Here is a 64542-nt window from a genome sequence, read left to right as displayed (position 1 = left end):
CGCAGCAGCAACGCAACAATTATGGTTGCAATAAACAGTGATCTGCATGTAAATGAAAGAAATGAGAAGAAAACAAACTGGGGGGACCGGCCAATCAGAGCAGAGGAGGCTCGGTTTGCTCCTGGATCAGGAAGTTTGGGATTACGACGGGTTGGATTCTGTTTGTTTCTTTCAGATTCTGGTTTCTGTTTAAACTAGGATGAAGCTAATCTGGGTTAGCTAATCTGGATTAGCATGACTTCACCACATCCTTGCTGACGTCGTGTTGGCCGTCCACCACCCGCCCACTGCTCCGCCCATCTGGACCATCCAGGGCAGCTCAGCATTCATCAGTGAAAATGAGTCTTGATGCTCGTCTGGATCCCTGACTGACCTGGTCGGTGGCCCAATCTGGTCGGTGGCCCAATGGTCGCTTTATGGGTCACATCAAGCCTCTGGAGGAGCCAACAGCTTCGGGTTGGTGGGACTCCAGAACCAGCAGCTTCACTGTTTGCTGCTTTGTAAATTTGTTCATTTCAGCAGCTGCTCTCTGAACCCCATGAACGTATAACAGAAACTTTCCTCATTGTTCCTTCATCTGAATCGGCCACAGATCTCTTCAGAGTACGATGCTCACGCTTCAGTGTTGGTCAAATATCTAATGTTTTCATCCCTTGTCCACTTTGCTGTCTGACGGGTCAGCAGAGATCTTTTCTCTTTCCCATATTGCTTGAAGCCTGATTGATAATGTGGAACATCCTTCTTCAGTAAGTTTCCTTTCGTTGAGCTCACCTGGTGAACTAATCAGATGAATCACAGAGATCCAAAGAATCCTGAGACACAAAACCATCTAGGAGTTTAATGCAACAACAAAAAATGTAATCTTTATAACTTGAATCCAGCCTGCATAATAATTTGGAACCTGGTGTTCTGAGCGGTTCTCCAGGTCAGAACCAAAATCGGAGAACTTCAGATCCGTTTCCTGTGAATAGAGCCAGACCCGACCCGTGACAGAGTTAAACTGAATGCTTCCAGACGGATCCGGACCCGTTCCGGTCAGAACCCGTCCTGCGGCTTGCGGATCGTCCTGCTATCATCGGAGCTGTCAGGCGGCCGTCCACTCCTCCTCCTCTGCTGCCGGGTCATTTGTCATGGAGCGAATCGCAGCTCAAATCTGGCGCCGCGGTAATATCTCTGTCATTCACCGGCCGCCGCCCCGGGCCCGCCCCCGCCCCGGGCCCGCCCCCCCTCTCATCTCTGAGCGATGCAATCGGGCAGGAGGAGGTGACAGTCTATCAGCGCGCCTCCTCCTGCTCCCTGATAACACTTCACTGCTTATAATGTTAAGAAGATGATAAGGAATAATAGCATTTCTGCTCTTCATGTCGGAGCGGCGCGCCGGCCGACATCCATCACCTGCTATTTATCAGCAGCAACTTTTCCAGGTGAGGATCCAAATAATAACCAGCCTGGAAACAATCAGCAGATAGATGCAGCCGCGCTGATGGAGCGCCACATTACTCCTGCAGTTACACATCGCAGCATGTGGCAGCAAGGAGAACATCTTGCAGACCGTCAGAGGTCAGAGGTCAGCTCATGAGGAGCCAGCACGACTCCTGAATGTTTCCCATTAAACTGGATTCACTGCAGAACGCCGAGGCCGGTTCAGAGCAGCTGGACGCTAACTGGGATGCTAACTGGGATGCTAACTGGGTTGACGCCAAGCCAGGGTCTGAAACTTGAACCCGTTTCAGCTGAAATGTTTAGTTTGGTCTCAGTGTTTTTATGGTTTATGACCTCAGCACTGTTGCTAATACATGTTTACTGTCAGTGACCTGCTGACCCCGGCCGTCTGACTGGTTGACCCAGCGGACCAGATCCCAGCTGATGTCAGTGAACTCACCACGGATCAGAGAAAGCTTTTTGTTCCCAAAATTCAGCTGTTAAACATTGTTGTAGTTTTCTTTCACTTATTCATTTTAATTCAGTTTGTTGAAAGTTGTTATAAAATTCCACGTTTTCCTGCATTCACAGTTCTGGAGCTGAATCCAATTTGTTTGGGATATTTTTATTCAGAGTATCAGCGGCCCGGTTCCACCAGAATCACCAGGATGACCCAGCAGACGCCGGAACCAAACATTCTTTCTAGTGAAAGAGATTTTGATCTCAATGGGTTTGATCTGGTTTAAAAAAAAGGTTTAATAAAACAAAAGAGATCCAGGCTGGTTTCAGAGATTGGATCTTTAGTAAGCTCTGATCTTTGTGGGTCGGACCCACGGGCTTTAACAGTCCTACCAGTGATGGAGGAGCAGGCTGGTTTCTCCTCCAGACGGGTCGGCAAATCCACCCAGCGCTTTGGACCAGAAGGTGGGTTCTGGGTCGCCATCATCACGAAGAACTCAAAACGGTTCCCAAATCTCCAAAGCAACCTAGCCTACATAACACAGAAATAACCGTCCAAATTCTTACTTTTTTATGGCCATAAGACATTAAGATCACTTCAACATGTCATGTCAGCATGAATGAACATTCTGTGTTCATCTCCCGGTACAGCAGTTTCCTCGAAAATCTATTATTTTACACAATAAATAGATTTTTCCCTTAGTTTAAGTCATGAATTACTTAATTTCAAACAAAACTGATTTTTTAAATAAAACTTTATCAACTGAATTAAGCCTCGGTCTGAATAAAGTAAAACTTACTTTATTAGGTTTTACTTTATTCAGTAAAACTTGAAAGTTTTCACTTTCAGGTGATGAACCAAAAATACAACGGCCAACATTTCTTAATAAGAAACATTAATGTTCAATATGGCAACCAAGCTAAAGATAAACAACTACTAATGTCATCAATATATGAACCACAAAGTTGCTTATTTAATGCAACAGAAAATGGACCAAACAGTTTCACCCCTCAGCTGTTAACAGCCTGGAAACACTGCTGGTAATGGCGTCTGCCATGTGCTAGTCGGCCGTTCATGGGCGTAGGTTTGGATATGGACGGCCGTGACATGTCACGACCAATATTCAAGGGATATAAAATAGTCCCGACCAATTTTTGCCATATTAATTAAAAAAAAAATGTATTTTTTAACAAAAACAAAATAAATAAACAAAAATCTACACTGATTAGTTTAATATTTCAATATACTACGCAGTGGTAGCATTCATTTTAAAATTTGCTGTTCTGAACTATGACGACCCGCCATTGGCTCACAGGACGTGGATCTACGTTGTTTGATTGGCTGCAGGACCGGAAGCTTGGTCCACGGTGCTGACAGTGAACGCGTCTCCTTCTGAGTTTGACATTTATTATGAGTCTCCATGTCGCCACCAAAAAAGAAAAGGACGACAGACATTAGAAGTTATTTCGCTACCTCGGCTGTAAGTACAGTGAGGGGACCCATAAGTTAGATATCTATCACGCAACGCATTTGTTGTAAAGTCCGGTGTTTAGTAAGGTCAGCACTGAATGTGAGGTAGAATAGGTCTGTTAATTATGTAATACTTTTTCACATAGGATGCTCAGACAGCAGAGCAAGCAATTTTATGAATCATTTTTCCTCTTAAATGCATAATATCTCAACAATTGGATCTTTTTCCTGAAGTGCAAGAAGTCATTTTTTGTTCTTATCTGCAATTGTGTTTGTTGTATAATCAGTAGATCCAGAGGATATTTCTTTTGATCTTACTTGTAATGTTTACTGAATTTTGAAAAGGAAAAAGTAAAATGTTCTTGAACTGATCTGCTGAGTATGACTGTATCTGGTTGTATACACAAGATGTATGATCTGGTTATGGTTGGGGGGAGGGGGCTATAAGCCAATGTGATGACACCCCCCCACTGGTCAAAAATGGTCGGGGGAGGGGGGCGGGGGTCAGTAAGTTGTAAGGTCCCACCAAAACTTAGACCAAACCTACGCCCTTGCGGCCATTAGCCATTTCTCTCCGCCGCTCTAACTTTAACTTACCAAGAGTTCGCCAAAAGTTATTTTCTTGACATTTCTATCATTAAAGTCGGAGCCAGATGCGTCACAAAATGTTCCCCCGATATGTAACATATAAATCCAAATCAGTTTGAAATAGCCCAAATTCTGTCCTTCTCTCTTCATATTTGCGTATCGGCCCATTTAGGCCTCTAGGACTTCTTCTTCGTTTATGACGGTTGGCAAGCAACGTTGTCATGTTCTGTGTTGTCTGTGTATTTATTTAGAGTTTTCCTTGTCCTGTCCTCCCCTTGATTAGTTCCCAGGTGTTTCTTGTTCCCTGATTACCCCCAGTGTATTTAGTGTCACCTGTGTGTCTGTTCTTTGTCGGGTCCTCGTCTATGTCTAGTCAGTTCGTCGTCAGTGTTTCCTTGTGCCTGCTGTTCGTTGTTTTGACTGGTTTTCATCATTAAATCTTCATATTCTTCATACCTGGGTCCGCTGCGTCTGCCTCACCACCCCTCACCTCACCACTTCCTGACAGAAGGACCCGACCAGACCGAGGTGAGGCTCGCTTAATTATGGACCGAGAGGAGTGGATCCAGCAGCAGTTGGAGTTGGCACAGAAGGATCTCTACCGGGATGTAGAGATCCTGCCTTCGCCGCTGCTGCTGGAGGAAATGGGTATGGAGTCGGACTACGACCAAGCGAAAGGCCAGAATCACGGCCCGACAGCCACCACAACCGCTTCACCGTCACTTCCATCAAACATTTTTGAAATAAATTCCGAGGACGATTTCTGTTTTCTTTTTGGACAGTTTAGGAGAAACTCTTTTATGTTAGAACTAGTTTTTGAGCTGTACGACGAATACCTTCAGAGCAAAGCGCCCGAACCTGTGCCAGCCTCCGTAGCAGCTCCTCTCGCCGCTGCTGCAGCCTTCGCTGCAGACCCAGCTCCTCCCGCCTCGGCTGCGTCTCCAGCTCCTACTTCTCCGGCGCTACCTCCAGTCTCTGCTGCCGCTGTCTCAGCGCCTCCGGAGCTTCCAGCATCTCCGGGACCAGCTCCTCCAGCCGGCGTTCCAGCCGGCGCACCCGAGGCCGAATCAGCTGGCTTTCCCGAGACCGAGACTCCCTGCGTTCCTCCCGAGACCGAGACTCCCTGTGTTCCGACCGAGACCGAGACCCTCAGCGTTCCTCCCGAGACCGAGACTCCCTGCGTTCCTCCCGAGACCGAGACTCCCTGCGTTCCTCCCGAGACCGAGACCCCCAGCGTTCCACCCAGACCGAGTCCCCCAGCGTTCCACCCGAGACCGAGACCCCCAGCGTTCCACCCGCGACTGAGACCCCCAGTGTTCCGAGAGACCTCCAGTGTTCCGACCGAGACCCCCTGTGCTCCGACCGAGACCCTGCCTCGGGGGGCTCGTCGTCGCCGTCTGTGGGCGGCCCCCGGGACTCATCATCGCCACCTCCAGCGCCGTGGACGGCCGCCGGACCGCCTCCGTGGTTCCCGCCTCCAGCGCCGCGGACGGTCGCCGGACCGCCTCCGTGGTTCCCGCCTCCAGCGCCGCGGACGGCCGCCGGACCGCCTCCGTGGTTCCCGCCTCCAGCGCTGCGGACGACCGCCGGACCACCTCCGTGGTTCCCGCCTCCGTGGTTCCCGCCTCCGTAGTTCCCGCCTCCAGCGCCGCGGACGACCGCCGGACCACCTCTGTGGTTCCCGCCTCCGTGGTTCCCGCCTCCGTAGTTCCCGCCTCCAGCGCCGCGGACGACCGCCGGACCACCTCTGTGGTTCCCGCCTCCTTTGCCTCCGCCCATCCGTTGGGTTGTTTTTTGTTATTTTGGACTCTGGCCCGCCGTCCGGCGCCCCTCCGCCCACCCTTGTTGTGTTTTTTGTTTTGTTTTTTTTGGGCGTCTGGTAGCCGCCCTTGAGGGGGGGGGTACTGTCATGTTCTGTGTTGTCTGTGTATTTATTTAGAGTTTTCCTTGTCCTGTCCTCCCCTTGATTAGTTCCCAGGTGTTTCTTGTTCCCTGATTACCCCCAGTGTATTTAGTGTCACCTGTGTGTCTGTTCTTTGTCGGGTCCTCGTCTATGTCTAGTCAGTTCGTCGTCAGTGTTTCCTTGTGCCTGCTGTTCGTTGTTTTGACTGGTTTTCATCATTAAATCTTCATATTCTTCATACCTGGGTCCGCTGCGTCTGCCTCACCACCCCTCACCTCACCACTTCCTGACAAACGTATTGATGTGCATTACTGCCATCTACTGTAGTGGAGTGTGGACCGGGATGCAACATATATTACCTGTCGTGAACGGCTACCTTTTATGAAGAACCAGTTATAGACCAGTTATGCAGCTTGTAGAACTCAACTTTATTACTCTGTGTGACTGACACCAACTGGATGTACAGCGCATGCTCATCGGTTTGCCCCCAGGCTACGGAAGCCTCACTGTGACATATCACTACATCTCCCCCTTTCAGCAGCGAAACACACATGCTTAACCTTATACTGGTACTTTGCAGAAATACTTACAGGTTAGAAAATAGCATATCTGAACACTAGGGGTAGACGTTGGGGTAGACTGCCCTCAACAGTTGCTGTTCCTATCAATCCTACAAAACAAACTTAAAACTTTTACATGCTTTTAGTAGACTGCTGGTAACTCCAACATCTTTAGCATGTGAATCTTCACTCTTACAGTTCTAGTGCACTTTCAAATTCCAATTTACTCATTTTCTCTCCCTCCTTTTTTTTTTTACATGTCAAATTACCCTTATATATGAATAAATCAAAATTGTAATATGCAATAATGTTTTGCCTTGTAAACTTAAAGTAGAACAAACTTAAGACATTTCTGAACTCTATAGTTTTCACACTTTAACATGTGAAGTAGAGGACTTTGAGTCACTAAGTGTCTCTATATCTCAGAGGAATTCTGACTACTCTTCCCCTTAATGTAATCTGTGAACCTTCAAGTGAAGTAGGACGCTCCACCTCTGGGTACAGCTGCTTTTGCACAGGGCTTCTGGCCATGGAGTCGGAACTGTCCTCAGGTGGAAAGCTACTGGTCGGTTTCACTGTGGAGTCAGGTGACTGCAGCTGATCTGGTCGATTGGTGGGCTGTGGGACGGCTTGCAGGTGTCTCCGATTCCGTTGTAGCACAGCTCCATTGTAAGACTCCATGTAAGACCGTGGCTCCTTGCATTTGGCAATAATCTTAGCCGGGGTTTTCCAGCCTTTTTCACCATCCAATTTTATCCTGACGTTCTGTCCTGGTTGTAGTGTGGGAAGTGATTGTGCAGAATGATGGCGATCATAGAAGAACCGATACGCTGACTTTGTCTGATTGTCCTTTTGCTGTACCAGTTCTTTGTCCACCGGAGCAGCTTGCAGCTTGTTCTCCAGCATCGGAAGTGTAGTTCTAATCTCTCTCCCAATCATAAGTAGTGCAGGGCTCACGCCTGCGGCACTACTAGGGGTTGCTCTGTAGCACATCAGGGCCAAATGGGGGTCAGGCTGCTTCAAGTTGAATCTTTAACAAAAGGTCTGGTTTACTAATAGCATGATTATTTTCCAATGAATATAATGATGAACCTGAATCAGAGCATATTTTACTTCTTAATGGACGAACTTCCTCAATCCATCCTAAAGCTAAAATGAGTCCCATCATCTGTCCTGTATAAACTGAGACTCCATCAGTAATTCTTTTACATATTTTAATACTGAACTCTGGAACAATGAATGGCACCCCATTATTGCTATTTGAGATTTTTGAAGCATCTGTATAAACTTGTACATATCCGTAGCACTTATTATCTAAATATGATTATACTGAATATGGAGCTGAAAGGTTTTCTTTTTTCATTTTCTCCAACAAAGTAAAATGAACAACACTAATAGGAAATAGAGACGAACTGGGATGAACTGGTGAAAGAGGAAGTGTGAGATATCTCAAACTCTTGTAGAATGTTTTCTAGAGCGCACTCTGGCGCTTCTTTCCAGAAGTACCGGTCTTAGGGATGGGACCTACATTGCCTGACCAATCAGAAGCCAGCATTTCTTGATAGTGCCAATAACAACGCTTTCTGTGAAGCTATGATAGACACATTATATAACCAATATTAGTTTTTTGTCAGATTAATAATAAATGCCATATTAAAACACTTAAAATTACTTCAGAAAAAACGGGTTTTACTGACTGATTTGTTACTGAAATGTGATAAAGCTGCTGGATATACAGTAGCTTAACATTACATATATATATATACACTGCTCAAAATAATAAAGGGAACACTCAAATAACACATCCTAGATCTGAATGAAAGAAATATTCTCATTGAATACTTTGTTCTGTACAAAGTTGAATGTGCTGACAACAAAATCACACAAAAATCATCAATGGAAATCAAATTTATTAACCAATAGAGGCCTGGATTTGGAGCCACACACAAAATTAAAGTGAAATAACACTACACGCTGATCCAACTTTAATGTAATGTCCTTAAAACAAGTCAAAATGAGGCTCAGTATTGTGTGTGGCCTCCACGTGCCTGTATGACCTCCCTACAACGCCTGGGCATGCTCCTGATGAGGTGGCGGATGGTCTCCTGAGGGATCTCCTCCCAGACCTAGACTAAAGCATCCGCCAACTCCTGGATAGTCTGTGGTGCAACATGACGTTGGTGGATGGAACGAGACATGATATCCCAGATGTGCTCAATCTGATTCAGGTCTGGGGAACGGGCTGGCCAGTCCATAGTTTCAATGCCTTCATCTTGCAGGAACTGCTGACACACTCCAGCCACATGAGGTCTAGCATTGTCCTGCATTAGGAGGAACCCAGGGCCAACTGCACCAGCATATGGTCTCACAAGGGGTCTGAGGATCTCATCTCGGTACCTAATGGCAGTCAGGCTACCTCTGGTGAGCACATGGAGGGCTGTGCGGCCCTCCAAAGAAATGCCACCCCACACCATTACTGACCCACTGCCAAACCGGTCATGCTGAAGGATGTTGCAGGCAGCAGACCGCTCTCCACGGCGTCTCCAGACTCTGTCACGTCTGTCACATGTGCTCAGTGTGAACCTGCTTTCATCTGTGAAGAGCACAAGGCGCCAGTGGCGAATTTGCCAATCCTGGAGTTCTCTGGCAAATGCCAAGCGTCCTGCACGGTGTTGGGCTGTGAGCACAACCCCCATCTGTGGACGTCGGGCCCTCATACCATCCTCATGGAGTCGGTTTCTAACCGTTTGTGCAGACACATGCACATTTGTGGCCTGCTGGAGGTCATTTTGCAGGGCTCTGGCAGTGCTCCTCCTGTTCCTTCTTGCACAAAGGCGGAGGTAGCGGTCCTGCTGCTGGGTTGTTGCCCTCCTACGGCCTCCTCCACGTCTCCTGGTGTACTGGCCTGTCTCCTGGTAGCGCCTCCAGCCTCTGGACACTACGCTGACAGACACAGCAAACCTTCTTGCCACAGCTCGCATTGATGTGCCATCCTGGATGAGCTGCGCTACCTGAGCCACTTGTGTGGGTTGTGGAGTCCGTCTCATGCTACCACGAGTGTGAAAGCACCACCAACATTCAAAACTGACCAAAACATCAGCCAGACAGCATAGGTACTGAGAAGTGGTCTGTGGTCCCAACTGCAGAACCACTCCTTTATTGAGTGTGTCTTGCTAATAGCCAACAATTTCCACCTGTTGTCTCCATTTGCACAACAGCAGGTGAAATTGATTGTCAATCAGTGTTGCTTCCTAAGTGGACAGTTTGATTTCACAGAAGTTTGATTTACTTGGAGTTATATTGTGTTGTTTAAGTGTTCCCTTTATTTTTTTGAGCAGTGTATATATGTGTGTGCGGGTTTGTTTCTAATACCTTGTGGGGACCATTTTCCTGACATATACTACATTGTGGGGACCCGCTGCTCCTTGTGGGGACCGAAATCTGGTCCCCACAAGGGGAAACACTGTTTTTGGGTCAGGGGTCAGATTTAGGACTAAGGTGTGAATTGAGTTTTGGTTAGGCGCTGTAACGCTTGGGTTGTGTTTAAGGGAGGAGAGGAGGCGGCAGATTCGTCAGGACGGTCAAAAACTCCCAACCACACTGGTACTGGGAATTCCCCAGTGTTGTCCTTTAATAAATACGCTCTTCACCGACCTTACAAAGCCCGGCTGAATGGCTGCTATAATATCAGACATGAAAATTGAGCAGCGTCCAAACAACCCCTAACATTACTATAAAGTTTGGGAGCTAACATGTCCGTCTAGCACGTTTCTCCCACGCTCTCTACAGAGAAGCCGTGGCGCATACTTCTGACATCATTAGCAATACTAGAGTATCTTAAAGAGACACTACACAATTACGGCTGTTACAGCGCCTGACTACGGCCAAATATGGTAATAGGCAATCAGAAAGGTTCTGCTGAGGAGGCCGTGTGTGTGAATGTGGCCCAGCCTCACCCAGACTCTACCTCCAGCGGCCCCCGGGTACATTGAGTTTGAGACCCCTGATCTAGATAGACAGATATTAACAGAAAACCCATTAATCTAATAAAAATCAGCAGCCATTGTTTTGAATCCTTAAAGTGTAACTGACCTCTGACCCCGCCCCTGGCAGAGACGCGCCGAGTGAGGGATGGTTGGTGTCATCAGGATGAAAGAAGGACTGTTGTCATCTTATCCACTTTGTTGCTTATCGATTTTTTAGATTCCTCTGTGACTTTTTTCCAAAACAATAACTAATAATAAGCGAATATTATTCTGTGTTGTGTAATGTATTTATGTTATGTAAGATGGATAGAGCGAGGAAACATTTGGCTCTAAGCTTCTGGTTTATTTATGTCGTCATAGCAACGACTAACAACTAACATAGCAACTGTCATGACAGCTGGGTACAAACACCAACTAAGGACATATAGATCATGTATCTGTTTGCACTCTCAGCAACATATTACATGTTTTATGGCGACAGCGTTCTGCAGCCGAACCGCAGCCTGTCTGTCCTGAGCAAGCCGCTATTAGCAGCTATTAGCTTCTGCTTCTTCCTCAGCACTGCAGTCAGTCTGACAGTCATTCGTTCAACACCAAACCTTCACCAATAGTCCGAGCAGAGCCGTTTCACTCTGTATCCACATTGCAGATAAATCACATAAAGCCGAACAGCTATCGAGCAATGCTTGCCAATCGCCATGGCAACCCTTTCTAGTTCAATTCGGACTCTCATTGGGCGGGCGGGGAGGGAGGGAGTGCTGGCTCACCCACTAGTAGGAAACTAACACACCCAGTATAATGTTTGCATTGTATTGGCTGAGAGGTTGCCAGGCAACAGTACTTTTCTGTTCCAAGCAGAAAATGATTCGTAAGCCAGCAGAGAGGTTTGCAAGAGGAGAGTTGATCCGAGCAGAGAGACGGGTTTTGAGCGCGAGGAGAAAAGTTTGAGAGAGCAGAAGTTTGGAGTTCAAGCATCACAAGTTTTGAGAAGAAAAACATGAAGTCCTGCTTTCAAAATGAAAATGTGTGCTCTGGAATTATGGCAGGAAAAATCCCCCATACTGCTGCAGCTGCTGCTGCTGCAACACACAGACCAAACCATGAACACAGCACAGCTGTTTCCATTTCCTGGGTTGGAGTGAACCAATCAGACGACGCAGAGCCTGATGTCATCAGATATTCTGGCTGAAGTGAACAGGAAGTAGCGGTTGTTAGCTAGCATGCAGGTTGGTTCCTCTGGTAAGGCTCAGAGCCACCAGTTGATGGCAGCGTTCGTCACATCAGAACATATTCAGTTCACTGGTTTCTGTTTCCCATTTATTAATTCTTCAGAGGAACCATAAATCACCTCAAACTCTTTGTTCAACATTCAAATTATTTTAATTTTCACCATTTCCATCGACCGCGTCTAATGCGAAGCTTCAAAATGCAGAAGAAGCTCCAGGAGGAAACCACCGGTGCAGAGCTTGGTCAGCAGCAGCAGCAGAAAAACAGGAGAACAAACGCCATCCGACGGATCCGGTCCATCAGGACCAGCAGAACACGGAAAACCTCTCAACAAGACGAGAAATGTCAAGACGTGTTGTTTGGGCTGTAGCGTCCCGGTTGAATAAGATGGTCTCTTAAACTGATGGTTCACAGTCCTTTATTGAACAGCCTTTTATTGTGAACTCACCGTAAGAGCTACAAAATATACAAATAAAATAACATTAGTACTCAAACAGTGTTGTTCTGACCTTAACATATAAATCTTTTACCTTCTATGCTAAAATTATGTTTTACAATAGATGTATTTATTAAAATCCAAAATCCCTGTCATGAAATAAAATGCAACGTATTTCAACTGTTGACGGTTGACCATAGTAAATCAGCACCATCTAGTGGCAAAACACAACCGTCACACCCAATAGAGAAATACACGTTCCGCAGGAAAAATAAACATATATACATGACAACACACTCACCTTGTTCCCTCATCAACCAAGCGCCAACCAACCGATTGTCACCCTGAATCACACCCCAACTATCTCCCCTTCACTCCGACTCGTTCATGTCAACTTTCTCTGCCCCAACGGCCGCGCTACTTCTACCGTTTTGCGTCAGTCACCTTACCGTTCCAAGCCCTTTCAAAATAAAAGCATCGACTATCATGTCAACAAATACATGACATGAGGAGACACAAAATATTAGAAAAGTCATTTACACTCCCACCAAATCATTAGAGCTTAACTAAACAAATAGAGCGATAATGATTTCCTTCAGAAAAAATGACCTGTAACCTTTAACCTCTATGAAAACACGAGACATAAGAAAGAATGCAACTTAAACTTAAGACTATAGTTAAACAGTTTCTAATAATAGAATCAGTTTCTGCACTGGGCGTTCCACTATAGAAAGTTTACGGGAACTCTGTCCATTCTCCATCTTCCGTTCTGCAAAACGAATCTTTACTTTTCTTACAAGTCCATCTTTATCTGTTACTACGTCCATTACGCGTGCTAATCTCCATTCATTGCGAGGTAAATCATCCATCTTCTCCATGACAACATCTCCAACCTTCAGATTTCTCTTCGGAGTATGCCATTTCTGCCTTGTTGCGATGTTAGATAGATACTCCCTTTTCCAACGTGACCAAAACTGCTCTGATAGGTACTGCACTTGCCGCCATCTTTTCCGTGCATAAATGTCTTCCTTGATGAAGTTACCTGGAGGGGGCAGGGCTGCCTTTGATTTTATGGTGAGCAGATGATTTGGGGTCAATGACTCTGGGCTGTTTGGATCACTGAGGTTATCCACTGTAAGAGGTCTGCTGTTCACGATCGACATTGCCTCATAAAAGAATGTCCTTAAAGATGAGTCATCCATCCTGCCTGACGAAAGTGAAGCCGTCGAGCGCAGGATGTTTCGAACCGTCCTGATTTGCCTTTCCCACACACCTCCTGTATGGCTTGAATGAGGCGTGTGCATGTTGAAGTCACACTGCTTCTCAGCCAGAAATGTGATAATGCGGTTAGTGTCCACTTGTTGTAAAGCTTCCTGCAGCTCATTTTTAGCTCCGACAAAGTTGCTTCCTTGATCACACTTTATCTCGCTGACTGCTCCTCTTATGGCTATAAAACAACGGAGCGCATTGATAAATGCGTCTGTAGTCATATCATCTAACATTTCTATGTGCACTGCTCTGCAACAAAGACAAGTGAAAAGAAGTCCATAACGCTTGTGCACCTTTCGAGCTTGTTTGGTTAGAAAGGGACCAAAACAGTCCATTCCACAAAATGTGAATGGTGGCAATGGCTCTAAGCGCACCTTTGGTAGATCAGACATTCTTTGTTCCTCTGTTCCTCTTCTGAGTCTGCGACACTTTACACATTGGTGTATAAATTTTGTTACAGCTCTGTTGATGCCAGGAATCCAAATTCCATTTGACCTGATCTCATTGATTGTCATTCCTTTCCCTTGGTGTTGCACCTTACTGTGGAAATGAGCAATTAATAGCTGAGTGACATGGTGACCCTTTGGAACTAATACTGGATGTTTCAGTGAGGAAGAGAAAGAAGCATCCTTTAGCCTTCCTCCCACCTTAAGGAGTCCATCACTATCAAGAAAAGTGTCCATCTGAAACAGCTTGCTTTTGTGAGGAAGTGCCTTTCCATGTTTAAGCATCTTTATCTCCTCTGGATATTCATTTGCTTGAACATCTTTTAGAATAACACATTCAGCGTTTCGTCTTTCTTGTGCTGTGCTGTGACCTGTTGTTTTATCTCTCTTGGCACAGCGAATCAGTCGAGCAACAGCTTGAGTGGATTTGTACCAAGAAGAAAACTTTAACTTGTCTGCCAAACCTTTCTTCTCTGTTTTGAAAGTGTTCAGCGTATGTGCCCTTTTAACTTCTGGATCTCCAAGTGGTAAGTCCATGTTGATCTTTGCAGCTGGAGGGATTTCTTTGTCCCACAGAAACTGTGGCCCTTTGAACCAGTCTGATGAGATGAGTTCACCTGCGCTTGAACCTCTGGAGGCAATATCTGCTGGATTTTGCTCAGAAGAAACATATCTCCACTGCTGAGGGGTGCTGTTGAGCCTTATTTTTTGAACTCGATTGGAGACAAATGTGTGAAAACGGCGCGCTTCATTATTAATGTAGCCTAAAACTACCTTAGAGTCCGTCCAGAAATACTCATCAATCTGTGTCAACCCAAGCTCATCCTTTAACATGTTGCTTACAATAATGGAAACAACAGTGGCTGTTAGTTCAAGTCTTGGTATTGTTGTTACCTTAATAGGAGCAACTCTGGTCTTTGCTGTAACTAAAGCACAATACACCTTATCATCTTTGTTTACATATCTTAAATACGAACACTGACCATAACCATATGAACTTGTGTCAGAAAAATGATGAAGCTCGGTTTTTACTATTTGGCCAAAGTCTTTAGGAACATAACAGCGTGACATTGTAATTTTCTCCAAGTTCTTCAAGTCATCTTTCCAGTTATCCCATACTGGCTTTAGTTCACTGGGAAGGGGATCATCCCAGCCTGTGCCTTGTTTGCATGTCTCTTGAAGCACTCTTTTGCCTGTGAGTACAAAGGGGGAGATGAATCCCAATGGGTCGTACAAAGATGCAACCATAGATAGAATGCCACGCCTTGTAGCAGGTTGGTCATTGGATTGAAAGCGAAACCTCAGTGTGTCTGAGTCAATGTGCCAGTGAATGCCTAGCGCTCTTTCACGTTTGGAGTCATTAAATGCTAGGTCACATGCTTGCAGTGGAGAGGCACGTTCAGATGATGGAATGCTTTCTAACACTGTTTTGTCATTACTTACAAACTTGTGTAGTCTGAGGCCACCTGAAGCACAAAGTGTTTGAGCCTACTGGGCGAGCTGAATAGCTTCCTTGACGCTTGCAGTACTTGTTACACCATCGTCGACATAGAAATCTTTCATTATGAACTGAGATGCAAGGGGAAACTGTGTCTCGTTTTCTTTTGCAAGATGTTTTAATCCATAATTGGCACATCCTGGTGAGGATGTGGCACCGAAAAGATGGACTTTCATTCGAAACTCTTGAGGCTCAGTATTCAGGTTGCCATTTTTCCACCACAAAAATCTTAAATAGTCTCTATCTGCTTCATACACATGAAATTGATGGAACATTTTTTCAATGTCACATAATAATGCAACTTGATGCCGTCTGAATCTGATTAGAACACCATTTAGATTGTTCAGCAAATCTGGGCCTGACAGCAAGTGATCATTGAGACTGTTACCTTTATATTTTGCTGAGGCGTCAAAGACTACTCTGAGTTTGTCTGGTTTTTGGGGATGATATATTCCGTGGTGGGGAATATACCACCTTTCTCCTTCTTTTGCTTCGTTTTGAACTTCCTCTGCATCACCCTTCTCTATGACTTCGCCCATAAACTTTACATATTGCTCCTTGTACCTTTGGTCTTTTGACAGTTTGTTTTTGAGGTTTTGAAGTCGCACAGTGGCCATTTGCTTATTGTCTGGTAACAGAGGTCTCTCCTTAAATGGAAGTGGCATTTCATAATGTCCTTCATTGTTTTTATAAATTCCTTCCTTAAGTGTATTCAGAAAGAGAATATCATCTTGAGACACTGATTTGTTATCCTCGCTATCATCCTTAAAGTCAGACTCGAGAATCTTGAGTGCATCAGTGGGAGTCATTAAAGGGAGTTCTTTGACTGTAACTCTGTGGCACACAGTAGATATGCTGAAAGAGTCATTGTGAGATGATGTGGGGCCTACAATACTCCAGCCCAATGCTGTGCAGACAGCATAGGGTTCACCTTCTCCTCCTAAGATGACCTGCCTTGATGCTAATGCCTTGGAACAGTTGTAGCCAATTAAAAGCCCAACTTCACATTCTAGCTGTGGTGGAATCTCATTCACTATTACCTTTAGATGATCCCATTGCCTTGCCGTTTCACAGGAAGGAATGTGAGAGCGGTTGACTGGTATACAGTCTTTAGTGTAAGCAGGAGGGAGTTCTATTATTTCTGAGGAGTTGTAGCCTCTCACTTTGAGACCTGAGACACGCTCGCTTGGCACAACTGCATTTTTACCAAGCATTGTGGTGAGTCTTAATCTTATTGGTGTTGACTTAGCTTTGAGACTGTTAGATACGTCTTGGTCAATGAATACTGTATCACTTTGGGTGTCCAAGAGTGCATAAACAAGCCTTTCTTCATCTGGTTGTTGCTCTGAAGAAACCCATACTGGTACAATCATAGAAGTGCTTACACATTGTTCATTGGTTTCTGCATTGAGAGACAGGGTTGTTGCAGCCTGTTCTGTATTCGTTTGAATTTGGTTTGTCTGTGATTTGTTGCTGTCATAGTTAAAATCGTGCAGACAGGTAGGGTGTTTTTTCTTGCACATTTCACATGCAAGTCGGTAACGACAGTCCTTTGCGCTGTGTCCGGGTTTGAGACAACCGTAACAAAGTCTTTTATCTTTTATGTATTTTCTTCGTTCCTCAAGTGATTTGCCTTTGAACTGAGGACAACTGTGAAGCTTGTGTCCGTTGTCTTGACAGAGCATGCATGGTGGTTTAATATTTGACCTTTGTTTTGTGCTTTCCGTTTCTGTTACCACCTGCGTATGGAGAACACTGGAGGTGGGCCTTTTTTCTTTCTGGTAAACTTTACTGGTGGTTTTGGTGACGTCTGTTGAGTGGAGAGCCTGAAATGACGTGATGGGATTGCACACAATCTCAGCTTCAGAAGACATGAACTCAGTAAAGTGCCTTAAACTTGGAAACTTCCCATTTTCTTTCATGTACTGAGTGGCCTGACGATTCCACCTTGCAGCTGCCCAGTTAGGTAATTTTTGAACAAGTTTTTGGTTCTCCTCACAATCATTGAGAATGCTTAAACCTTCTATGTGTGGCATAGCTTCATGACATGTTTGAATGAAGTCAGCAAATGCTCTAAATCCTGCAGAGTCATTTGTTTGTATCTTTGGCCATTTTGCCAGTCTTTCTCTGTACGCTTTTTGTACAATAAATGGATGTCCATACCTTTGGTTGAGGCGTTCCCATGCATCCTGGTAAGCATCACTGTCATTTCTGTAGAAGATGACATCAAGTGTTTGTCGAGCTGAACCCCCTACATATTTCTTTAAGTAGTACAGCTTGTCTGCAGGTGATATGTTCCTTTTATCAATGAGTGCAGCAAATGAAGCTTTCCACTCGATGAACTCTATTGGGTCACCTGTGAAAGTGGAAGACTCGGGCATTGGCAGTCTGTTCATGGTAACACTGTCCTGTAATGCTTGGGCTAAATAAAGAACATCTGCTTGTGGAGGTGAGGTGGACACAATGTTGCTTTTAGGGACTTGAATGGGAGCAGAAACTATGGAAGCCTTCTGAGCTGCTCTGGTACTGTCAACATGAACACTGCTCTCACTCTTTATCTCATGGTCATAAGTTATTAATCTAGCTCGAGCAGCCTTTAACTCTTTTTCAGCTTTTAATCTCTCTAACTCACGTTTTTGAGATTCTAGCTCCTTTCTCTGTCTTTCCTCCAAAAGTTGAATCCTTTCTCTTTGTTTTTCTTCTTCTAATAACACTTCATACTCTGCCTCCTTGGCTGCCAACTCAGCTGCAGCCTCTGCTCTCTTTACAACTACTACTGACCTTGCAGAGTTTGAATTACTGGCGTCTGAGCGTTTACTTAAGTATGTGATAGAAGAACTGTAAATGGATTGAGCATAGTCTGGATTAAGAAGTTCACGTAGACGAGCCTTCACTTTCCCACTGTCATAGTCATCTATGCCTGAGAGTCTTTCATATGCAACTCTGATAATGTCATTGGTGACTGCTTCGCATGCATCTATAAGTCGCCTTGTGTCACTACAGGGAGTAATGATTTCCTTTATTTCTGTATATACGTTTATGACGCCATCTCTTTCTTTTTCTAAGATGTCCATGAGTGAAGCAATTTGACTGTTTGTTATGTCTCCTTTTAATTGCTCTCGTGCCATACGTACTTGCCTTTTCCATTGATCATAAACTTTGATTAGACGTTTTTCCTTTTTGTGGGCCTCCTCCTCCTGATATGTTCGCATTTTTTCTGTGGGCTTCTTTTGACGAACAGAGCATGGAGGCTCCTCTTCCTCGTTGACAGGTAGGTCCTCTGTGTACTCTGTTTCCTTTTCAGATGCTTCCATGCTGAGGACAGGGCTATACCGTTGACCATCAAATCCCAGAAGACCTTACTTGGAGCCATGAAGCTGGAACCTTAATGTGGCTTTGACTGGGACCTTGGTGCTGAGAATGATTGAACTTCTTCTTAGCTCGGGGTGAAGCTCTTCTCAGCTTGGGTCAAGCTCTTACTGTAGCGTCCCGGTTGAATAAGATGGTCTCTTAAACTGATGGTTCACAGTCCTTTATTGAACAGCCTTTTATTGTGAACTCACCGTAAGAGCTACAAAATATACAAATAAAATAACATTAGTACTCAAACAGTGTTGTTCTGACCTTAACATATAAATCTTTTACCTTCTATGCTAAAATTATGTTTTACAATAGATGTATTTATTAAAATCCAAAATCCCTGTCATGAAATAAAATGCAACGTATTTCAACTGTTGACGGTTGACCATAGTAAATCAGCACCATCTAGTGGCAAAACACAACCGTCACACCCAATAGAGAAATACACGTTCCGCAGGAAAAATAAACATATATACATGACAACACACTCACCTTGTTCCCTCATCAACCAAGCGCCAACCAACCGATTGTCACCCTGAATCACACCCCAACTATCTCCCCTTCACTCCGACTCGTTCATGTCAACTTTCTCTGCCCCAACGGCCGCGCTACTTCTACCGTTTTGCGTCAGTCACCTTACCGTTCCAAGCCCTTTCAAAATAAAAGCATCGACTATCATGTCAACAAATACATGACATGAGGAGACACAAAATATTAGAAAAGTCATTTACATGGGCGTTAAAGCTCGTCATCATCATCGTCGTCTCAGAGCTTCGTTTTCATCACTCAGCATCTGGACCCCCAGCCCACCAGAACCCTTCCCAGTTACTCTCACCTCGCTGTGGGCCACAAGACAGTCTGCAGATCAATCAGCCAATCTCTGCAGCTGCTCTGTCGCCGTGGCGACCAAGGTGAAGGCGTCCCCAGAGAGCCGCCATGTTTGTTGATTAAACTAAAACAGGACAAACAAAGAGACAAAACAAACTAATTACCGGCAAACACCTAACGAGGCTTAGCGAGGTCACACTGTGTCTACACAGAGGAGGCCACAGAGAGTGTGTGTGTGTGTGTGTGTGGGTGTGGGTGTGTGTGTGTGGTGTGTTAGCAGGATGCTAACAGGATGTAGCAGTATAAACATAACGTTCCATCAGCTTCCAGAACAGAATCAGAGCTGAATAATAGATGCTTCAGAGACACTAAAACACTGTCTGCTTTAATAAAACACCGTGTGTGTGTGTGTGTGTGTGTGTGTGTGTGTGTGTGCGTGTTTGTGCACTGAATGAAAGATCAGCTGCCATGTTAACAGATGAATTATAAATCAACACATTCGGGACACAGTTTGTCAATCACACAGAGACACACTGACCCACAAATCTGGCTCAGAAACAGGTGGGAGAGGGGACCTAGAGTGGAGCCTGGCAGCAGGATGGAGGCGGCCAGATATTAATATCTGTAACTGGATTCGTCGCTCAGACGGCTGGACGCTAACTGGGTTTCATGGCTCTAACTGTGATCCATGCCCGTTGTCACGGCGACACGACGAATTATCATCCTGCCTCCCAGATATTGGACCCAGAAACACTGAGAGGCCCGGCCGGCCCGATAGGACCCAACAGAACCCACAGCTCTGAGGTTCTGACTGTGCTCCAGATGTAACAGAACCAGAACCTTCCATCAGGTCCACTTTGTCTCTTCATTCACCAGGAAGGTTCTGGCCCACAAAGGCGGGTCTTTGTGTTGTTCTGGGTCAGCGGTGGTTCTGGTGGGTCCTGTTCCCGACCTGTCAGCTTCTAGTTGACTGATTTCTGTGTTTGGACTTGACAGGGAACAAACTAACTCAGTAAATGAATAAATCAATTTATCTGGTCAATATTTACATTTAAAACTTTTAAATGTGATTAAAGAAGGAAAACTTTCTCCCAACTCAGATTCATCCTTTAATATTTATAGGCTTTTATTTTGAAATTCCTCACTGAATTACAACAATAACAATTATTTTACCAACAGAATGAATCACCTCAGACACAGAAGTTATTGATCGGGTATTGATCAGTGTTTGTTGTGGTTGCTCAGAGGTCGAAGGTATTGATGAGGACAGACTGTGTGTGTGTGTGTGTGTGTGTGTGTGTGCTTGCTTTTGGGGTTAATGGTGTTGCTGTTTAGCCTTAGTTGCTTTTGATGCAGAATTAATCTATAAGATTATATTCATTATTACACACACACCCCCACACACACACAGGCTCACAAGTTCACCTCACTGCAGCAGCAAACAGGAAGGGGCGGGACCAACCACTGTCAGTCTCAGACCTTATTTGGAAATGGGACCATGGCACTCCGGAAGTGAAGGGGGCGCTATTTCCTATGTTATTTTTTTATTTTTAAATTTTTTTTTAGATAACTCGTTGAGGTACAAAGAACATTGCAACAAAGGTAAGAAAAAAAGAAACAAAGCATGGGGCTAAGACTAAAGACAAACACGTAGCCTACCAGTAAGGCAATGAATAAAAATAGAGCAAAATCTAAAACAAAAGAAAAGTAGAGATACTGGCAGGTACTTTTTTTGCATAAACATGTTTCAATGAGGTGTAATATAGTTTAAATTGGTTAAGAAAAAAATCAAAACAAGGTGTAGAACCTCTCCATTTACAGCAGTGTATATGATATTTAACAAGCAAGAAGACAATATTTAACATGTCATATTACCATAATGTAATTATATTAGTTGTGTTACCACCGCCTCGACACTAGAGGCAGTATCAGGCCCGAAAAGATTCAACTAACTAAGCAGCAGATTTAGAAGTTCACAGAAAGCTACAGAATTTGTTAAAAACTGTGAGCTGCGCTGAAGTAAATAAAAGAGAAAAGTTCAAATACATGCTGAGAGTGAAAATCCTTCCTAAAGGTGAAGATATATCACAGATTTTAAAAGAAAATAAAAACGGGAAGCCAAGGATAATACAGGAAATAGCGCCCCCTTCACTTCCGGAGTTCAATGGTCGCATTTCCAAATAAGGTCTGAGACTGACAGCGGTCCGTCCCACCCTTCCTGTTTGCTGCAGTGAGGTCCTTATCCCACAAGAAGGAAACAAACTCACCCAGTGTAACACTTGCTTTTTATTGGGTGAGAGGTTGCCAGGTGACGGTACTTTTCTGTTCCAAGTGCGAGCAGAGAAATGAGTTTTGAGCGCAAGAAGAAAGGTTTGAGAAAGAGTGAATATTTGGCAGAAAAATTCCCCCGTACAGCAGCAGCAGCTGCAGCAATTAGCTGCTGAACTCCAGAGAGAAACTTTGTTTTCACCTGAAGAACATGTCAGTTTGTCTCTGCAGGTCAGGTGACTCTCAACGATCCAATTAAAATCCCTAAGGAGGGAGCAGGTGTGCTAACGAGCTGGACGTGACAGTGCGACACGCTGACTCTCTCTCTCACACACACACACACACATGCACAGAGTGATCAATACAGGCGCGATCAATAGCTGATCTATTGAACAGCGGTAATGGAGAGCATCAGTCTGGCAGCGCAGCGCCCCCTGTGGGTTCATTGAACTCCACCTGATGAGAGCAGAACCGGGTCAGAACCAATCAGAAACTTTTAGTGAAACTAACTGAAAACTATCTGAGAGACTTTCTGCTTTACGTGATTTAACACCTGCTGCCATGGCAACCATCACTTCCTGTCCTCCTCAGGCGGAGCGGCTCATCAGGGCACATTTAGAAACACAACTATAAGATCTACTTCAGGGGTCAGTGGTGTAGATATATCTACCTAGATGCTGTGGTCCCAATGTTCCCACCCAGAGAACCCGTTCTGTTCCCTTTCAGCTCTGCACTCTGAACCGCCATATTGCATTTTAGCAGGAAACAATTCAGCTGCAGAAGAAGAAGGCACATGGAAAATCTGTGGACCAGTTCTGGTTCTGGTTCTGTAGATTCCACTCTCTGCTGTTTCTGAGTCAGAGCAGCTCTTCATCACTCGTCTTCCTCAGGTTCAGGTGAATCCGACAGGAAGCTGTTCTTGTTATCATAACTCATCTTAATCACTTCCTGTTTGTGCCTTTGTGCGAACTGACGTTCATTTTAGGTCTCTGTGTTTTATTTTGTTCTTTGCTCCTCAGCTTCTGTGTTCGGAGAAAAGCGGCTCAATCGTTTCCGATCTATTGAAAAAGGTTCTTTCCACTGGGTGTTAGCAGGGCTTGTCCAAGGTAACAGTTAATGATGAACATCGATCTGAAGCCCCGACAATAATCTGGAGAAAAGGTTTTAAGATGTTCGCCTCGTTATACACAGATACAAAGTTTTACTTTCTTTAAACTTTGTAGCTAACATTAGCTTTAGCTTATGCTAGACATTTTCCTTGTAAAAATGTGCTATCTAAGTATCTAAACATTTTTCATCCATTCTAACGGACAATGTTTTTACCTTGTGTTCAAGTATATTACGTGGTTTATTGTCGTTAGTGTCAGAGACCAAGTAACGGGGATTTTACGGTTCAGGCTTTTTGCTTCTGCAGCCTGAGGAACAACAAGCCCATAGCTTAACAGTAGAGCAGCTCTGGTGTCGGAGTTCTAGTTCAGCTGACGGTTCAGGTTCAGTTGTTGCTTTTAGAAAAATATGGCCGTGTTCCTTAAGGTCTCCGTGTTATTTTGCTTTATTAGTTTAGCATGTTTCTTGTGAAGCAGGACGGTGTTTCCAGCAGTTTGTACAGGCGGGTCAGTAGCTCGGCTGTCTGGTTCTGGTCTGCTCTCTGGTTCCCATAAACTCTTTCAGGCTGAATACAGAAGTGATTCCATGGAAATAACACAGGAGGCTCCTTTACCTTCTGCTTTAGGCTGAAGAAGTTGATCCGGAGTGAAGTGAAGGCTGTAAACTTTGCTGTGCTGCGTTAGCTTTAACTGGTAGCGACGGATATTTACAAGCCACCATCTTCTTAATTCAGGATCGTTTGGAAATCCATGAAAACTTAAAAGCCCATTATATTAGGAAGACAGCAATGTTCATAGTATTGTTTTATTTGCGTCTGAAATAAGACTTTGTCTTTTCTAGCTGTCATGGTAACTCAAAGCGGAAAAAAGAGACGCATTTGCGCATGCGGTTGTGACGTCAGCGCGGCAGGTGCAAAGAGCCCATAATGACGGCGCTGAGCTGAAAGCTGATTACATGACCTCCATCAGCTGCAGCAGGCCCAGCAGGGGGCGCTGTGGTGGCTAAATGTGCAAATAAAACCGTCAGTGACGCTGTGGAGCTGATGAGTCCTCATGGCCGGTTCTGACCCGATCTAAACAGGCTTTTAAATTCATATCTATATAAATTGTAAAATGAAATTACCATATTGTTTATTGATTGAAAATAAAGAAAATTACATATAAGGTTGCATGAGTCACCAGAAAACTCTTTTCTGCTCAGATTAGCAAAATGCCTCCGATCCCTGGAGTTTCTGAAAATGAAAAGTCAAAATGTGATGGAAATAAAGAATCTGGAAGGAAAGAGATGAAACATCCAGGATCCAGCAAACTCTGGAACCGACTGCAGAACCACACAGAAACTCAACCCAGACCTGGGACCCCTGGCAGCATCTTCATCATCATCATCATCTCAGCAGCAGCATTTTCATCATCTTCGTTCTGCTGCCTGCCATCTTTCCTCTTTCTGTTCTGACCAATCATTTCTGTTCCTCCCTGTGAGCTCAGCAGAAATAAAAGAGGAATTTATTCATTTCAAAGGAGAAGGATGTCAGTAAGAACTCTAACTCCACCTGCAGAGAAGCTGAAAGTCTAAAAGTATTTGATAAAAATGCGACTTATTTAGTATTTTATTATGATGTCAATAAACAGATAAAATGTAAGGTTATGTGCAAATTCTGCATTTTAACTAAACTTTGTAATTTCCTAAGGGAGTCTAAGGATCAATAAAGTCTAAGTCTAAAAACTACTGTAGCGCCCTCTGGGATTGACACACAATGTAAATCATAAAACAGGATTTATTCTGGTGTGAGAACCGCTCACGAAAGAAAACCACAACTTATCAGCACTAATTCCTGTACCTTATGTTTAATGGTTAACGACTGATCACAGAAAGCTGACGTCCAGGAGGGGCTAAATAACCCTAACTGGTCTCACTTTCTTCTCCTTCATCGTTTCTCTTCAGTATTTCTTCTTTTTGTCTCCAAATTTTACATTTCTCTCTCTTTCTCTGTGGATCATTGCAGATCGCATCTCACTGCTTGTATGAAACTTAAATATAAACAAATTTAGCAGATAATTCATAACTAGGTGGTGCAAAGGTTGAGATATACACAGCCTGGCCAAAAAAAAGTCGCCACCTGGATTTAACTAAGCAAATAGGTACAAGCCTCCTATTGGATAAGTACTGCATAGGCGATTATCTTTCAGCTGGCAACAAGTTATTTAGCCCCAGCTGATGCAATGAGTAACTCCTCATTTCTTAAACAACCATGGCAAAAGACACATCCTGTGGTCGTGGAAAAGACGTTAGTCTGTTTAAGAAGGGTCAAATCATTGGCATGCATCAAGCAGAGAAAACATCTAAGGAGATTACAGAAACTACTAGAATTGGGTTAAGAACTGTCCAACGCATCATTAAAAACTGGAAGGATGGTGGGGAACCATCGTCTTCCAGGAAGAAATGTGGTCGGAAAAAAATCCTGAATGATGTTGATCGGCGATTACTTAAACGTTTGGTCAAATCAAATCAAAGAAAAACAACAGCAGAACTCAGGAGTATGTTTAATTGTGAACGCAAAAGCATTTCCACATGCACAGTGCGAAGGGAACTCAAGGCGTTGGGATTGAACAGCTGTGTAGCCGTAAGAAAACCTCTATGGTGGGAACAGGTGACTTCATGTTGGAAGGGGGCGGGGTTAAAGTGATGTCACTAATTGACCATTTGAATGTGATGAGCTCTGGTCTGTGATGATACAAATGAAGTTTGATGCAGCTGGGAGCTTAATGTGGGGAAGTTATTCCACCTTGATGTTTCATGGCGACTGGTCAGATTTGAGGCTTGAAGAAACACTTTATTAAGGGAGATGAGAGTTTCTGGTCTAATCAATGGGGGGGGGAATAATTTTGTCTCATGGTTCTAATAAATCTGCTGGTGTTGCTTTACTATTTCAAAATTTTCAGGATAAACTAGAAACTCATAGGAAAGACAAGCAGGGTCACTGGATTATTTGTGACTCAAAATGGAAACTAGTTTTCTGATTCTCTGTAACGTCGATGGTTATAACAGTTTAACTCAGAATAAATCTTATTGTCTGAATTAACTAGTCATCTAACAGAACTATCTGAGAAATATTCCACTAACAATTTCATATTGGGAGGAGATTTCAATATGGTGTACAATGAATGGCCTGATAGATCACCCTCTAAACTCCAACCTCATCATATAAATGTAGTTTTAGAAAACTTTTGTTTGGATCTGAACCTGGTGGATCCTTGGAGAGAAGCAGGTCAGAGGTCAGAGGTCAGTCTTTCTCCTGGTTTAAACCTGATGGCTCAGCTAAGTCCCGTATCGACTTCTGGCTAATTTCAGACAGTCTGATGCAAAATAGTGTTAATGCTGGAATTTCACCTGCACCTTTATCTGATCACTGTCTGATACAACTTAGTATCACAACTCGGTTGAAAAAGTCCCAGAACAAAGGTTACTGGAAGTTTAACTCAACCTGCTAAACAACGAAAAGTTTAATAACAAAATCCTGGAGCATCTCAATTTAATTTGTAGTGATAAAAATCTGAATTCTTACACGGAAAAATGGCAATTCTTTAAATTTAAAGTCTGCCAAATCTCAGTCAAACACAGTAAATTAATGGCTACTCAAAATAAGGAAAAGGAATTAGAAATCATTCAAGAACTTAGTCACATCTGCTCTAAACCGTTTTTTTAATGATGATGACAAACAGTTAGATGATTTTTATACTAAAAAAGCCAAAGAATCATATCTGAGGTCTAAGTGGATTGAAGATGGTGAGAAAAGTTCTGCATATTTTTGTAGACTGGAAAAAATTAGACAAGAAAGAAATGGCATAAATTGCTTGCAAATTAATAATAAACCATGCAAAATTAATATCTAAAGAAATTTTTACCTTTTATAGCTATTTATATTCTTCTGCATATAATAACTCAATGGCAGGAACATTCTGTCATTCTGTTGATGACAGTTTGAAGCAGATATGTGAGGCAGACATCATCACAGAGGAACTGGATAAAGCTTTTTATCCAAGGACAAAACTCCAGGCTGCGACGGCTTAACAAGGAACTTTTATAAACATTTTTGGGTCACATCAGAACCTTGTGTTTGGATGCTGACAGAACTATTAGAAAACGGCTGTTTGACCCAAACAAGGTGTCATCAGGCTAAACCTGGAAATGATCCAACTCTTCTTGATCATTTAAGATCAATAACATTATTAAATAATGATTACAAGCTTCTGACACACATTTTTACTAACAGGTTAAAATCAGGAATATCCCAAATTATTTCTGACACTCAGTCTGGATTTATAAAAGGCGTCTATACATAATAATATCCGCCTTATTTTGGACTTAATTGACTACAACCACTTAATTGAAAATGAAGGCTTTGTATTATTTTTAGACTTTTATAAAGCCTTTGATATGATAGAACATGAATTTATGTTCAAAGCTTTAGATTTATTTGGGTTTGGAAATAAATGTATTAATGTAATGAAAACATTTTATAAAGATACAAACAGTTCAGTGTTTTCCTCATGGAGCCTCAAAGATTTAATAAAGGCAGAAAACCAGGTTGTTCAATCTCTCCTCTGCTGTTTATTGCTGCTGCAGAAATGTTTTCCATATCAATTAAAAATGATCAATTTGGTAAATTATCAGTGGTAGGCAAAGAGTTTTCTATTAGTCAGCTGATGACACAACTATCTACTTAAATAACCTGAATGAAATTCAAAAAATTCTTAATTTAATTGAAACTTTCTCAAAGGCTTCAGGACTTAAATTCAATTTAAACAAAAGTTAAATTTAGCCTCTAACAGACTGTCCTATATCCACTGCTTTTAATATTCCTGTCAAATATCTGGGTGTGCATATAAATAAAAATAAATCTGAGTTAGAAAATCTGAATATTTGGGAGAAACTTCAAAAATGTAAAACTCATTTAAATAAATGGACACACAGAGATTTATCTATTCTGGGAAGAATATTTCTCACCCAAATGGAAAGTATTTCCAGACTTATCTACCCTGCATATACATTAGGAATAAACAATAATTCAGCAATCAAATCTATCCACAGGATGAATTTTGACTTTATATGGAAACAGAAAACTCACTAAATCAGAAAAGGTAATTTAACCAAACAGTTTGAAGATGAAGAACTGCAAGATATTGAATCTGACAGCATGAACTTTAAAAATAAACTGGCTTCGGTCATTTCTAACAAATCAAAATGAATTATGGTTCCATATTCCAAGTAAAATATTTTCAAATCTTGGTGGAGTTAATTTTCTTCTTAGTTGTGACTTTGACTTTAAAAAACTGCCTGTTAAACTTTCCTTCTTTCACCAGCAAGTTTTATTATATTGGAGATTAATCTATAAACATAACTATAGCCCACACAATACTCCCTAAGGAACTGCTGTTACATAAAAATTAATAATAAATCAATCTTTGCACATAATGGGCTGGAACAAGGTGTTTGGTCTGTGATGCATTTATTAAATAATGGAGGGATTCAGTGTTAAATATAACCTGCAAATTAATAAAAGTGAATTTTAAAAAATGATTAGTTATTCCCCCAAATATTTTATGCACAGCTAAATGTTTTTATGAGAACCGAGATTACAGAACCTCTGATCCACCTGGACTTCTGATTAATGGACCCAATATCACAGATAATAAACTAAAAAACTCAAAAATTAGGGAATGATTTACTAGGACTTTGTTTCCTTTTGTATCAAATCCAAATTTTATATCGCATTTCTTTTCAAAGGTTCAAATAGTTAAAATTTGAACAAATTACTTAAATCTTCCTCTTCCTCCAAAACCCAAGGAAGTCCATTTAAAATCTTTTCAGGTGTTTTTCCCTCTAAGGAATCCTTAGACTTCGATTTGCTATTGATGATAAAACTTGTTTATTTTGTGACATCGAGTCGACTGAACATCTTTTCTATGAATGTGTTTATTGCAAAGTTTTCTGTTATAATGTTCACTACTGGCTTTTCCCTAAAACTCCAAACTTACCTGAATTTTCTCAGAAACATTTTTGGGACTCTGAGAAAAGAAAAGAAATTTGAAAGGCTACTAAATGTAATAATTATCTTGGGCAAGTTTTTCATTCACAAATGTGTTTTTCTTAAAGCCAAACCATCTTTCCTCACTTTTCACAAGGAACTCTGCCTCCTTTTCTTATCTCTAAAATTCATGGACAGAGAACAAGATGCAGATCTGGATAATATGATAAACTATTTGAAACTGATGGAAAACCCCTAATGTGTTTTTTGTTGTTGTTGTTGTTTGTTTCTGTTTTTTATTGTTCTTTTTTTTTTTTTTTTTTCATCCTCTCTGTAAGTATGGAAGCAACCTGGGTTGGCTTCTTCAAGTTTTTCAGGTTTGTGTACATATGATGCCGATACCATGTATTTTGTATATGATAATAAAAAAATAAAAAAATGTGGGACACAGGACGACCTTTAACCTTGAACATGAACGCCGTTTGAAGGACAGGAAGGAGGAACGAGGAGGAGGGACCGGGACTTCCTGTCTGTGAAGTAGGTGGACGGGTGGCGCCGGTCCTGCCCTGGTTCTTATCAGGATCGTAAAGATGGCCGACGGAGGTCATGTGATCAGAGTTGTGCGCATCCAGTTTTTCCTGTAACATTTTCACTTCTTCCCAAATAATAATGTGTGCAGACTGTAAGCTGACCGGGACGGAACATCCGTCTGCCTTGTTCTCCAGGGATTAGACCGATCCCTTCAGGGAAGGAAAGAAAGAGTCTGTCAGAGCGACCTGCTGACTTTATTCACTGTGGAGAAATTACAACATGTTCACATTCAAAACAAACAGGCGCAGCTGGTTGGACAGCAGCAGCTCTATAAACACGTGATATAAAACCAGGGCTGTTGGTGTGGCAACAACACGACGACATGACAAACATCCATCAATACTAAAAACAATCTGATATAAATATCTAGATCTTGATATGATACAAAAACAGGTTGCCATGGTGATGGAGGGGCGTGTCATCAACCACAGCAGTCACAAAAGAGTAGTCAGCAAAAATCACAGAACCCAGTGTGAAAGGGGCGGGGCTCCAGTGGCTATTTAGGATGCTATGCAGGGTTAGTTTTTACAGTGTAGCCATCAAAAAGCAGGCGCTTCTGCTTTTTCCTAACTGCTTTAACACAACTCTGTGTTTAAATAGAAATGAAAGGTTTTAAATAAGCTTATCAGAACCAGGATGGACCCAGTGAGTCCAGATGAGGTTTCTGAATATTAGCTCCGCCCACTTTCAGCATCACCTCCACCCAGGTGTATCCACAGGTCTCTGTGTCATCACACAGCTAACACCTGCTAATATCAGATAGAAACAGCAGACGTTACCTTTAATCTGTCATTAAAAAAAAAAGACCAAGCCCACCCAGGTACAAGAAGTGATGTCACATCCCAGGTGTGACATCACAGGTGTACATTAACAGACTAGACATCAGAGCGGAACAGAAGGTTGAAGCACCTGCAGAAAAATGCGGCACTAAAAGTCTTTTTTATGGTCTTTGTCCAATCAGAACAGGATCAGGTCTTTGATTGGTCAGCAGCTGCCTGATGCTCCGCCTCCAGGGACCACTGGCCCCTCCCCCTCTGTGGTGATTGCTGCTCGAGGCTGAGGGTGAGGAAGGATCTACATCGGAGGAACGACGAGTCCTGACATGGCTGCAGAAACGCAAGAAGAAAAAAAAAACGTCTCATGAGAAGAAACAACGTTGTAAAATAAAAACATTTATTGTTCATTATCTGTTCGGATCCCAGGATGTTTTGGTAGTTTGGTTTGCTTCTAGTTTCATTATTATTTTGTGCTCTTCTTTTGGTTAGCTCTGTCTTGTTCCCATTTCCTTTAAGTCCGTCTTAGCATTTCTAGTTATGTTTATATTTATTCTTTGTTACTCTAGTTTCATTATGTTTCTTTAGTGTTAGATTTATTTCCTGTTACCCTCTACCTGCAGTCAGGTAGCTCATAGCCCAGGTCTTTTGTTCAGCATTCACTCTCTCCAGTATCTAAGCTTCTCGTTCTCAGTCACTCCTCGCCGGATCCTCTCGTCTACTCCTGTGATTGTTTCCCAGGATTTCTGGTTTGTGTTCCTCTTTGGCTTTTTGTGTTGTTTTTCTGTAAGTTTGTTTCATTTTTCACAATGTTGTCATTGTGTTAGCAGCGCCGTGTTCTTCCTGCTGCTTTACGCAACTAATTATAGTGAGAATAATAATAACAATAGAATAGAATAAAAATCTCCTTTAATGTTCCACAGTGGAGAAATTCAGGAGTAACATGTTGGTTCACACAAACATAAAGTACGAAAAATATATAAAAAACAAAATTAAGTTAATATATCATAGAAAATAATAATTACTATAATAATGATTATTATTTTTAATAATGATAATTGCAGTGACAATAAATATTAGTAACAAATGTCTGCTTCTACTGCAGCTTGTATCACTGTTCAAGTTGGCTTCGTTCAGAAGTAACGCTGCAGATCTGCAAGTGCACACACACACACCCACACGCACACGCACACACACACACACACACACACACGTTTATGTGGCTACCTTTGTAGGGACTTTCCACTGACTTCCATTCATTTCTACAGCCTTAACCTTACTCCTACCCTAACCATAACCAAAACTCAATTCACACCTTAGTCCTAAATCTGACCCCTGACCCAAAAACAGAGTTTCCCCTTGTGGGGCCCAGGCTTCGGTCCCACAAGGAGCAGTGGGTCCCCACAACGTAGTATATGTCAGGAAAATGGTCCCCACATGAATATTTGAGGATGGACAAACCTCTCTGTCAAAAATACTGCCATCACACACACTGAACACCGAGCTGGTTTGGTGTGTGTGTGTGTGTGTGTGTGTTCAGACGGTGTATCTGTGACTCTGACTGAATAAAACATGGCAGCCCGTCTCTCTCATGCAGTTCTAACAGGAGGAAACCACAGACGTTTGATTGGCCCAGAACCAGAAAACTACAAACATGGTGCCGAAGCCGTCCTGATGGACAGCGCGCCTGCGCTGAAAACCAACGACCTGATTGGTTCTGAGGAATTAACTGGTTCAGATGGGCTTACTGGTTTCAAATAAACCAGTTCAGGACTAAAATGCTGAAAATGGTCTGGCACGGTGTTTGACTCAAAGCAAAAACATCAGATACAGTTTTACCGAGGCTGGAGACGTGGGCCAGCGTGGGAGCAAAGAGGGCGGGGCTTCACCTTGCAGTCCGTTGGCGTTCCCACCGGAGCAGTTGGGCGGAGGAGGAGGCGAAGCCGAAGGCCGCACCACCGGAGCGAAGGCGCTCTTCTGTTTGACGGCAGCCGAGAAGGAGAAAACTCCGTGAGACGAGTTACAGTTGGACACGGCCATGCTGGGACTGGACGGGACAACTGGAAGACAACAAACACCAGTTTAACCAGTTCACACAGAGACTCCTGAACTGAGGCTTACTGGAGGCAGACACGTACAGCTGGGAGACGAGCAACCGTAAAGAGGAAAAACCCCGAGCCGTCTGGCCTTCGACCCCTTCTGTCATCAGAATCTCTGGAAAAATGTTTTACCGGTAGTATTACTACTACAGTACTACGGTAGTATTAGTCCCTGGGTACTTACTGCCGTAGGGCGAGTTGGCCGACGATCCGTTCAGGAAACCCGGAGACGTCGCCACTCCGAGGTTTGGCATGCTGGCATTTCCGTAGCCGTTCATGCTGCTGCTGACGGTGTTGCCATAGTTACTCTGCTGGGGGGTGGAGCTTGGGACGTATCCCCGCGGCGACACGCTGCTGGTGTTCCGATTGTAGCCCACTGGAAGAAGAAAATGCTGTAGACTAAACGAGAGAATTTGATGAGGAAACCAAAATCCGGCATAGCCAGCTGGAGAACCACCAGGACTCCAAGGTTCTAGGTTCCTGTCCTCTGGATCAGAACCGGTTCTCACGTGGATGGCACCCCCTGCGGTGAGCGCCGGACAGTCGGCTCGTACCTTGACCCGTCTCGGAGACGTTGACGGCCAGCTGGCCGCCAAAGGAGTTGACTCCCATCATGCCATGGGAGGTGGAGTTCCCTAGCGACGGGATCTGGTTGTGGTTCCTGGGAACGCTGTAGAGCGCCTCGGCGATGTCCGCCGCTCGCTTCAGGATGATCTCCTGCAGAGACAGAGCAGACTGAACATCAGCCGAAACGGGAACCCGACAGGCGCCGACCCATTTTCTCTCGGGTCCTCTGAACGGAAACCTCTGCCAGCCGTCAGAGGGTGGGACTTCCTCCGCTGTCCGGAGCAGGCTGTGCCTCCGGCTCTGACCCGCCCTGGTTCCTCCTGTTTCGGTGCGGCTCACCTGGTTGTTGTGCGGCATGCCATAAAGCGCCTCCACCAGGTCAGCGGCTCGCTTCAGCAGCACTTCCTGTAATGGATGACATTAGGGTCAAAGGTCAGCTTCAGCTGCTCAGAGAGAAGCAGAACCTGATGAAGATCAGAGTCTTCATCGCTTCACCAGCAGCTTCCAGGTCACATGACTTCTGCAGATGCTTAACGAGCTTAACGAGTGACTCGACCTGAAGGTTTATTATCATGTTTACACTGATCACTGAACCCCAGGGGTTATCCCACACACACACTGCAACACACACACACACCCCAACACCCCCCCCCCCACACACACACACACGCCTACACACCCCACACACACACATTGCAACACACACACACACACACACAACACACACACTGCAACAAACACACTACACACACACTGCACACACACGCCGTCAGGCTCAGAGTGGCTCTGAAGCTGATCCACTTCACTTTAACGAGCTGCTGGAGAGCAAACACACGTCTGACCCGCTCTGTTACTCTGTGTGTGTGTTCTACGTGTGTGTGTGTGTGTGTGTAGCAGTGTGTGTGTAATCAGGCAGCAAGAGAACAATGCTTCATTTAGGCTTTATCTTAATTAAACACTCTCCCAGTTAATCTGCTGCTTTTCATTACAAACTCCTTCAGGAGGCTTTTCAATTAACCCCCCTCCCTCCTTCCATCCCTCCATCCGTCCGTCCGTCCGTCCATCCATCCCTCCCTCCCTCCCTCCCTCCCTCCCTCCCTCCCTCCCTCCATCCATCCATCATCTTTCTCTCTTCTGCATTAATTCTTCTTTTCTCTCATACTCTGCTCTTTGTATTTGTCCGTCCTTTTAAAGCTCGTCTTAAAACCCATCTATTTTATTTGGCTTTCAACTCTAGCGGGATCTAGTTTTAAATTGCATGTTTTTGTTTTTAAACTGTAAGTTTTTATTTTATGTTTTTTTATTGTTATGTTGTGTTTTGATGTACAGCACTTTGTATCAGCTGTGGTTGTTTTAAAGTGCTTTATAAATAAAGTTGGTATGGTATGGTATGGTCCTCTCTCTCTCTCTCTGTCCCCAAATGTTTCTCCTAGTTTTCTACCATCCTCATCTATCTGTTATTCCACTGATTGTTGGGACAACAAAGAAATATTGCAGAGCTGATTTAAAGCCAGTTTAACTCAGTCTGATGAACACGTGTCAGCCACAGTGTGTCAGTGTGTGTGTGCGTGTATGTGTGTGTGTTGGGGGGGTTAGGTATCAAACTGGGAGGAAACTGGTTTCCTGTGAAGAACCTCTCAGATTCAGATTGTCTCTGATCTGCCTGATTATGCAGAGAAACATTTGAGTGTCGCAGCAAGAGCAGATTAATGTGCACACACACACACACACACACACACACACAGTGAGAGTGGCAGTGTTTATGAAGTCAAAAGAAAGCCGTATTATTACAAGTGTTTCGTTGTTTCGCTGCCAGATGACGAGATTCTCACAGAGAGATGAAGGTTGGGATGACATCACTGGGGAGGAAACCAATTATTAGACACACACACACCCCACACACACACACACACACTGATGCTTCAGGTTCAGCAGCAGGATATAAACTCTAATCAACTCAACAGGGGAAATAATAACAGGAAGATAAAAGTCTAAATTAATCCAACAATAATCTGAGAAAATGAAGGGCCTCTCCTTCCCCTGCTGCACTGGTTCTGACCCAAAAATATCTGACACCTTGTCCAGAACCAGCAGATTCAATGGCATCAGCAGAAAAGGCCAGATTCCAGTTCTGATCCAACCAGATTCCTGAAGGATCAGGAACATTTTATGAAAAGAGAAAGCAGAGGAAACTGGTTTATAGAACATTTCCAGTACTTCTAGTATAGAAACTGGTTTAGTTGTTCTCCATCCAGATGTTTTGGTTTTCCATTAATCGGATTCGTTATTGAATTGATGATGTCATTATTATTTTATCAGTTCCTATGATGTTTTCTGTCTGAACGAGTCTGTGACCTGCAGTTGAGGTCAGACGCGCTAACAGCCGGTTAGCTGCATATTTACTGCATGGAGATCAGCAGAAACACACACATGTTGGTTTTTATAGAAATCTGATAAGATGGCGGCTGATAATCGTGTGTGTGCCAATCTCTTTTCTTGCCACATGGCTGCACTTCCTGATTACCTGATTTCACTGTTTCAACCGTCTTGTTTACCAATGGGCTTAACGCACACGCGCGCGCACACACACGGTGCTCGTCTGGACAGTAACAGCCAGTGATCTTTTTGATGGCTCTGTTTGTTTCATTTACTGGATCCTCCACACAGCGCCTCCTTTCCATTAGAGCAGGAACTGCAGCTAAAGGACCCAAAGCTAACAGTACTAGCGGCCGACCTTGACCTGCTGTTCAGGGTTAATGAACATGTGAGCGCGGCACCACACTGATGTTAACTCAGGAATGACAACCACATCTTCAATAAGCTGGAAACAGAACCAGTCTGAAGAACCTGGACCGGACCAGAACCACTGAGTTAAACCAGCAATCCAGTTTGAGCTCCTCAGCAGGAAACATCGTCACAATGCATCTCTGTGTGTGTGTGTGCGTGTGCGTGTGTGTGTGTGTGTGTGTGTGTGTGTGTGTGTGTGTGTGTGTGTGTGTGTGTGTGTGACACGTTAAACAGCAGAGTCAGTAGATGATTATCAGCCTGAGCAGCCAACCAGAACGCTCACTGATGGAGACACAGAACCACTAATCGTTTCCTCTGCCAGAGGTTCTGAAGGTTCTTCAGATTCTGGGTGATTCTGTGCGGTACCCTGCGGTTCTGTACCTTGGGTAGCCTCTCAGGGTCTCCAGGGTGACGGGGGATGACCTTCTGTAACCTCTGGAAGCCATAGTCGATGGTTGGCTCATTGAGCGCTGAGGGAGAGGAAGAAAAGGAAGGTTACTACGGTTCTGCAAGTACAGGTGTCAGGAGCGGTCTAGTTGAAGTTCAGAACTGGAACACCTGTGATAACTGACACCGTGTGTGTCTGTTCTGGTGTGGGTTGATTCTGCAGTCTTCCTGACCTCTGACCTCTGACCCTACATCCCTGTTTACATTCTCTCTCAGGCTGGATGGATCAGAACCTCTGCAGTAAGTGAGGAACCAGAGGTTCTGATGGTTCTGTTCAGGTCACAATGAATCATAGTCATTTGTAGGGGGGAATTTTTCTACCATATTTCGAAAGCACACATTTTCTGTCTCAAAAACAGGACTTCATGTCTTTCTTCTCAAAACTTGTAATGCTTGAACTCCAAACTTCTGCTCTCTTTCAAATATTCACTACTTTCTCAAACCTTTCTCCTCATGCTCAAAACTTGTCTCTCTGCTCGCACTTCGAAAAGAAAAGTACCATCGCCTGGCAACCTCTAAGTCAATAGAATGAAAGTGTTACATGGGGTGTGTTTGTTTCCTTCTAGTGGGTGAGCCTGTGTGGCTACTACCCATTGTAGCAACATGTAGCCATTATCTATCTATCTATCTATCTATCTACCTACCTACCTACCTACCTACCTACCTACCTACCTACCTACAACGAAAGGAAGGAAGGAAGGATGGATGGATGGATGGAAAAAGGAGCAGAATGCTGAGGTCATCATTTCTCCCTACATTCAGTGGGTAGCGCAGGTTGCTACAATGGGTAGTAGCCACACTCACCCACTAGAAGTAAACAAACGCACCCAGCATAACACTTACGTTCTATTGGCTGAGAGGTTGCCAGGCAACGGTACTTTTCTATTCAAGAAGTCCTGCTTTCACACTGAAAACGTGTGCTCTAAAATGATAGCAGAAACATTCCGCCATACATCTGGAATCGGAAGCAAACACTCAAACAGAAACAATCCTGATCTGGAACAGAACTTCTGCTGTCGGACCAAAACAGAACCACCAATAGGTCAAAATTCTAGAGGAACTTTGCTATCATCTCTGACACTCAATCTCGATTTTTATTTCCTGCCACTGAATATTACAGCTAAAGCTGGTTGGAGGCGATAAATCAGAGCATCAGTGAACGCAGCAGAGCACAGCTGGAGGGGTGTGTGTGTGGGCGTGTGTGTGTGGGTGTGTGCATGCATGTGTGTGTGAATCATAATCCCGTCTTGGTTCAGCTGCATTTAACAAGCTTTAGACTGACTGTCCTATACATCATCACAGCCTGTTACTGAGTGTGTGTTTAGTGTGTCTGTGTGTGTCATTGTGTGTGTGTTCAGTCCTTGAAGGCCCACAGGGCGGAACCAGCAGCAGTTCAGAGTGTGTTGTCTCTCCTGATGTGTGTGTTATCGGTGACCTTGTTGATGTTCACTTTGTTATCGGCTGTTTCTCTCCAACCTGCTGCTTCCTGCTCAGCTGCTCTGAGGAGCCATTATTAAGGGTTGTCTGTTTCTCTCAGGTCTGACTTAGTGGAAATAGACCGCCCTGCGTTGGACTCTGCATGTGTTCGTAGTTTATTGGTTTCTGGCAGGCCTAACCATATTGTGAGGGTTTTCTGGGAACTCTCCATCAGGAGAGTGTCGAACACGTTCCGGAGGAGTTGGGAACATCGAGTCCAAGTGGGCCATGCTCCATCGTTGAGGCGGTTTAGCGGTGCTGTGGCCGGTCAGTGCCTGTCGCGACAGAAACCCTTGAACCCATTGGTGGATATTGGTGGTGAGGGATGCTATTGGCTGAAGAAGGAATAGCTGATGGGTTCCTACAGTCCAAGCGGCAGTGTGTTTCAACAACAGAGGATCACACTCCTCAGCCTTTGTGGTAAGGTCTATTCAGGGGTTCTGAAGAGGAGAGTCCATTGGATAGTTGGACCTTGGATACAGGAAGAGCAGTGTGGTTCTAGAACACTAGGTCAGCTATAGACCCTCAGGAGTGTCCTTGAGGATTCTGAAAGTTTGCCCAACCACTCTACATGTGCTTTGTGGTTTTGGAGAAGGCATTGGACCGTGTCCCTGTGGGGGGTACTCTGATGGTCTGGGGTACCAAGCCCTTCCCTGTGTGACCGGTGCCAGAGTCTGGTCTGCATTGCTGGCAGAAAGTCGGGCTCATTGAACTCTGCCAAATTCTGCCCTTTGACAGTCACTGTTCATAACATTTCTAGGCACAGTCAACGTGTTGAGGGTATCCTCAACACGTTGAGGAGTTCTATTGGCTTCAGTAGGCCATGAGCTACAGCTTTTACTACAGCGGTTTGCATCCGACTGTGAAGTAGCAGGAATGAAGATCAGTGTTTCAAAATCCAAGGGTGTTAAGCCAGAAAAGGGTAGTGGAAAAGTGGAGGAGTTTAAGCATCTTGGGGTCTTGTTCATAAGGTAGACATGGAGCAAGAAATGGATCAGCAGGTTGGCGTAGCATCTGCAGTGAAGTGGACACCGTATCGGTCTGTCATTGTGAAGAGAGAACTGAGTCAAAAGGCAAACTCTCAATTTACTGTTCAATCCACATTTCTACCCACATCTATGGTCATGAGACTGGAATGAGTTTCCTCTGCAGGGTGTCTGGGCTCTCCCTTAGAGATACAGGCTCGGTCATTCAGGAGGGACTGAGGTTAGAGCCGCTACTTCTCCACATGGAGAGGAGCCACTTCAGGATGTTCTGAGATATTCAGGTCCCTAAGGAAGACCCATCACTGGAGGGACGATATTCCTCTGCTGGGAACGCCTTAGTATTTTCCTGGAGAACCTGGATCAGAAGGCTGGGGAGAGCCTATAAGTGGCCAATAATTAATGAGCTAAAAGGGGTTTCTCTGGATCATACGTTTGTTCTGGAATAGAGAGGTATAAAACTAAATGTTGGTTCCAGTTGTTCTGGGTCGAGTTCTAGATTTGTAAAGTATAAAGCTAAATGTTGGTTCTCCACTGCAAGACTGAGCAGAGTTGGGCTGTTGAGGTTCACCTGCCTGCTTCACATGGAGGATTGGGTCCAGTCCACTAAACTGGGCCAGCACCAGTGGAGTTGTCCCAGTCTAGTGGAGTGGTCCCAGTTTAGTTGAATGGTGGTATTGCAGGTTAATTTTCTCATTGGGTACAGCGGCCCAGTTTGGGTCATGTCTACGTCTCTCACCCCTGCAATTAGGTATAGACCCAACTCATTCAGACACGACCCCCTGGTGGTGTAGCACTTTGGCTAGCAATGAATGATGGCGTTTGCTAGAAATGTCATGGGTCTCCTGTCTGCTGCATGAAAGTCTCCAACAACACAGAAAAATGTTGCTGAATTTATCAGTAGTTGTTTTTTAGATAAAAAAGTCCCTAGAGGATCCAGAAAGCTGATATAGCGACAAAATCACTAAGTTGGCAACAATGCTTCTCTCGTCATTACACCATCTCCACACTTGACCACGCCCCTCTGTGTATATTGGCTCCGCCCTCTTTGGTGGATTGCCCAGGGGGCGGGGCTAAGCAGACTCCCAGGTTTTTACCTGTGGGCCGTGGTATAGTAAAGTTTACAGAAATCAAAGATGCCGTCAGAATTCAGGTGATCATATAGAATACAGATTCTCACCACTTGGTGGCAGTAATGTGCCAGTCAGTTGTTTAACAAGCTCTAATGAACATACGAACTAGCCAGGCAGCCACTAGGCTAAAACGGACAATACTGGAGAAGTATTTAATGTGACAATACTTCCATCTCCAGTGCTGATGGTGAAACTCCTCTTCCCATTAACAACCTGTGAATCCTGTGAATCAGGATTCTCCATTATGGATTCAACAAAAACAAAAACCTGAAACACTCAGAGCTGCTGGAGGCTCTGCCAGCAAGCCTTCACCCCTTCACACCTAAACTGGATCTGATGCGTCCAAGAGGAACAAGTGTCTCATTAGTACTACTCTTCCTTTTTTTTCTATCTAAAGTGGCCCTAATACGCCGTGGTATGATGATCACAGGCCGAACATGAGCCTTTAATTTTACTCCTGTTGATCAGTTTCATGAATTTCTGGCCTGTTCAGATGTTGTCTTATGTGCAGGTTTGCATAAAAATGATCAATAAATCACCTTGGGCCTCATGCATAAAAGAGTGCGCAGTTTTCACACTAAAACATGGCATATGGAAAAATGTAGTAAAGTGTGGCGCACAAAAAAATTTGGATGAATGAAGCCGTTCTGCGCTCCTTTCCTTTATAAATCCTGATTTGGGGGAAGCAGAACAGCTGCTGGTCCGCCTGTCGCCTCCATAAATACGTATTAATGTAAATTAGAGAGAGGCGGGGTCACCCTGGACAGGTCGCCAGTCTGTCACAGCGCTAATAATAATTATATATTTTGTTTAAAAGGTGCTTTCAGGGCACATAAGGTCACTTCACAAAAATAAAAATGTTAAAGAAAGAAAAAATTAAAATAATAACAAAAAAGAAAATAATTTAATCGTGCAAATGCCTGTAAAAATGATCATTTTTCCTTAACAAACACTAGAGCGTTCAGCCAGGATTTAAACGTTTCTTCTGAATCCAGGAATCATGAGCAGAAGTTACATTTACAGAGTCCAGATGATTTCTGTCCATAAGGCGCATTCACAAAGCGGGCGGCTCCACTGGAGGACGGCTGCAGCTGGACCGGTACCGGTACCTGCTTTAAGTTCTGCTCAGAGCTCCAGGATGATCAGTCTGGATGAATCTAAACGATCAGAAACCAGCAGATCAATCTGATCTCTGATCAATGGCTCCATGTTCTCCATCAGAGCCAAAGCTCCTCAGGTAGCAGCTCACCTTGGTGCAGCTACTGATATACCTGGGATTGTCTCCACACCTGATCACCTTCAATAATCAAACTGTTTGATCAGCCCTGGTTTCTCTCTAGTGAGAATAAATAGATGCATTCAGACGATGAATTTCATCTTTATGAGACACAAACTGAGCAACATGATTATTTACACTGAGGTTTTCACATCCTTTATTTCTATTTTCTTTATTTTGTGTTAGCTTATTGTCTGAGGATAAATGCGGTTCAGTTTCATCGTTTAAACAATAAAATATTAAAATCATAAATCATTGGGTTTGAAACTTCTTGGTCTAAATAACTGAATGTCGTCGGGTCTCAGTGGATTTTGGTTTGTAGTTTATTATTGTCCACAGAAAAAGTTTGAGTGGCTGCTGCACATTTTCACGCCAGCAAAAACGTGTGCGTATATTTATGTCAACTTTGAACCAAAGTTCATTTGTATTGATGCCGATTTGTGCGTAAAATACGGCGGCACATGAACGCTTTACACATGAGGCCCCTTGTGATTATCACATTATGCTGTGATTATATTTTATGCTTTTGATGGTCAACCATACATAGATTTGATTTTCAAATAGAACAAAAGCCAGATCAGTTTGGTAAACCAATAGACGGTTAATATTTAAATGGGCCCTGGAGAAAAAAGGAACAATACGGCTTCCATCATGGATCAGGGAGAATGTCTGTCTGCTACTAGCTCCTCATGCTTATGCTGTGTATAAGTGTCTCATTGTGTCCCAGTTTGTCCCAGTATTACCAGTGTAGACAAAGCGTCCCGGCGCTCCTTTGCAGAACTGTTTGGACTTGTAGGACAACGTGACCTCAACGACCCCGGGGATGTGACGGGGCGGAGTCTGGACCCGGATGGCGTGGGGCGTGATCAGCTGGACACAGAGACATCCGAAACATCAGACAGCGTTATTGAACTGTGTCCCCTTTAAATGTAGGGTTCGTCCAATCAGAAATCAGGAGAGCAAGTGTCAGACGTGAAGGCCTCACTGTTTCCTCTGACCTGAGACGATAAACACGACGACCATCTGACTGGAATCTAACTGGTGCTTACTGGTGATGTGACTGGTTGGTGTGCGTTACCTCGCTCCACACCAGCATGGTCCCGAAGACAACCTGGAGTCCATCGAAGAAGTTGTCTCCAATGAGAATGACGGTGGCGCCGCCCGTCGTCCAGCCCTCACTGGGACTGATGGCTTTTATACAGGGAGTGGCTGCTGGAGCACAGACAGACCAGTTAACACCAAACTTGGACAAACTACCTGCTGAGACGACAATCTGGAGAGAGAAGGTGCTGCGTTTGACCCAGAGTCACCTGGAGAGCAGCTGGTCACCACTAGAATAGAATAGATGTGTATTGGAGCTGTATGTAAATATCTGAGCCTCTGTGGTGAACTTTGACCCGGTGTGGGTCAGAGTAAATCCAGGATGAAGTCGGAAAAGACTCATCAGATCCAGGTTAAGTTCTGCTGCGACCCGCTTTGATGCATCTGGTGACCTGAGTAGGCCCAGAGTCACAGGTTGGAAACCCCCATCTACATAACAAGAGAACACACAAGGCGAGTCTTAATTGGGTCGCGGTTTTTATCCTCTTTCGCTAACTTCAGCACACACACACACACACACACACACACACACACACTCAGTAATAGCTACTTCGCTTTCCTCTCAAGTACAGCTGCAGATTAATTATAAAGTGAAATGAAAGAAAGTGTGTGAGTGTGTGTGTGTGAGAGAGCGAGAGCAGCTAATCTCATAACTGATAATTTCAAATGACATTACAGCACCAAACTGTTCTATTCTATTGTGTTTAGTTTTGTTGTGTGTGTTCTGCTGTTCGGTTCTGATCCAGGGACAGTAAGAACAGAACCAGGCCGGAACCATGGCTGAGTCCACCAGGTGTTCCTAATTAACCTTTGACCCCTGGATGCCTCCCCAACAATCTGCCATTGAGACACATGAGCTGTAGGCCCGTAAACCCTGAGGGAACAAGACAGGAGGAAAGGTTCCCCAACAGGGGCAGGCAGTAAAGGACCTGCCGACCAATCACAGACCGGCTGAACAGCCCGACCAATCACAGGACCGCCCTCCAGGTAGACCTGGATGGGACAGGAACATGTTGAAGGCCCCTCGGATGCCATCCATCATGTTCTGTTTGTTTCTGTATGCCAGAACCAATGTTCTCCAGAACCATCAACCACGCAACCAGCTGCCAGGCCCAGAAATCCAAATGGACCGGTCCGTGGCCCGGGGTTGGGGACCACTGCAGTTTAGTTATGCAGCTCCAACTCACAACAAATGCTGTCTCTAGGCAATTCAAAAATAATCATTTGACTTCAATAACTTACATTAAAACTGATAATAGTTGTCGAACTGTACAGTACGCTCAATTAATTATTCAAAGTAGCTTAAAAACTTTCTAAAGAAAGCCGGAGCCCTGTGGGACTCCACCAGTCATCCTGCTGGTTCACAGATGGGATTTAAACCAGCATACTGCTGTTCCCTTCATGCCTTCACGTTCAAACTGAGAGAACAATGTGGTCGACTGGATCAGAACCAGACCTGAGCTCTAACAGAATCAGAACCAGTCCACTACCTGAGGCCAAGAGAAAAACATTTATCATGACTTTCAGCAGTGCTGCTTCAGAGCTACGATGCGCTCTGAAGCCTGACTGGAACTCTTAACGCAGGTCATTCCAGTTCAGACGCTCAGATTTGGGATTCACAGCTCTGAGGTTCTGCCAGAGGCTGGGAGGGAAAACTCGGCCGATTCAAGAAACAAGCGAGTAGAGACAAGTTGGACCCACGGGACTCTGCAGCACTCAAGGTGGGAGGGGTGGTTTCCATGGCGACCGTCTTTAATTAGGAGGGCAATTAAAGAGGCTGAAAGCATACACATACACACACACACTCAGCCGCGGCCTCTCTGGGGACGGGGGAGGTGTCTGGTCTTCTTACCCACAATGCACTGGGCTGCCTTGTCTATGCAGCTCTGGGTTCTTGCGACCCAAACGTGTGCAGATACAGATATGCAGTCTTGCTTCTGCAAGACTGCATTCACTGTGCACCGGGTCAGGTCAACGTCCAACACAGAACCTTCAGCCCGTCCATCCCACACAGAACCAAGCCTACAGGCCATCCTGCCCATTTGGTTCTGATCAGCAGGCAAAATTGTATCTGCTTACCCTCAGATGGATCCAATCTTCGAGCTCGGCGGCCATGTTTGGAGTTGTTATGGACGAACATGTTGTCTGATACAGCGAGGACATGGCCGTCTACGTTGACGGTTGTAGAAACCACCACCTGCAAACAAACGGGCCCGTCAGAACCGGCAGAGGAATCATGATCCGACACATCCATTGTTCCTCAACATCTAGAACGTTCCATGACATCCCCCCACCCCCAGGAACAGCTGCTCTGTGACCTTTAACCTCATCATTGACAGGATCGATAATATAATAATAAGAATATTATTATTATTCCAAACCGTGTCAACACGCTGCATTGCATTGTGGGTACGTCAGCTGGTCCGGTGGTCTTACCTGGAACCGCCTCATGTCCCGAGGGTTCCCTGCGTTCTTCAGACAGTTCTGGTTACACTTCAGGAAGAACTTCAGAAAGAACCTGCACACACACACACACACACACACCACTGGTGATTGGTTCTGTAGAGATTCAGTACAGAACAAGTTGGTCCAATCAGGTTGGCATGTTCAGAACCCGGACCAGAAACCTTGGAGTGACCCTCATCATGTGATTCTTGTTCTCCAGCGCGGAGGGTTACGCTCCCTTTATCTGAAGATAAACTTTGATCTGTGATCAGCTGACTAGTCTTATCACCGTGGCAACCCTCAGCATCTCTAGCGCTCTACTCTTCACCTCCTCCCAGCGAACAATCGAGCCGTAAATCTCCACGCAGGACAGATTGAGCTCTCAATTTGTTATGTGATAAGGAGGGACGACCCGACACACACAGACACACACACAGCGACAAAACACAACACACACACACACTCTTGACATACACTTCCTGTATCGCTGCTGATATTTACGAGCAGCAAATTAGGACACACTGCAAATTTATCTCCTCAGAGAACAGAAGATCCACATTCTGACACTGAAAACACACACACTGTGACACACACACACACACACACACACTGTGACACACTCCGTCTCTCTCAGTGTCGGAGTTAATCTGCTCTATGAGGTAGAAAATGTAGTCACAGTGTGAAGATGAATTATCCTGACGGTGAAGTGCAGTCGCACAGTGTGTTGCTGTGTGTGTGTCAGTGTCAGTATGTGGGGGTGTCTGTGTGTGTCTCACAGTGTGTGTGTGTGTCGGGGTGTGTGTGTGTCACAGTGTGTGTGCGTGTCGGGGTGTGTGTGTTAACATGATGCCAGTCCATTTAGCTGCTCCTCTGATCTCCAACTCCACAGGCTGGTTCAGCAAGTAAACCAGATCCGGTGAGTCAGACAGATTCTGTCTGGTGTTCTGAAGTTCCAACAGAACCAGCAGCTGGTTCCTCAGCTTCCAGCTAACTGGGAACAGATTATCCCAGTTGAAATCACTGAGATGGGACTGGTGATCTGCTGATGCGGTTGCCAACGGTCACAAGTCACACCAACCAATCAGAACCGACAGGAATATCACTTTAATCCGCACCCAACGGACCCGGCTGCAATGTTGATCCATGTATCTTCTGTGTGTGTGTGCGTGTGTCTCTGAGGCAACATTCCTGGTTCCTCCAGTAATCAGTGGAAACAGCAAGCAGGCAGAAGCTGAACACGTTTCAGTGTTTCAACGAGTCCTGATATAAATTTCCATCTGTACATGAGAAAGTGTGTGTGTGCACGTATACAGGTGTGTGTGGTCGGATGTGTTTATGCTTGTAACTAATTATCACCAAATGTTGAGCAGATTTCTGTTAATTAACATCTGTGGCTCATTTGTACTCAGAGCTCATTAACAGTCGTTAGAACTCTGATCGGCCGACATGATCCAGAAACACGCCGAGAGGTTCTACTGCCAGACAGCTTCGGTTCTAATACAGCGCCAACAAAATCAACATGGCCAAACCACATCAGGTCACCTGAAACCAGTTCAGTCCAGTTGGGCCCAGTTGGATCCAGTTCAGTCCAGCTGAGTGAACCCCTGGCTCTGCAGCAATCTAGCGTGCTCAGCAAGCACAACTTTCCATCTGTGATGATCAAATGTCTCAAGGTTTTAATGTTGACCTGTTGGCAGAATCTGAACTACAATGGACCCTGGAATTACAAGCAACACTACCAAAAAACTTCTAATCGGGGAACAATTGTCAAATTGAAGTGATCAGAAGTCGCCAAGACTCTCTGAGGGGATTTCCTGATCTCACTTCGCTCCAACAGACAAATCCCCCAAGTTGCAGCAGTAGTTCAGCTGCACCCTTTGCCAGACCATCAGGGAGATGATACTCTGATGAGAAATGACTATTAATGATTAGGTAAAAGTAAAGCTAATGTAGCTCTTTTCCTCCTCTTCCTCCTTCCTCGCTAACAAGCAGGTGCAGCAGAAGCTGGATGGAACAATAAGGAGCCGTCTCTGAGGGTCCCGCCGACTTTCTGATAGACACGCCAATTTTTGGCGGGTATCCGCCCACCTTCTGATGGACCTGCCCATTTCTTGACTGTCCATCAAACTGAAGCAGATCTAGATCAGAACCAGCAGGTTCAGATGTCCCTATGGTGGCCAAACTAAGCCAGGGAAATACTCTGACATTTCACAGCTAAATGTCTGTGAAATGTCCTCTAACACACCTGCAGTTTTCCAGAACCATCTGAACCAGGGTCTCCAGACTCTGAGAGGTCCAGAGGACGAGGAGGAAGAGGAGGAAAAAGAGGATGAAGAGTTAATTAGATGAGATAATGAGAAGTCCATCATCAGCTCTTCAAGGTAAATGGAAGCAGACACCTCTTCTTGTTCTTCGTCTCAGTAAGGAAGAGGAGGAGGAGGAAGAGCAGGTTATTAACAGTTAAAGTCGCGCTTGCTCTGTGGTCCATCAGCACTTCATTATCCTGCTGCAACAACCTGACGCAGATTAATCCGCCGCTGAAAATAGTTCCAGAAGAGTTCAGACGTCAAAGGCACGACTGGCAGCAGCTTCCACTCATCAGCGCTTCATTAAGTCTGTTTGCACAAGTACGTTCTGATCCAAATGGTTCTGGAAACAAGAGCAGGTGGACCCAGCAGAACCCAGTTCTGGAAACAGCGCTGATCCAGTAGAACCTGGATCAACGTGGACCACTGTGGCCCTGAAAGAACCAGATCCATAAAGAACCGAATCCTGGAACTGTTCAAACCCACACCGTCTTCCTCACTGATGAAGATGACGTCTATGACATCATCAGAGGGCCGTAAATATGTCACCACGACAACGACTAGCTCCTCACTTAAGGAGGACTAGCTCATCAGTTAAGCTTGTTAACTGATTACATAGGTCGTTAAGAGCTCGTTAAGCAATTAACTGGAAAAACACCCGGCTGTCAGTCACACTGTCTGTGTGTGTGTAGGGGTATGTGTGTGTGTGTGGGGGGGGGGGGGGGGGGGTTAATTACCCATCTGATGTAATGTTAAACTGTCTCCTGAAATTGCAACAGTGAGTGTGTGTCAGATAAAACACACCGGTTTCTTTTTAAATAGTCAATCAATACTGATGCTTTGGGACCTGTAGTACAGACAATCAATACACAAGCACACACACACACACACAGAGTGAGGAGGAGACTCCTGTTAAATACTGATGAGATAGACAGGAGGTTCTTCATCACCTGCTGCATCCAGTGACGATGAGGAGGAGCGGCGAACTGAGCCGCGGCTGGCAGACAGTCCGGCAGGTGAACAGAACCTCTGAAATATTTCCAGTACCAGAATCAGAGGAACCAGAGGTGTGTTGAGATGTGTCCCGGTATGTGTGTCCAGGTGTGTGTGTGGTGTTCCTGTCTGTGTGAAACAGCAGCAGGCGGTGTGTTCAGGGTCACTCCGTTTCCCCGCCTGTTTCCCAGGAACAGAAATATTCGGCTCCACTTCATCTCTCCATCGACTGCCATGCATTCATACATTTAACATTTAGCCGGCCGGGGCCCTCTGGGGCCCCAAACATTATGCTGCTGTCAATCACCCTGCGGCACGGCCGCTAATGAGATTCCGTCCCAAGCCGACCCGCAGCATGAGAGGGAGCTCACACCTACGCTGCCGCATGATTGACAGCACACCGTCCTCCCATAATCCCACGCTGCACACACCAGAGACCCTCGCAGGCAGAGAGCGCGCCGCCAAGAAATTCTCACATCAGGAATTCAGATGGAAAGATGAGAGCTGCTCCCATCGTCATCATCATCATCACCATCGTCAGCTAGAAACCAGCAGAAACTGGAACTGGCTGAGGATCAGAGAATTAAAACGTTCTCACCAAGTTCAGAGACGATCGACTCTCAGACGGGATCGTCGCATCGTCAGCAGGTCCCAAACACCGCAGACTCAGCAGAAACCTGTGAGACCTGCAGCGTCCCACAGCAAAACTGCAAAGAGATAACGTCTAGGGACGTCCCTGTTCACCGCCATGACCACGACTGTCCTCAGGGATGGCCGGGACAGAAGACTCTGTGTCTTTATTTCCAGTTAACATTTAGATTCTTTACGTTCTGTTCACCGTTTCCTCGTTGTTCTAGGACTTGAATTCTTTTGCTGCTTTTCCGTCTTTTGGAGTTCAGTCTCTTCCTGTTGCTGCTCTTCAGATCATTTCACCTGTCCTGTTTAGATCCCTCTGTCAGTAATTACTCCTCCTCACTTCAGGAACTCAGTGCAGTCACTAATCACCTCCGAGCAGCTATAAGCCAGCCAGGTTCCTTCTCTCCTTGTCAGATCCTTCTGTTAAACTTTGCCAGTTCGCCTCACCTGTTACCTTGTTATCTGCCTGACTGAGAACAACTGGTCTTCTCCAGTTAATCCCAGCAAAAACCTGGTGCACAAAGCGGCGTTACCACAGATCCTTCCTCCAGCAGATCTCTGCCCACAGCACACCCAATAAGTATTCACACCCTGCAGGTATTTGGCCAATCATTTGGACATTTCAAATACAATTTGTATTATTATTAATAGATCTGTTTTTCTGGTATACTGGATGGTAAACAGTCTGTTGATTTAATGTTCAATTCACTTTATGTTAAACAATAACTGCTCAGATGGACTGTGCTTGCATTTAATATATTTATGTTTCTGATGCTTACACCCTGTTTTTATGGTGTTTCTGTGTTTTAGTAATCTTGTAAAATAAGCTGCTGTTCATCTTGTTTATAATTTTGAATCACTTTTTGAACTGTCGTGTGATCATAGAGATTGTCTCTATTCAACATCATCTTAATATGAAATCAGAATTAATTAATATTAATAATTGTGATGCTGCAGTGAATGTGCAGACATGGAGGCTGCAGGCTGCGCTGCTGCAGCAGCGCCAGAAGATGAAGCAGCGAGTGTTTGAGCTGCAGTCTGACATGTTTCCTGCTCACTGAACGCTGCTGAAGACACAGGAGACCTTCCCATCATGCATTGCAGCAGGCAGGGGGAGAAAAGAGCTGCTGAACAATCACCACTTCTCTTTTCAAAAGCCTGCTGCACTCATCCACCCATCCATCCATCCATCCATCCGTCCAACCATCCAGGTCCACCTCTCTGCTCTCAGACCAGAGAGGTGTGGGGGGGGATTAACACTCAGAGAGGAGAGGGGGGAGGTGAAGACAGGAGAGCGCATGATTCCTCCTGGGACAGAGGAGAGGGGGAAGGAGGAAGGCTAAAAGAAGACAGGGAGAAGAAAGGGAGGAATAGGAAAGAAAGAGGAAATTTGAGAAAACTCTGTATTTATGTTTTTGCATGTTCATGGCAAAACATAGATTTAGGATCCCAAATAATACAGTCTGCAACAAATAATGTGCCAATTGTTTCAGTGTAAAACAACTCCATAAAGAGTATTTTCGCTCTTACATTTCAAGGTTTTAGTGTTTCACTATTTCTGTGTTTTAATGTTTCAGTGTTTCACTGTTTAGTGTTTCAAGGTTTTAGTGGTTCAGTGTTTTAGCATTTCTGTGTTTCACTGTTTCAGTGTTTCACTGTTTCTGTGTTTTAATGTTTCGGTGTTTTAGTGCTTCAAGGTTTTAGTGTTTCAGTGTTTCACTGTTTCAGTGTTTCACTGTTTCTGTGTTTTAATGTTTCGGTGTTTTAGTGCTTCAAAGTGGTTCAGTGTTTCACTGTTTCTGTGTTTTAATGTTTCGGTGTTTTAGTGCTTCAAGGTTTTAGTGGTTCAGTGTTTCACTGTTTCTGTGTTTTAATGTTTCAGTGTTTTAGTGCTTCAAGGTTTTAGTGGTTCAGTGTTTCACTGTTTCTGTGTTTTAATGTTTCGGTGTTTTAGTGCTTCAAGGTTTTAGTGGTTCAGTGTTTCACTGTTTCTGTGTTTTAATGTTTCAGTGTTTTAGTGCTTCAAGGTTTTAGTGTTTCAGTGTTTCGCTGTTTCAGTGTTTCACTGTGTCTGTTTCAGTGTTTTAGTGTTTCAGTGTTCCACTGTTTCAGTGTTTCACTGTTTCAGTGTTTCACTGTTTCTGTGTTTTAATGTTTCGGTGTTTTAGTGCTTCAAGGTTTTAGTGGTTCAGTGTTTCACTGTTTCTGTGTTTTAATGTTTCAGTGTTTTAGTGCTTCAAGGTTTTAGTGTTTCAGTGTTTCGCTGTTTCGGTGTTTTAGTGTTTCAGTGTTCCACTGTTTCAGTGTTTCACTGTTTCAGTGTTTCACTGTTTCTGTGTTTTAATGTTTCGGTGTTTTAGTGCTTCAAGGTTTTAGTGGTTCAGTGTTTCACTGTTTCTGTGTTTTAATGTTTCAGTGTTTTAGTGCTTCAAGGTTTTAGTGTTTCAGTGTTTCGCTGTTTCAGTGTTTCACTGTGTCTGTTTCAGTGTTTCGCTGTTTCAGTGTTTCACTGTGTCTGTTTCAGTGTTTTAGTGTTTCAGTGTTCCACTGTTTCAGTGTTTCACTGTTTCTGTGTTTTAATGTTTTGGCGTTTTAGTGCTTCAAGGCTTTAGTGTTTCAGTGTTTCACTGTTTCAGTGTTTCACTGTGTCTGTGTTTCAGTGTTTTAGTGGTTCAGTGTTTCTGTGTTTTAGTGTTTCAGTGTTTTAGTGTTTCTGTGTTTTGACATCAGCTGTTGTTCTTGTTTTCTTCTTCTCTTCCAGCTTCACCATGTTGATGATACTTTTAATGGTTTTAGTGTTTTCTCGAAAACCATTTAATCTAGACTTCAGCTGTGGAGTCTTTTCTATTTCTGTCATGACCAGCTAGTTGGTGTGTGAAGGAGCAGCGGAGGACTGCTTGGGAACGTGTAATGAGTCATCTGTGGGTGTGTTGAAGCGCTACCTGTCGATGATGACCGGGTCTGATGGCGTCTCATTCCTGTTTCCACAGCTCTTCTTGTCGCAGCATCGGCTAACACAAAGAAGGACAAACAGCTCCATCAGATTCATCTTTAAAGAAGATCACCTGCAGACTGGCAGGCCTCTCTTCAGGAGGTCTTTGGCTTTACCTAAAAACAGCCAACATGCCAGGGAAGGGCGAAACATTCATTGAACAAGTTCTGATGTAGGAAACGCTTCCATCAACTGGTGGATTTGTGCCTTACCAGGGGAACAAAACCCAGGGAAATCCTCCATGTTTTTCTTTGTTTGGGATAAAAACAGAGATATTGAGAATTTGGGAAAAGCTTTTCCTAGAACGTCTCCTCTAACTCACGTATTTTTTTCTGTTCTTGTGACCCAAACATGGTGCAGAGAAGAGGGAGAGTGCTGGTACCAGCAGTTACCAGTTAGTAACTGGGAACTGACTGGCATCAGGTAACATTTGACTGGTACCTGCTGGTGTTCTGGTTCTTTACCAGTTCATTCATTTATTCCTAAGCTTTGAGTCCAACTGGGGCTGGAGGTCTGACTCTAGTCTACAGGGTTTGGTTCTGGTTGTTTCCAGCTTGGAGAACCTCTGGGTTAGGTGAGTCCAGGTGTTCTTACCTGCACATGATCTCATGAGTGAGCAGGACTCGGCACATCTCAGGGTTCTTGTCCTGGCCCTCGTAGATGATGGCCTGAAACAGAGACACGGGTTAGAGAGCAGGTTGAACCTTTGTCTCAATTAGGACTCATTGTTGGTGATTAGTGAGACTGAAGCAACAGGAAGGAGCAAGTTCCACTGGAGACTCGAAGTAAGCAGCTGGAACCAAACGTCTCCAGTCAGAGCAGTGCTAAAGGCGCAATAAGTAAATAACTTGTTGGATTTAAACAGTGCTGGTTTCCATTAGCGTCACAGTAGAGAGTGAAGCAGACGACTAACAGTCTCCTGCCACACAGAAACTGCGCCCCTGCAGGCTGGAGATTAGCTGATGATCAGAGCTTAGACTCTGATCACTTAAAGAATATTCACAGGTTTCAAAATTTAAAGAGTTTGTGAGTCATCTGTTGATTAAAGTGATCATGTGTATTGTCTGTGATCAACTCTGATCAGACTGTGTGGTGTCTGATCAGAGGAATTTCAGAGGGACGGAGTCAGCCTGTGGCTTCAGACACAGGTTGGTCTTTCTGCTGCCGCAGGTCAGGACTCCTCCAGCAGGGGGAACTGACCGCCTGCTGGGAACAGAAATTGGTGTTTATGCTGCTTCACACACTTTTCAATTTTTCAGTTTCATCGCGAAGAGCTTCTGTGCGTGAACATGAACCTGACCGGATGTTTGCTGAGGAGGTGAAACTGGAACAAACCGGTTCTGGTCCAACAGAGCGAGAGCTGAAAATCACCGAGTCAACAAGCACACCACTCCATCCAGTTTTACCATTATCAACCAGTACCGACCAGAACTGACGAGTTCCAACCAGAACACACACAAACACAACCAGTGAGAAAGACCTCGCTGAAGCAAACTGGCAGGAGCTGGACGGACCAGTGTCAGTCTCATATCTTATTTGCAAATGGGACGCGAATGCTACAGAATTTGTTAAAAACTGTGAGCTTTGCTAAAGTAAATAAAAGAGAGAAGTTCAAATACATGCTGAGAGTGAAACTCCTTCCTAAAGGTGAAGATATATCACATATTTCTCTGTGGTAGTTGGTACTGGTACTTGCAATCAGTACCAACCACAACACACACCAACACAACCAGTACCAGTACCAACCAGAACACACACCAACACAACTCTCCGGCACTGAATAGGGAGAAGTTTGGACATTTCCAAGTGCCCCTGACTGCCAGGGTCGCACTAAAAGAAGATTTTTTAAATGTATTTAAATATTTTGGGGGCCCTCTCAATAATAACAGTGATGATGATGATGGCTGTGTTCTTACTTGTTTTTCCCTGTAAAAGTTAAATGTTACCACTTCCAGACAAAAAGCAAGCTTCCATATTTAGTGACCCCCCGTTTCTGATTGAAATGGTTTGTTCTGCTTTAGGGTTTGACGGTGTTTAGTAGCAGACAGAATGAGAACCACACAAATAATAACGATGCTGCTTTGAAATATAATTAAACTGGTTTTAAAAAAGGAAAGAGAAAAAATAAAAATAAGAAATAAAGCATGTTAATCTGTTACAACGTTTTTCACCTAGAGAGGTGAGTGACTATCAACCTGTTAGCTTAGCGACCGACGAGTGTTAGCTTCCATTTGTCTAAAATTTCATTAGTCAAAGGAAATACTTAGCAAGATATACATTCATATATTAAGTTGTCGTTGTACCTTCTACCACATTTACCAGCAGACGAGTCGAAGTCAACATCGGTCTTCACCCCCAGACCAGCCTCCCTCCTCCCGGGATTAAGGTGAGAAACTACGACATGCTAGGCTAGTTAGCATCAGAATAGTACCGGTCCAGTCTGACTGTTAGGCCAGATGCAAACAAGAACGATTTTTACATTTTTACAGCCGAGTGACTGAGATATTAATGGAAAAGAGATAGGCACAACGACGTTATAAATGAATGTGAGATCATACAAAATTGTAATTAATTTTTTTTTAAAAGAGTGAGAGATGTGCAAAAGAAAACATTTTAAGCGTTCAAGTAATCAAATTTGATCTCATTAAATATTCATTATTTTTTCTCGCTATGGCAGTATTTTACAGAATGGAACCGATTAAAACATAATTCAAAGTTTTCAAGCCAAATAAAGGTTTCAGTTAAGGTAAAAATCTAAATATATTAGCTTCTGAGTTGGATTTTTATGCCTGACTTCAGAGGAATTAGTTCTCCAGTCCAAAACCAAACCCAGCGGCTCGGTTCCGGTTCCGGGTGAGTCAGGCTAATCAGGGCCCAGTCAGCGGTCTAATCTGCTGTTTTCACTACTTTCAGATGATAACATATTTTACTTTAGTTAGCAGTTTTAACTTTATAAATGTTATAGTTATTAATTTAGTGTTTCTGTTTTTTATATTTCAAGAATATTTAGAAAATATTTGTTTTATTTTGTTTTTTACTTCCTTTATTTAACCAGGTAAACCCCGTTGAGATCTAGATCTCATTTTCAAGAGGGACCTGGACAGAAGTCTGCAATACACAGCAACCTAGTTACAAAATAAAACTAATTAATACATATGCACATGTGTAAAACAATAGAAAACAATTTAAAAGCAGTGACACTGTTTAATAGAATCTCGTTGCCTGGTTTTAAGAACCGCTTGAAATAAATCCAATGAAATCACTTCTGACATCTTGAGTTCAGACTGGAGCTGATTCAGGCTGTAGGAGCTTCACACTGAATGCCTGCTTCCCCTTTTCAGTTCGAACACGTGGAACATGCAAAAGAAAAATATTATTAGAGCGTTAAGAATGGGAAATAACAGATCTATGTAAGACAGATCTAAAGTATGCTGGAGCCAAGCCGAGTAGAGATTTATAGATCAGGATCATTAAATGATTGTTTCTCCGTTCACTTAAAGGAGCCAATCAGCTTTTGCGTACAAATCACAATGATGTGTAAGACGTCTACTACCGGTTATAAACCTTAAAGCTCAATGATACACAGTATTTAATGATTGATGACATTTGGTTGAAACATTCATATATAAAACATCTCCATAATCCAAAAGTGGCAGGAAAGTCGCTGCTACTAATTTACTTCTAGCTTTGAGAGAGAAACAAGATCCATTTCGGTAATAAAACCCAATCTTCATTTTCAATGTTCATAACAAATTTGCTATGTGATTTTTAAAAGAAAGCTCTTTATCTAGAATAAAGCCAAGCTATTTATAATTACTGACAAACTCAATTTGTGCTCCTACAGCAGTGGTAAACAATAGGGGGATTTCTGATAGTTTTCTAGCATGTGAAAAAAACCTTTGCTTTTGTCTTATCCACATTCAAAACCAACTTCAGTTTGTAAACGTGTTTGAACTACATTGACAGCAGACTGCAAATACTGTGTGGCCTGTGATAGTGATGCAGAATAGCAGTAAGTTACTAAATCATCTGCATAAAAATGATAAAAATCATTTGACAGATTGTCACACAAGTTATTTATATAAATAGAGAATAAAAGTGGACCCAGAACTGAGCCCTGTGGTACACCATTTAAAATAGTAAGGATAGAAGAAGTGAAGCCAGTTGAACTCTCTGGGTTCTGTTTGACAGATAATCAGCTACCAACATGGTAGCTTGATGCTAGAGCCCAATCCTGTGTAGAATTTCAATTAAAAGCCTGATTTACTGTCAAATGCCTTTGATAGATCAATAAATAAAGCAACACAAAGTTTTTTGTTATCAAGAGCCTGGATAAGATCATTACAAACCTTTAAAGTGGCAGTAACAGTAATAAGTTTCTTTATAAAACCAGACTGTACATTTTGTAAAACAGAATTTGAATCTGAAAAAATATTCAATTGATCTGCGAATCATTTTTCAAAACTTTTTGCTAGGATACATAGTTTAGAAATTGGTCTGTAATTGTTTACCTGTGACAATTCCCCACCTTTAAATAGAGGCAAAACAAATGCTGATTTCCAGACACTTGGGATTTTGTTAGAGATTAGATTAAAATATGAGACAATGGCTCTGCTATAAACTCTGCAGCCAACTTTAGATTAAAAGGATCCAGGTTTTCTGGCCCTGCTGATTTTCTGCTGTCTGTTTTTAATTCTCTGAGAATCTCAGCTGTACAAATAGGGGAAAAGTTAAAAGTGGTTGAATTGCAATAATTATTCAAAAACAGCTCATCAATATTTACATTTGGCCGAATGAATTTAAATCATCAAATAAAGAGCCTACAGAGATAAAATGCTCATTAAAATCATTTAAAACTGCTAATTTATCAGACACCATTTTACTGTTTTTCCAAACAAAATTTGGAAAGCCCCTCAGTGACGCCTGCTCAGTAACTGACTTCACTGTTTTCCAAAATTTCTTTGGGTCATTAAATTTTTTTGTCATCTTGGCAATGAAATGTTTTATTTTTTTTTGCAACATATAAAGTAAAATATGGTTGTTATGACGTTTTATATATTTAACCTTGCTTCAAGTAGTGAATTACAATACGGACACCAACAGAACCAGAACCAACAAGAACACACACACCAACAGAACCAATGGAAATAGTGTGCCGTTCGTCCGGACCGTCAGAACTCTTTAATAAAATCAGTTCTTTGTTAGGAACATGAGAAGAAAATTAAATCACAGAAAATTTCCAGTTGGTGTTCAGTGGGAAGTTTTTCTCCTGTTGTCAGATTAAATCTCCCTGAAGAACAGGAACTTAATAATATGGAGAGGAGGAGGAGGAGGAACTTCCTGAATCACTCACCTGTTTGGTCATGGAGTCGATGAGTCGGATGTAGAGGTCTTGCTCCGTTCGGACACCTGAACGCAGAAATCGGCCGTGTTCATGTTGGTCTGCAGGCTTCAGCTGCTCTGGGCAGTGAAAGAAGCGCACCTACCGTTGCTGTAAAGTAGCTGCAGCTTGTAATGAATCCCGTTGTTGGTTTTCTCTCCGCTTGGCTCCTAAAACAGTAGAAGAAGAACGCTCATTCAGCCTGCGGTTTGTTTAAGACGCGCTGACCTCCAAGCTCACAGTTCATGTTTTTATCCATCTACAAGATTTCAGGGTGCGTTTGTTTTATAAGTTGCCAGATGTTTGGGGGTTTCTGTCACCTGGCAGGTGCATCTGCTTTTTTGTCGTCCTGTGGGCGTGTTTGGTTTGTGTCACAGCTCCTCCCTGCCTTTGTCTGACTCACCTTTTCTTTCTCCACAAAGTCGACATATGTGGTGCGTTCGATCTCGACAGGCTGCCCCTGCCGGTCGTACAGCGCCAGAACGAAGTGGAAGAAGTTGGATTTCCTCAGGTTGGACGGCGGCTGCTTCTCAAAGTGAGCTCGAGCTAACCCCACCCCGCTGGAACACACACGAGCAGAAAAATCACCTAAAACACTGTTTTATAGATTTAACATGTAACATAACATATTTTTATTTTACATAATCAATTCATCTTTCATTCAAAAAAGCAGCTCAGAGCTGAGAAAGAAACCTGCATCTATAAGAGTAAAGTTCAGTTTAAATTGTGTTTCTAAAATAAATCCTCACGCTTGTTTTTATCTGTAAAATCTGTGGAGTATTTGCAGCGATGTTTTCAGAACCAGAATGAATTTCTCTGAAGCTTCAGCTAAAGCATCATCGTGTCACTGGTGACCAGTAAAAATCCACCAGTTCAGAAAGCGGCTGCCGCAGCGCGGCGTGAATGAAGCGCTCCTCTGAGGACAGACTGCAGGTCGCCACACCTGGCCGCACGCATCAGAAGCGTGTTTGGGACGCGCGTTGGCGCCTCTGATTAGTTTGTGTGCGACGATGAAAGCGCGGCGCTTCCCGCGGCTTCAGGTCTAGTCAAAGGAAATAAAGTTAAGAATCACAGCGGAGTCACGACTGATTAATATTCATGGAGATGAAGTCAAACTGCAGCTTCGACCCCGACAGTAAATCTGCTCCTCATTATAATATGAGTGAGAACACCAGGAGCGCTTGTTTCACACACACACACACACACACACACACACACACTTCAATATTTAATAATCTTCCTGAAATATAAAAATCAGCAGTGGACACAAACTCACTGAAACATTTGGTCAATAAGTATTTTTAAATCCTCAGAATAAATCAGCTAAATGATTTCATTAAAACAAATATTTTATATGTTGGTTAAATATTTACTTTAAACCTTAAAGTCATAATTGTTTCTATAATTGTTCTGGGATTAGATTTTCCATAAAGTGAATAATAAGCCATAGTATTAAAGGGTTGTGTGATTATAATAATTACTGTGCAGAATCACATTAAGGTTCAATTTGGACTTTACTGTATAATCCCAGAAATAATCCCAGACAGGTGTTAAAGAATCAGCCTTTTATTTGATTTCTCAATGTGGAAAATCATTTTTCTCTTCAGATTAGTTTAATTTAGATTCATTGAGGTTTTATTTAGCTCAGTGTCATTTATTATTTAATGTTTAATTTATTTATTTAATGTAAATAAACATATTTTATATTCATTTTAATATTTTTACATAAAGATAAAAAAGACTGACTTAAAATAAATTTTCCTGAATCTTTGTGTTAATATTTCAGAAGGATTTGAATGATTTTATTTATTTTAATTGATGTTTTGTGCAGTGAATAATTCAGGCTGAGGAGATGAAACGATGTTCAAACTCAGCCGCTGCAAAGAAGTCCAGCCTGCTTCACTTACAAAATAGAAACATATGCAGTTTTTTTAAATAATTAGAAGAAAAATCATTTTAATAATTTGCTATAAATGTTTTTTCCTTCACAGGGATAAAAGTCATCTCAGATTAGAGGAGAATTTTTATTTTTTATTTCTGTAATCTTTGTTTCCCCAGGAACGTCCCATTAAGATTAAAAATCTCTTTTCTGGTAAGAACTGGCTGCCAAGTTAAAACGCCATAAATAAATTCATTAAAAAAAAAACATTTACAGCCTTCTCAAAATCAAATGTATTTTTCTCTCAAATATAAAAAACATACATAAACATATATACATATTTATTTTATCTGCATTTCAAATGTAGCACACATTGTGACCTGATCATTTTTAAAATCAGGAAAACTTTCATTTTTAATTAAAACAGTTTTTCATTTTGTGTTCACCAGATTCTTCCTCCAGTTGCTGAATAATAAATATTAACAGTAAGTTTCAGCAGACGCTCAGTGGACCGATTTTGTTTGAGGAGAATGAATTTTTCCCGTCTGTAAACGTCGGAGCGGAGCGCTGGGACTCCAGCTCCCAGAATCCCCTGGGGCGGCAGCAGCTTACCTCTGAGCGGCGGTGTTGGCGTCCACCATGCCGGCCGAGTGCATCCAGGAGCGGACGGCCAGCGGCTCCTCCTTCAGCCCGGCCGCGGCGCCGCGAGGCAGGCTGTCCTGGATCCCAAACATCTTCCAACAAAAAACACCAGAAGAAGAAGAAGAGCTGGACTGGAGGAGCGCAGCGCTACAGGATGGAGCGCAGCTTCAGGGCGGAAGACATTTTAATAATGGAGGACGAAGAGCAAAAACTGGGAAATCTGAGAAGTTTTTTATTGGCTTCAGAACTTTCTGTTTTTCTGCTTTATTCAACTTTAGGCAATGGAAGGGCAGAAAAAAGATTCAACAGTCGGCCGACATGATGAACCCGCAGAGGAGAGGAAGAGAAGAAGAGAGGAAGAATCCTCAGAGGAAACGCTTCGGACGGCGAATCGAAGCCCAGTGCTCGGCTTTTCCCCAAAGAGAGCAGCGAGGCGGCCGCCCGGGACGGACCACAAACTCTCAGCCCTGCGGCCCCACAGGACTGGACGGCAGAACCCAAAAACCCCACGGGTCTTCCTCCCAGCCGCTGACATCACGGCGGGGGCGGGGTCTGGGCGGGCCGGGGGCGGGGCCTGGACCCGAGGGGAGAGAGAGAGAGAGAGAGAGGGGCGAGGGAGGGGGGGCGACACGCTGACGGAGCAGTGTGTGTGCTGCACCAGTCCCACCGGTTACTGACCTGGTTCCCATGGAAACGCAGTGCCAGAACCCATCAGGACCTGCGAGGTCCAACGGGTCAGAGGATCGATTCTTCAAACGGCGAGCCGGACCCGAACCAGAACCGAACTATCTGCACTGAACTAGAACCGAATCGCATACAGAACCCAAACAGGTCCAGAAGAACTCTGAACGCGAGCAGCAGAAGATCTCAGAGATCTCTGAAAACCCAACAGAACCCTGACTGGTACCGCTGACCCAGAAGAACCTGAATCTGCTGATGAACCGGGTCGCTGCTGGATCAAACCAGAACCGTCGTCTGGATCACATGTTCTGGTCGTCTCACTGGTTCTGGACAGGAGGAGGCCAGAGGAAGACGCCTGGACCAAACATCTGAGATCAGAGGTCATCACTGAAGAACTGGGTCAGAATCCAGGAGGTCCAAATCCGAGTTCTGCACAAAACCCAACGTTGACCCAGACAAGAAGATCCAGGACCCGGTTCTGTCCAGCAACGCCAAGGTGCACAGAACCTCCCTGAGCGGGTCAGGAGGGGAGGTCCGATTGGGTCAGAACCTCTGCTGACAGCTTCCTCCATCCTTATGTTCAGATTGGAGAATCAGAACCGCTGCTGCAGCTGCTGCGCCGCGTTACGTTCAGCTGATTAACTCCGAACCGTCAGACAGGAAGCGAGAAAAGGCTTTTCACAGCCGGGACGCTCCGGCCCACCGCCGCTCCACTGGGGCCTCCGAGGCTCCGAGGGGCGGGCCCAGGAGGAGGAGGAGGAGGAGGGCTTTCATGTTTTTCTGGAGAAATAAAAAGCTGAAGGAGAAGAAGCTCGTCAGAGGGAATTTAACAGGGCCTCAGGTCTACTTCAGCCTGAGGAAGAGGAGGAAGCTGAGGAAGAGGAGTTAGTTCCCAGAATTTAGTTTGTGAAGCTTCCCAGCCTCCGATCAATCAGTCCTGATCAATACTCCGTAACAACAACATGCTGGGTAATGAGGATCAGAGCCTGCGGCTCGCTCTGTGTTGTAATAAAACGCTGATAATTCAATTTAAACGGAGCAATAAATGAGCTGTCTGCAGGTCTGAGGAGGAAGAGGAGGAGGATGAAGAGTGCGCTGGGCCTCAGAAAAATCCACAAATTACTCACCAGTTTCACTTTATCTGAGTTCTAATTTAAATAAAATAGATTTTAATATTTCTGCTTTTTCCCCATTTCTCTGAAGCTGCACTGAATAAATCCTTCAGGTTAAATCCTGGAACTTCAGATTAATTCAGAGCAAATTATTTGGAGACAGGAATTTCATTCTGGGAATGTTCATCAGGAAAACAGAGATATTCCGGATCCGATCTCATTTCCATAAAGAGAAACCGTGTTAGTGTCGGCTCTCCATCCATCAGCTGCAGCCGGCGGACAAATCATTCCTGATTTCATTTCCCCGTCTGCAGCCGCGCCGCGCCGCTCCGACAGGCTGCAGCTCCCAAATACAGAAAACCAGGAAATTCTCTGACTTGAAACTACATTTTATAGAAGTCGTTTTATTTCAGATATTTTTTATAAATGTTATATTTTAATGACTTTTTATTACTAGTTAAAAAATGTCAACGTGACATTTAAATAAAGCTGTAAAGAATTTGAAATAAAATATAGTTTTTCTGAGTCGTGGAGTGTGTGTGTGAGAGAGAGGTGCAGCACACACACATTTGCATTTAAATAGCGACATCAACCAGCGATCATGGCAGCACACCGGAGGGTTTCCCAGATGTCACGGCAAAGTCAGACGAGCCAGCTGTCTCTCTCTCACACACACACACACACACACACACACACACACACGGCTGGCTCGGTGAGAACCATTGATTCATGTGTTCAGGTTAAAAAGCAGCATTTAAACTGTGTGTAATCTGGGATTAGAACAATTGAACTCAACTGCGTTGCTGCCAGGCTGCTTCCCTCCCTCGGCGTATCGGCTGAAAGGAGCTGCGGCGTTTCCTGCGACGCAGACCTCAGTGATCTGGATCAGCAGCTGTTCAGCTCTGGAAACGTCTCTCAGGGCCGATTTCTGCAGATGGAGTTCAGGCCTCGGTCCAAACCTCCACCCTGCCAGGAGGAACGGTTCCCTAAAACCAAACTGGAGGACAGACGTCATTCCTGAAAACTTTCCATTGGTTGACCTGGAATTCACTGTTCAAAAAAACGGGATTAAATCCAGACAGGCCTGGATCAGGAGCTGGATGATCCTCCATCCTCAGATGCTGTACTGCGTTCCTGAGCGAAGCTCTCTGCGTTTCAGGCGGACCCAGCAGCGCGGCTCCTGCTCTGATTAGTTCATTAGGTGAAGAGCGAGATCAGCAGAGAGTCAGCTTTGACCGTCTACACTGATATTTTACCTCCTTAATCCTGTTATTAGCATCATGTCGGACACATTTTCTACTCTCGTCTCAAAAAGCCACAGGCAGAATGAAATACTGAAAGCTGAACTTTTCTTGGAGAGAAATTAGCTTGACCATCTAGGAAAGCATAAAATATTGGCACCAGGCCGATATCAACCGATATTTCTTCCCATCCTGCTGCCATTTCTTACTGTTGGACTGTGTGTGTGTGTGTGTAGGGGGGAGGCTGAATGACGACAATTCAGACGTTTGATCCAGAATTGCAGCCAGGTGTTACAGGACAGCAGCTCAGAGCAACCAGGTGACCCAGACATGCTATCTTGGAGATCATCACTGAGTCTGGGTCAAACACGCCTGATCAGGAGTCGTTCAGAACCCGGGCGGAACCAGAGTCCAGCTTTACGCTCAGATCTTCTTTGGTATATGATCAGCTGGAGGAAACTTTCCAGCTGCGTGGTAGAGTTTCTACGGAGGTTTCTTCAGATGTCTGCCATCACCAGCTCCACCTCTAGATGCCAATAATACCCTAAAACAGCCGACTCTCTTCTCCTCCATTATGTTTGTTCTGCTGCTGTTTAAACCCTGAGGAATCAGCTGCAAGGGGTGGAGGTTGATCTCATAGGACCCACTGAAGAATCAGCACCTCCCTTTTCATTCAGGACAGGAGACCAGACCTGAACATTTAGAAATCATCAAGATACAAATATATTAACCTGGACAGAACCGGCTGGATGGAAGGCACTTTTTTCTTCTTGTTGTTCATGCTAATTAAATGAACCGCAATCTGTGTGAACGGCTTCCAACACCAAAGTAATCCGCAGAATAACAATATAGCAGTCCCCAGCGGCGCTCCGTTTACGGCAGTAAAGATGGCCGCCGTCTCTGGATAGATTGTAAAGTTGCAGAACGATAGCATGATCATCAGGTGAAAGAAGCTTATAGAAAGCTAACAGCAACTGCCTTTAGTGGAGAATTCACTGCAGGTTCTGACCCGGTCCAGGCCTGCTCCAGGCCCAGTTCTGATCCGGTTCTGTTTGGAGTGGAACCAGGAGTGGTGGGGTTGGGATGTGATGCGTTCACTGACTCAGACTGCGTCCGTCACTTTCAGGGAAAGTCTAGCTTCACCGTCTGGATTCTCCTGCTGCTGAATGACCAAAGTTTCACCTTGACGACGAAAAGTCGGTAAAATGCGACATGAGCGTTCAGACTGCAGACGCTTTGGAATCGGTCCGATTTAGCTCCACACCTGGATCGGATCCAATTTCTTTGAGGTAAAAAGATTGAAATCGGGCCGATAAGATTGCCGGGAAATATGAGATATGAGTTAGATTTGCCCGCTGTGTGAACGTGACCGGTTCTCCCTCCGACCCGGTTGGTCCAGAACGCCTTCATCACTGTCATGTGATCTAATATAACTGACCTTCAGGGAAATTAAAGTGTCTCTAAAACAACTTCAATTCTGTCACCATGAAGAAAACCAGAGCATGTCCAGCACATATTTATGTTTAATGTGTTCTATGCTGGTTCTGTGTTGGTTCTGGTTGTCCAGAACTACTTGAAAAATGGACAAAACACACAAGAAGCAAAATGAGAAGAATATGGGAGGAAACAAAGAAGTCGACCTTCAGCTGCAAACACAAAAACACTTTCAGCTCTCTGGTACTGTGTGTGTGTGTGTGTTGCGCAGGGATTCCAGTTGTCCCAGTTCAGGGAATTCCCTCTGTCCCAGCAGAGCTTCTGGCAGACATGCAGACAGTGACACCAAGTGGACACAGAAGGAAATTCAGCAGGATTTCTGGCTCCTGTCTGATCGTTGATGAATTAAAACCTAAACGTGTCCGGGTCGGGATCAGAACCTAAACGTGTTTGTCAGTCTGACACCAGAAAATCAGCTGGGCTCTGGATCAGATGGATCATTTCCAGATTACATTAAAACTGCTTTGATTGAAACAATCAGAGACAAACTGCCGGAAACAAACGATGGAACCAGAAATTAATTTAGAACATAAAAAATAAAAATAAATGAACAATAATATGGGATAAAAATCTTTAGCCGATCTGCAGTATTCTATTCAGATTTCCGGGCCAGGTTCTGGTCCAATGGAGACCCGAACACGGTTAGGTCTAAAGG

At 44.0% G+C, this 64542-nt stretch overlaps 2 protein-coding genes and 1 long non-coding RNA gene across 4 annotated transcripts; 1 reads left to right on the top strand and 2 right to left on the bottom strand.

The window, feature by feature from the left end:
- Positions 1-16997: 16997 nt before the first annotated feature.
- LOC114152042 (eukaryotic translation initiation factor 3 subunit A-like) lies at positions 16998-19351 on the bottom strand. Its single transcript, XM_028029696.1, has 3 exons — positions 19118-19351; positions 17429-18836; positions 16998-17004 (listed from the first exon to the last, which is right to left on the bottom strand). The coding sequence occupies exons 2-3, from the start codon at positions 18577-18579 to the stop codon at positions 16998-17000; spliced, it is 1158 nt and encodes a 385-aa protein (XP_027885497.1). The 5' UTR covers positions 18580-18836; positions 19118-19351.
- A 10268-nt stretch (positions 19352-29619) lies between these two features.
- On the bottom strand, positions 29620-59917 carry ebf3a (EBF transcription factor 3a). 2 transcript variants are annotated; one of them, XM_028001272.1, is made up of 16 exons: positions 59330-59917; positions 57242-57398; positions 56945-57008; positions 56812-56867; positions 52053-52126; positions 51409-51477; positions 44523-44604; positions 44166-44283; positions 42064-42197; positions 41729-41855; positions 36052-36140; positions 33223-33288; positions 32871-33033; positions 32501-32692; positions 32107-32277; positions 29620-30550 (listed from the first exon to the last, which is right to left on the bottom strand). In XM_028001272.1, exons 1-16 carry the CDS (start codon positions 59449-59451, stop codon positions 30519-30521), a joined length of 1716 nt encoding a protein of 571 aa, XP_027857073.1. In that variant the 5' UTR covers positions 59452-59917; the 3' UTR covers positions 29620-30518. The 2 variants fall into 2 exon arrangements, with proteins under 2 accessions (XP_027857073.1, XP_027857079.1); XM_028001278.1 differs by having other exon boundaries at positions 42064-42194.
- On the top strand, positions 53352-57392 carry LOC114134586 (uncharacterized). Its single transcript, XR_003593417.1, has 3 exons — positions 53352-53637; positions 53781-53844; positions 57261-57392. It is a non-coding gene; the product is annotated as an uncharacterized LOC114134586 (long non-coding RNA).
- Positions 59918-64542: the final 4625 nt, after the last annotated feature.

The sequence above is a fragment of the Xiphophorus couchianus genome, chromosome 2 (genome assembly GCF_001444195.1).
Source record: "Xiphophorus couchianus chromosome 2, X_couchianus-1.0, whole genome shotgun sequence".
In the NCBI taxonomy this organism is placed as follows: Eukaryota; Metazoa; Chordata; class Actinopteri; order Cyprinodontiformes; family Poeciliidae; genus Xiphophorus; species Xiphophorus couchianus.
The sequence above is the reverse complement of the archived record's forward strand: the minus strand, read 5'-3'. Positions and strand labels throughout refer to the sequence as shown.

Coding starts and splice junctions, on each gene's coding strand:
- ebf3a (XM_028001272.1), bottom strand. CDS start 59,451: ATGTTTGGGATCCAGGACAGCCTGCCTCGCGGCGCCGCGGCCGGGCTG. Junction 32,278..32,500: donor GGCCAACTCGCCCTACGGCA/GTAAGTACCCAG, acceptor GTTGTCTTCCAG/TTGTCCCGTCCAGTCCCAGC. Junction 30,551..32,106: donor GAACGCCAACGGACTGCAAG/GTGAAGCCCCGC, acceptor GCGTTTCTGCAG/CCATGTCAGGACTCGTCGTT.
- LOC114152042 (XM_028029696.1), bottom strand. CDS start 18,579: ATGGAAGCATCTGAAAAGGAAACAGAGTACACAGAGGACCTACCTGTC.